Genomic DNA, 61,669 nt, shown 5'->3' with positions numbered 1-61,669 from the left:
TTTCCCATTTTCAGTTTTTGACAAACATAGGGTATATTTGGTTGGTAATCTCAAAATATAGATTTGAAAACAAGTTATTCCATGAAAATAGAGTTATTTTCTACGTTTGAAGTGTTTTGAAATATATATTTGGTAGCAAATTTGAAAATTAAATCTTAAATGTAGTAATATGTTTGTAAACTATTCTTCTTCGAAAAAAAGAATTGTTTGCAAACTAATGGTTGTTACTAATTAAATATTTAGTTCAATCTAAAATAATATTAATTAATTCGTAAACCTATATGTTATAAATTTTGTAGAATTATTATTTTTCAGTATTATATAATTTATAATATGTTGTATTATACATTTCTTCAAAATATATATGTATATTTATTTATTTATTATATTATACATGTTTTAATTTTAACAAAAATAAAATGAGTTTAAAACATGAAATAGTAAATTTATCCATTTTGATTCAAATTCAAAATCTGAAAATACTAAAGACATAAAAATGTTGTTTGACATGCCTTAAATGTTTGGTTAACACTTCTTGTGTCTTGTATTCCATTTTTAAGATGTTTTTAAATTATGTAAAAATTTTGAAAACAACAAATCAGGTTTTTTTTTTTAATTATCAAAGAAACATTGCATTGGAAATAAATAGGACCACTAAGGGTTACAAAGAGTGGTGACCACGCACCACAATCAAAATCCACGAACAAAAAATTATCACAAAGGATAGAAAAATAATCAGAAAAGGCACATTTGGCCTCAAACAGCTTGCGTCAAAGAACTAGAAACATGAATAAATTTTAGCCTACTAAACACTTTTTCCAAAGTCACAACATCCTCAACCCATTTCTCCAAAGTCACAACATCTTCAACCCCATTCAATGATGTCGGGGGAGACTCCTCATGGAGATATCTCGTCAATTATGGACCCCTATTTAGAATGAGAAGGGAAATAATTGTCTCCAAAGTTTCTTATTCTCTGCCATGATAGGTAAGGAATGATTAAACAAATTCTCTAAATCATGCTAGTCATTGATCTAAATACAATTAAGATGGATAACCTCAAAAAATTCCAAAATAATGTTCGAGCCGATCATCGTCGTACCTCTGTCGTCTCCCACCTTTTGCTCCGTCATCCTTGCCTCTAGACCATGAAAGTTCTCTGAACCAAGATACAATGAAGATGAAGAATCATCTCAAGAAATCACAAGGGGTGCCCTCCCCAATTTTGTGTCTGATAACTCTTCAAAACAACCTGATGACAAACCCAGGAACCATACATGACAATGTTGCTTTTGATTTTGTCAGCAGTATCGATATCCAACAAGGAGAGCCCCGACACCCGATCATCGTCCGCCATCACAGAAACTAGCGGGAAAGAAGGATCCTCTTCGAAAATTGCATCCACAAAACCAAAAGAGATCCCTGTTATATCTTGATCCATGATACTTACTTCTTGAAAAAAAACCACAGAATAACTGAAACAAAGTTGAGAGGAACACCCTTTTAAAAAACATCACTCGGAGGACTATGAGAAAACGCACATCCTTCATAGAGAGAGAATGATAGGAGGGGAGCAGGCCACTCATCATCCCAACAAAATCAAGTTTATTGTTTTTGTTTTACTTTTTTTCAAAAATATAAATAAAAGTATTCATAACTTATTAAATGCATAATAAATATTACAAAATAAATGTAACCTAAAAATTTTTAAAATTTAATTTCATATAAAAGTTAAAATTTTAAATTGTTACCAAACATGTTCATGTTTATTTTTATTTTTAATTTAAAAAGAATGAGAAATAACTAATAAGAAACAGTTAATAAGAAACAGTTGCCTACAGTAGTTTTTTTCCTCTCTTTTTCATTTATTTAAAAAAGGAGGAAACCAGGAATATGGAATCAACCCTTATCTTCTATTGCTTAAAACATAGGATGGTGTGCTATATGAAAAAATTGGCTCAAAATTTAGAAAGAACCCGTGCTTACCACCATTAAATATTTGATAATTTATTATTTTTAAAATTTTATTTTTATTTGTGTATTTCTCTCTCTTAATTGTCGAATATTTAACAGTGATAAGAAGAGAGTTTCTTCTTAACTTTAAAAAGCCAAATTTTTTTCGTTCTATATTGGACTCACTCCCCAACGAGATTTTAGAAAATTAAATTAAACCACTCTTTTCTAGGTGTTTATACTTATTCAATATTCTATTTTTTCTTAGTACAATATGATGGAGTGTAGGATCGAACTCACAGCTCTTGGACTGATTCAATACTCTTAATAGGTATATATATTTTTATATATTTAAAATAATTTTTTGATTAAAATATTTTGGCAAAATACATTTGTGGTCTCTAGGGTTTGAGGTAAGTATCTATTTGGTTCCTGAGGTTTGAGGTAGGTGTCTACTTGGTCTTTGAAGTTTCAAAATGAACATGTTTGGTCATTCAGATTTAAAATAGGTGTCAACTTAGTCCCTAAAGTTTCAAAATGAACACTTTTGATCTATGAAATTTGAGAAATGATTCTAAATGGTCCTTGATTTTTTTTTACTATTAACTAATATTAAAACGACGTGGCAAATTGCAATTGAATTGTTTATTGTAGTTGCTAATGTGACAAATTATATTAATTAAATAATATATGTGTAGGTGATGATATTTTCTCTCTTCTCTCCTCATCTCTTCCCCTCTCTTTCTCCTACCATTTTCTGGGGACCACCACGTCTTTGCCGCCACCGTATGCCATTCATACCGGACATATATCATTTAATTAATATAATTTTTCAGATCAATAACTACACTAAACAATTTAATTGCAATTTGCTACGTCATTTTAATATTAGTTAATAACAGTACAAAAAAATTATTGACCATTTAGAACTATTTCTAAAATTTCAGAGACCAAAAAGTGTTTATTTTAAAACTTCAGAAACTAAGTTGACACCTACTTTAAACCTCAAGGACCAAAAGTGTTCATTCTGAAACTTGACCAATTAGACACCTAACTCAAACCTCAAGAACAAAAAATGTTCATTTGGAAACTTGATGGACCAAATAGACACCTACCTCCAACCTTAGACACCAAAAATATATTTTGCCCAAATATTTTTGAAGTTTTCTTTTAGTATTATAAGTCAAATGTAGGATGAAAATTCGAACCTACAACCATTAAAATAGATGATTATTATCTCAAAGCAATCAAATTATGTTTAAAGTTAGGTAAATATTTTTCTGTCTTAGTTTATGAGCTTTTTTTTCATCAATAATAAATAAATTTGTTTACTACAAATAATTTTCATCTACATGGTACCTACTAATTTACTAGTTTTTCTTAACTTCACCAGTAAAGCCCATTATAAATATTATGAATTCTCATTTTTGGTAGAACTAGAAATAGAAATATATTTGGTAACTATTTTATTTCTTTTTTTTTTATCCCATTGGGTCATTTTAATTTTCACTTTTATTAACATATACCACACATAGCTTCAAATCGTTGACATATTACATAATGTATTATCAATCTAAGCATAGTCCAACAAGTTAAGATACCTATGTCTGATCAGAGAAAGTCGTAAATTCGAATTGTCCTATTCCCAGTGTACTAAGAAAAAGTATTATTATATTAGAAGTCAATTGAGGAGGCAATCGAGTTTGTAAAGAAGAGCCTATGTAGTTGAGATGTACTAAAATGATTCAGTCTGCACTCTAGTTTCCCTAACATAAAGACTGAAATTTTGACTTAATATAGAATGCGAAAGAAGGTCAAGTAGAACATTTTACATGGATAAGTTCTAGTTTTGCACACATCAAAGAAATTGTCAAATGGCAAAAGGAAAATCTCAAACCTATGAAAATGAATTGGCATATTCACCAAACGGTTTCATTCCAAGATTTCCACGTGTCAACTTTCAACAACTCTATAAATAAGACACAAGAGGCAGTCATGAGTAATATCCATCCAAAGTTACATTTTAGAAAGGGTTAAAAAGCCGTAAAGAAGTAATTGTTTTAGCTTAACTAGTTAAGATACTAGTACATCTATTTATTAGATATTCGAATTCTTACCCCATTTAATTTTTTTTTTCCTTTCAGTTTAGGGATCACCTCTCTAAATCCAATAAGGTTGTCAAAAAGCATTATCAAAGAGGTAATTATTTTTCAACTTTGAGATGAACTTACTAAAAGCAACAAAGTTGTCTCTGAAGCAAGAGTTGTGTTGCTTCTACAAAGTCTCTACTCTATAAAACTACCCAAGTGGACATTACAAGTTCAAGCACATTGCTAACAGAATTATGTTAGTTGGGAGAGTCAATCAACCAAAACAAGGAAAAAGCTACTCTCCAAGCATCAGTTTCATTATTCATCCCTAAGAACAAAGTTGGGTTCCTCAAATTGCCAAGAAAATGAAGCTGATGAAGAATCCCAATGCATTGGGGAGCATGGAGCTGAATGCTGTTTAGCCAAATACTTTTCCCAACTATTACACTCGAGCGTAAACAATTCATCTGGGTCCGAGTAACATCGCGGGGTGTCGATATTAATCTAAAGCATAAAGAGATCCACAAATGAAGATTAATAACACCAAAAGAGAAGAAAATAACAATATTAATAACATTTGGGTGAGAAACTTACATCGCTATAACCCATATAAGCATCAGTGAACAAAAGTACAAAACAATAGATATATGTATCGAACATCGAACATAAAAGATGAATCAAGATAAAGTTTCTATAATATGATAGACATTATTAATATTAAGGATGCAACAGCTAAATTTCTACTGATTACCAATGTAGGTGGAAGACATGTTAACAGCTAACAAATGAAACAAAACAAAACGTTTAGAAGTTAATATGAAGAGACTAAGAATATACTTTTAATACATTTGTTGTATCTATCAAACTAAATGAACATCAAAAGTAATATACTTCTCATATTCCATTGCAATACCTTCCTCCATAATTGAATGAAAATAGGAGAATATTCAAGAAGTTAAAAGAAAACTTTTCTCAAGAAAAAAATTTGGAACCATGAATTAAAAGGAAAGAAAAGATACACACCAAGGACAATCATATTTTATCAATGGGTCAAATATCATTGTCCTTATATACATGAGGTTCTCCTAGCTTACACTACTTAGATTAACTCCTGAAACTATAATATCTAGATTCAAGAAACTCGTAACATATTAATATTCAAAGTAGCCATCAACTTCGAATTTATGATTTCAAAAACTTTTGAATTTACAATTTGCTTTATGAGCATTGTAAATTACAAGAGAACGACGAATAAGAAAAGATAAGTCTAAATTGTAGATTAAGAAGAATTACCTTTGCTTGATCAGACGCATGACTTTCAACTTTGGGCAATGAGTCTGCAGACGAAAATGTAGGCTTTCGTTCTCAATAAGGATAACAGAAAAATGATAAATAACTAAAAATATTTTACCATTCAAGAGAGAAGAACGCCTATGACAAAGTTGATTGAGAGTTATGTAGTGCTTGAAAAGAAAGAATAAGTAAAGAAGGTGGAGAAGGATTGCATCTCCAAAATTATTATATTTTTGTGAACAGAAACTCCATAGTATGATTACGCTCACTACCCTTTTAGCTCACGTTTTGTAACATTTCTCTTACCAACTCATTCATTGGGGGAGACATCTTATGATATCACAATGCACCTATTTTCATGGCTTTTTTTTTTCACAGAGAAACTGAACTTTTCATTGAGGAAAAAAAAAAGACAGAAATGCACAAGGACATACAAAAAACAGCCCAGAGATGCACAAAAACATACAAAAAACAGCCCAAAGAAAGAAGGTCCATCTCACGAAGGAGGCTCAAATCCAAAAGGATAATACGTAGCTGATAATTGCAAAAAAAACTTAGAAATCAACTCCACAGGAAAATATTAAATCTAATAATCTCCCAAATGCCCCTAAGATTCTATTATCTCGCACAGTCCAAATCTCCCACAAAATAGCAAAAGAAACAAGCTTGTCACAAAAATCTCCCAAATCTCCCCTTATCCTGGAAAAGAGGATACGATAGAACCTCCTCTGTCAAAGCCTAGCAGTCCTTGTTGCGACCCACAACATCCCAAACAGCTCAAAGAACCGGCCCAGATTTTCATGGCTATTCCTTCAATACATCTGATTCTTGAGTGTCTTTGTAGAATACTTGACCAAAGTGTGACCAATTAGCTCACAAGTCAATACTTTGACAAAGAAATCATTCCTATAAACTATGATATTAGCCAAATGGACAGCCTTTTCGTAACTCTTGGACTGTTATGGGGCATTTAGCCTCCTTTTGTACACATTATATTTCTTCCATGAAATTTGTTTCTTACCTTTTTTTTTTTTTTTTTGTAATTTATTTCTTTTCCTTTCTTTTTATTTTTTATTTTTAATTTTTAAATACCATCTTATAATTTTGTTAAACATAGTAATAAGAATCACATAAACAACAGTTTTGGTCATAGATTCCACAGAAGCAGTAACCGGAAGCAGACTTGGTTATTCTCAGATTGCAGGCAATTTTATCCTCAACGTTCAACAACTTACCATGTCCAGGAAGAACCAGATCCAAGTAAGAAGCAAGCACTGGGAGTCTTTGTGCTTCAATGCATTTATCATGATCATGCAAAAATCTTTCGCCAGCTACATCAATTTCTTCCTTCGCTCTCTCCTTCTTCCTGATTGGCACCTCCTGATGAAGGATTGATGATTTATTTGAGATGTCATTTAAAGCTTTACGCCCTGATCCAGCTGCTACACCTTTCTTGTGAATTATTTTAGAACTTTTTCCCTTTCTATCAGCAGCAACTTCTACAGGAAAATAACTAGAAATTAATAAATAACATAATATAGAAGATATTTCCATTATCCATTTAGCATGACCTTAACAACTACAGGGTGAACTGCTAACTGGCATTCTAGGTTATATGAGAAATACATCATGGTTTTCAGAATCTTTTAACATTAGATCTGCCAGGCAGCTCAACAGTCAAAACAAATTTTGACAAAATGAGTGTATTCCATGCAGTGATGAAAAACAATATATGGAGCCTTACTTTTTTTTGGGTTCATGCCCAAATTTTCATCTGGGATAATCAGCTGCCCAGGGGTAACACGACTTGTCATTGTTGTAATTATCTTCTCTTCCCCTCAAATGAATAAATGACTTGGATAGTGATTGTGCAGATGATTAATCTGAAAAGGAGCAGAAAATTTCTTAAATTTAGACAAAAAAAGGTGACAACAATAAAATTCCTACTAAAAGAAACACATATCGTGTTGAGGTTGCAAGTATGCAAATAAAATCTTACATTGATTAGGGAAGAGAGTGATTCATTGTACATAGATGAGAACAATTATCTCCATTGGTACGAGGCCTTTTGTGTAAAACCAAAAGCAAAGTCATGAGGATTATACCTAAAACAGACAATATCATACAATTGTGGAGATACTCGGGGTATGAGGGTAAAGTTGTCCTTTAACATATTAATTACCTTGAATTAGGCAAAACTAAGCGAATGGGGAACCATGAAATTTAGTTTAAACAAAATTTTACAAGGCCAGGTAGGAATTAGATTGAAAAGGTAATAAAAAGATATATATTTAAGCATAAATTGCACCTTAATTTTGGGTAATGAGAATACGAAATTATGTAGCATGGAATTAATATGCAATTGAAGCAAGAGACACAAAACAGTAGGAAAAAACTTTCAGAGGGCAATGCAAATCCTTCAAACCCAATGGTCTTCAGAAGCTGCATTGTAAGAAAGTAACTTTTCCGAGATAGTTTGCTTACATTAAACACGTTTTAGGTCATTTTTTCTGAACAAAATTCTAAAAATAATCGACCGAAGTAATGAAATTAGCCAAAACCCAGAGCAGTATAATCACAATATATTCGTTCTATAAACTTGGAAAGCGAATTACAAACATGGGATCTAAAAACCATGATCAATTTCCACAAAGAAACGAATGACATCAAAAAAGAAACAAAAACTGAGAAAAAAAGGGGAAATGAATGGCAATGGATAAAAGAAATTTATGGCACTATACATACAACTACGAGATTTACTTAAATTCTTTAGAAAAAGCCGAAGGAGAGACCTGTTATCTACTCGTCTGTGGATTTGAACTCTGCAGAGAAACGGAAGTGGAAACCGCAGAGAATGGCAGCGGCAACGGTAATAATATGATTTTTTTTCTCTCTTTTTTTGTCGATTTTAAAATCTAATAATTTTATAAGTTAAAATACAAAGGGTAATTGAGTCGACTCACGTGACAAAATTTCTAGTTTGCTCAAATGATCTAAATTATAAAAATTGACTCAACTGACCCAATTTTAGCTTTTTTGACATTTTAGAGAATTTGTAATTACGAATATACCCCCGGAAATTGAACTACAACAAATCTGTCACGGACTCACGTAGGTTGGTGTAATTAAAACCATTGGCAAGTTCCACCTAATTCATGGCCGTGAATTTATTAAAGTACCACGAACTTATTACCCACACATTCTCACAGATTGAGAGAATAAAAATATGTTTCAGTCCGTATTGTCCACAAGCACATCTTTTACGTGGTTTTGAAGAAATTTCATACCTTTCCAACATTTTTCACTTCTTGAATCCATTAAAGGAAGTCAATTTTTCATCTTTGACACCTTGAACGAGGTTAGTTTTTTATTGATACATAATATTATTTTCGATTCGTCCATAATATGATGTATGTAGTTGGACTAAATGGAATTTCTGAATTTTTATCAGTATTTTTGTGGGTAAAAAAATTTACATAAGGCAATGATTCATGGCCGTGTTTCTTCGTTTAACGGTCATGGTCAATGGTTTTATGATTAACGGTCGTGGTTTTAGGTGATTTCGGTCGTGGTTGCATACAGATAACTTTGATCCCCTCACGGCCATGGTCCATTTTGTTCGATACACGATCGGGGTGTTTAGGACCACGATCGTGGTTCTTAATCGTCTGATTAATGGCCGTGGTAGCATGTTCCTTCGCCGTGGTCCTGTAATGTTTGATTCATGGTCTGTTGGGTGTGTTGCCCTAAACTTGTAGTTTGTATTTTGTAAAAACAAATATATATTCAATACAATTTTATTCAATAAATTTGTTGTTGAATTCATAGCATTGCATTGTCCAAAATCCAATAAACTAAACATCCGAGGTTATTTTAGTGTAACCGGGACAGTATATGTACTGGGTATATATTTGATATACCCCTGATATACGAGGTATATATTTGATATACCTTGATATACAAGTGGATAATGTCCCGTGAATAACCTGAAGGGTCTATAGTATATGGATAAGGCTGGGTACCTTATCTTGGCAACACTATGGATACGGCCCACTATGTAAAGGTTACAGACGACTCGATCCAGGTTGTTCGTGTGGAGACATGCGAGTGGGGGTATCCTATACAATGAGTTTGTATAAGACCGAACCACGAAATAGCCAATCTTTAGATGTAACACCGTTAACTAATAGATTGTTGTTTCTTAGGATGACCAGACAACTCATTCTCAATCCTGAGTGAGTTATGGACTCCTACCCGTAAGGGCTCGTCCTTTGATCTGTATGGGTGAGAGTGGCCCGAGTTGCCCACTCAATATTCCTACCATTTTGAAGACGAGACGGAGTGGGGAGCTGGGAACATAACTTCACAAGATGGAATTCACTCCTTTCCGAATTTAGGGGAGTAGATGAGTGTTCTCTTAAATGCTGACTCCGGGACTTGAACAAAGGGTCTCACCCTCTCATTGGCCCGAGAGGGACTTCCGGTTATTAGTCGGACCATAACCGGGTTGTTCATTAGAGGAGCAGTGGTATTTAAGGAGTAAGATGTAACTCATGGGTAAAACGGTAATTTGACCCAACTTGAGTTACGAGTACTCGTGAAAGATTGACTCGTCATTTGGACACGAAAACATTCTACAGTGAGAAGAGTGCAACTACGGGTCTTTAGTGGAATGACCCGTAGTTAACGAATGTTGATTAACTCGGTAAATGAGTTTTACCGATTAATCTCGTATCGTTGGAGCTTCGGATCTGTAGGTCCATTAGGTCCCCTTGCTAGCTCATAACGGGTAAAACGAGGATCAAGTTTTGGAAGAATTTGAACTATTTTAACTGTTCAAATTTCGTAAGGGATTATATGTATATTGATACATTATAATATATAGTTAATTCTAAATTAAAACTATATATTATGAGAGAAATTATTTGAATGAGATTCAAATAAAATTAATATGAATAAGATTCATATTAAGACTATAGATAAAAAATAATGTGCATAAGATGTACATTAGAACTATAGGTTATACGAGAGAAATACAATAGAATATGATTCTATTTATGTGATAAATAATTAAGGGTTATTAATTATTTATTTGATATATATATACATATTAATTATTTATTAATTTGATTAATAATTAATTAACATTTATTAATTAATATGATTAATTAATTAATTATATATATTAATTATTAATATTAATATTAATATTAACACTCCCCAGCTTAATTGCAGGGGAATGGGGGCAGTTATGACGTGGGGAGTAGTTTTTTTGCAGAAGTGTTTTGCAACAGAAAAAAGGCCCCAACGAAGAACTTCTTGATTTTTTCTCTCAATCAAGCTCTCTCCCTCAACTCTCCCTCACATTCCAAATCGGTGCTCCCATAAGCACGCTCTCGAGACCCAAGAGGATAGCGAGGAAGACACGGTGGTGGTGTTCGGGTGGAAACCGAACGTTCTTCAAAGGTAAAGTTTTCCCCTGTTTTTCCTTCTTGTGCATTGTGTTTTTGTTTCCCAAATTTCACGAACAACGGTCTGCTTCCGCTCCGGGATTCACATCCCTTCAATTGGCCGTGGTTGCAAGTTCCCTCGGTTGTGGTTCTTTATCGTCTGATTAATGGCCGTGGTATCATTTTTCACTCTCGTTGGATTCATGGCCGTGGTTGCAAATTACCTCGGTTGTGGTGCTTATTGTCTGTTTCATGGTCGTTGTGACATTGTTGCCTCGGTCGTGGTCCTCTAATGTTCGATTAAGGGTCGTGGTTGTATGTTCCCTCGGCCGTGGTCTTCTAATGTTCGATTATGTGCCCCCCTCCCGTGTTTGTGCATTATATTATGGTCATGTCTGAAACTAACACGGTCGTGGTGACTTTGATTACTAATTACTTGTGTGTTATTATTATTATCCATGCAGGATGCGTAGACTATTTGTGATCTACGGTGGCAAGTAGAACGAAGTTGGTACGGTGTACGAAGGTGGCGTCATGGGTGGGCTAGATGTTGATGAAACGATAACATATGTCAACCTAGTAAGTGTCTTGCACATGCTTACTAGAATTGATCCTGACCAATTTGATCTTATATATTGTACAATATGTATATTGATTTGATTTTCGGTACGAAGTCCTGAACTATCTGATATTTGATGACAGCAGTTTGAGATTTTATTTGAATGACCTTCTCGATCCGTCACAAGTACCCTTGTACGTAACCGTCGTACCTAAAACATCATATGGTAGTGGGAGCAGGAGAGGAAATAATTTTTTCGAAACCCATACATCGTCTTCATTCCAATACTACCCAGGACAGAATGATCCATGTTTCAGCCGTTGTATTTCTATTGACTCTCCTCTGGATGATGTCGGTTCCTCTCATTTGTCCCACAGATTACACCATTGGCCGATAACGTTGTCCCATGTAACCTAGGCGACGACGAATGTCCATATTATGGTCAACTGTACGAGAATGAGGTTGAGTACAAATTTCAACGGGATGATGAGTATGATTATGACGAATATTGTACAGAGGATGGGGTTGAGGACGATGGTGGGAATGGATATGATAATGGGGAGGAGGATGAATATCATACCGAGGATGTGCTTGACGACCATTATGAGGATGAAGGTCAACATGTTCACGAGTCTCATACAGTGAGTGGGAATGTACCTTATCAAACAGTTGAAGAAGTTGTTTCACGTCTGATGCAGAATATCATAACTGGCAATGGGTCCGACTTCGTAGGTGAAATTGTTGTTAAGGGTATTTTCCGTTCGAAGGAAGAACTACACTTCAAGCTGTCTGTGTTAGCTATAAAGCTGAATTTTGAATTTAAGGTTAAAAAATCGACGAAGACATTGTATACCGTTGGGTGTACCGAACAAGGTTGCAAATGAGGTTTGCGTGCAAAGATTATCCGAGGTGGTGACTCATTCATCATTTCGAAGTTTAATGATGTTCACAAGTGCAAATGTGAAGTACTGAACCATGACCATAGGCAAGCTCGGAGTTGGGTGGTTGGTCAGTTATTGAAGTCCAATTTGGAGGATGTCAGCCGTTAGTACAGACCTAAGGACATTATTAACGACATGCGAAAGAATTATGGGGTGAACATTAGATATGAAAAGGCATGGCAGGCTGTTAACGCAGGCACTGTTTTTGAAGTGGAGCTGGAGGAAGATAAGTTTTTTAAGTACACGTTCATGGCCCTCGGTTGCTGTATTAGAGGGTTTTCCAGTTGTATCCGCCCAGTGCTGGTGATAGATGGTGCACATCTCAAGGGTAAATATAAAGGTGTTATTCTTATTACTTCTTCTGTTGATGGCAACAATCAAATATATCCTCTTGCCTTTGGAATTGTCGATCAAGAGAGTGATCAATCCTAGACTTGGTTTCTGAACATGGTCAAGACATGTATTGGAGAGGTCGATGGGTTATTATACGTATCTGATCGACATGTGTGCATTACGAAATCTGCTAGGCAGGTCTTTCCACAAGCTGCTCATGGAATATACATGCAGCACTTGTCTACTAACCTGAAGGACAAGTTCAAGGATGATGTCATGCAAGAAATGTTCATATTAGCGGCAAAGGCCTGTCGAAAATTAGAGTTCATATACTATTTCTCCCAACTAGCAGGATTTCCAGAGGTCCAGCGATACTTGGAAGGAATTGGTTTTGAAAAATGGACTCGTGCATTTCAACCGGGTTTGAGGTATGACCAGATGACATCAAATATTGTGGAGTCGATGAATTAAGTCCTTGTCCATGCACGTTATTTGCCAGTCACTGCACTTTTGGAACATGCTTGTGCACTCTTACAGCGCTAGTTTTACGAAAGCGAACCTACGCATCCAGTCGCGAAACTATTCTCACTGACTATGGTGAGAATAAGATGCGGACTGTAGAGAACCTATCTCGTACTCATTCCACCATACCCATTGACCATCACGAGTTGGAACTTAGCAATGGACTAAAAAGGGTGCGTGTGAATTTAAATGCAATGATCTATGGATGTAAAGAGTTTGACTACTTTCAGCTTCCTTGCTCCCACGCTATTGCAGCGACCACCTATCGGAACGTGAACAGGTACACACTATGCTCACCTACATATACTCTTCAAACTCTCATTAACGCATATGCCGAACCTGTGTACCCTCTTCGCGATGAGGATGATTGGATATTACCTGATGACTTCGTCGACCGTAAAGTGGAGTCGCCCAGATATGTTCCGCGTATTGGCCGACATCAAACTATACGAATTCCATCTGCTGGGGAGACCCGCCAAGTCCACAAATGCGGTCGATGTGGCAACATGGGTCATAATAGAAAAACATGATACCAACCACTTAGAACTGCAGATGGAGACATATAAAACATTAACTGAACCATTAACCGTATTTCGGCAAATGTTATACTTTTTTCTATTACACACAAATGGAGACATGTAAAACACTACTTTGCAGACTAAATCGGTTGAAATATATATATACACGCTCGTGGTCATACTTATGATGAATAACTACCCATTTTCTGGACAATTTAACGGCCGTGAGTTTATCAATCACGACCGTGGTTATGTATCAGATAAACGAAAGTCGTGGAAATTCAGCAGCACGACGCTTAATTTCTGAACCACGACCATGAATTATCAACATCGCAGCCTTTAATTTCAAAACCACGGCCATGAATTCGTAACACCACGGCCTTTAATTTCGCAAACACAGCCATGAATTCTTGAAAAAGGCCATGAATTATCTCTACCACAACCTTCAATTCTCTCCATCATGGTCGTGAATTTCCTCATCACGACCTTGAATTATTGACACCATGCCGTGAATTATGAATATTTTGGTCGTGGGTCCTGCATTTTTTTGAACAACTTCTTACTCAAGTTGTTTGTCATCACCTGTGCCTCTTTTTATGTTAACAGTTCCAAATCCAGTATATGAACAACATTCAAGTACAGAAAAAATGCATCTAACTGTATACGATTCAAAAAATAACAACGTTGAAATATACAAAAATAATATTTAACTATTACAAATGATTCATATGATAGATTTGTTCGCTCAAAGCTGAACAGCAAATTGCCGCCTAAAGAATGACATCCTAGACTGTGTTAAGGTATCAAAGCTAGAGCCAGTCGCATCATACTCAAAAAATTTAACACAAAATATACCACAATCACCGTCTGTGTTCTATTGGGATGTTGATACGACTCTACGGATGCGCCATGGTGTGAGTGGTATATTCGGTTTGTTTAGCTGAACATCAGCCCTGTAGATCAGTGCCGAGATAATAGTTATCATCGGCTTCAGGTCCTCTTCCAACTTAGATAGTGGTGTCATGGACATGAAGGAGTCCCACACGATGAGCTCACCCTCGTCAAAGTCAAAACATATCATTACCCAGTGCACTTCACCGATATTGTACGGTAGATAAACAACATCGACATCCATCCAGAGTTGCTCGTAGTCCGAGTGAGTACCATCGATGTAGTTGAGCAGAGTGTTCGCTCTTCCCTCCCAATCATAGTCTGTTGCAACCCTTGAAGCAACGACGTTATGAGATTGCATGCAGACATAGACACCATCCCTACATATGAGGAAGTTTTGAGAACAAGAACGACAATTCAATAAAAGGAGAATATATATATATATATATATATATTCAGGTTATTGGTATTTAAAGCTTACCGCAAGTATTTGGTCCCCGGTGGTGAACTTGCAATGACATAAGTCTGGTCGCAGTTCGAGCTTCTTACGCATGAACATGACTAACGAATTGACTACCTGTAAAGACCAACAACAACGTAATGAAGGTAGGAACATTAATATATCCAAATTCAAGCATGGAAAGCAGTCGTACCTCGCACGAACACCATTTTTTTTGTGTTAGAATATCTCGAAACCATTGCTTGCCTCGGTTTGTGTAGCATGTCTTCTTTGAAATTTGGAGTCTTGTTCCTTCGGGATCTCGGCGACGGGATTGTAAACCATGACCTTCTTTCGTTTACCTCTAACCTTAACTTCAAAGGACCCACGAAGCTTCCATGGTGTTTTCCTCTTCCGTTCATCCCGACGAGGTAGAAGAGGATGAAATGGCTGGGATAGAACGCGTACGTCATGTGAATGGTTGTGCCACGTCGGATCAGGTCTCTGGGGGCTGTGAATGGACGTCGAGGAGCTCATCCGATTCGGTGTCCGAAAAGTCATCGAACACTCGGTCCTATAAAACATTATAATTACTAAATCAAACTGTAGTTACTAAGTGAAATACAAAGGATCACTATAATTCGTACTTACCTCGGGTGTCTGTGGGACTGGTACCTCCTGCAGATGTTCGATAGTTGGCTGCGCCACACCAGCTACTAAATTCGGTGTCGGTGGGACTGTTTCCGAAACGTTGGAATGTTTCGTTTCCACCATTTCCCTTTCTTTCGAAGTCCCAACAACATCTCAAGACACTTACGTAGCTTCCAGTGCATTCAACACGTCCGCAACCTCACCTCCTCGGTCGATATGCTCAGCTTCCATTGCGAAGTTGTCTTGGTCAGCCTCATTTTGATCGTCGCGTTGTTCGTCCTTGTCCTTCGTCGGACTCTTGCTACCACCAACTGGTCCTACAGAATCTCCATCACCGGTGTCATCTCCATGTCCAGCATTGTTCTTTTGAAGAACCAAAGTATCAACTGGTATTCCCTGTATGCAAGCATAATGTCAGAGCACATACCATATAGATGGACTAGAAAGCATTAATGGAGTACGCACCTTGACTAGCCGACGCAAGAACTTTCGAATGCTCTTCAAATCACCTTCCATGCCAGCGACGCGATCGTCTATACAAATGACTACTTGTTCCACATTCGCAAGCCGCGTATCCATGGTGGCCACCTGCTCAGTCAAAATTCTCAAGCCAGACATGCATTTGCAGCAATGCTTCTTCGCACTCTTCGTCTTCCTCTTACCTCTCACATCTATATCCATGGTTGGGACATCAGGATCAGCATGGGTGGCATCGTGCTACGCGTCACGACCTTCCATTTCATGGCCCTAAGTCGTCACTGGATGATGGCTCAAATTCTCTTTCCATGAACCTCTCCTCCGCTTCCGTTGCGAAAAGTCTGATAGCCACTTTAGCCTGTACACAAAACATAATTGTACAAGCATGTATATGAAAAAAAATATCATATTGATGTACTAGTAAATGATCTTATCGATGTGGACTGGAATATTTCCTTCTCCATGACAACCCACGCAGGTGAATGTCCACACTTCCACTTAAGTATGCGTGAGACAGCATCCGGTTTTATAGGATGCGCAACCCGACTGGTCAAACAGGATATTGTTTCGTATCCTCAAACCTGTATCAACAACACGTATGACAGCATCACATAAAATGAACAGAATATAATATAAAGTAAAACTAAAACAATCACTGCAAATACTTGGAATGCCCAGGGGAAACCGTACAGACTATATGTCTTCCTCAGCCCCCCATCTCTCCCCTTCTTCGTCAGGGCACGCTTCAACTGCTTATAGTCTTTTCAAAAGACATCTCAGCCCAGTCATAATTACAGCACACCTCTAGGTCATCCACGACTCTAAGAGGCTATTATCCAACTTCAACGTCCTATCCCTCCCAAACAAGACAAGCTCCACGAATAATAACATTGATATCTTAACGGCATCAATGTCATCCTCGAACCGCATCACCATATACTTCGCCTCGAACTCATTTAGTAAGATATCGACTTTGTCATCGAAGTACAGCTTCCTAAGCCTCGTAGGAGACGTGTCCTTACGAATCGGCCGCCTACTATATTTTAAGCCCGTTATTAGACAAAATTCATTAAATTCAAAAGATACTCTATTACCAAGCACGTCCATGGTAATTACGTCTGCTCTACTATTCTCCAACTCCCTAAGCAACATGTTATGTATAAGTGACCTATTAAGTACGAGCTCTACGTCTAGAAAATGGTAGAAAATGGTCTTCCTAAACATACTAAGTTGCCTAGGGGTTAGTTTACTCTTAATAGCGAGTTTACTCTTAATAGCCTTTACCGTGCTCCCTATGTGGGATAGACAAGTCAAATTGGCTGAACGATAGCTAGAGGGAGGAATCTTAGGTACCATCTTCATTTTATAAACCCAAAATAAAAATAGAATATATACATAAATTATTATTCAGCAAGCCAGAACCCAAACAAAGAAAGGAACAGATGAAAACCCAAACAAACACATAATCTATCCAAATTCACGGGCTTACTATGGCCTAGGTAGTGCAAATTGAAGAAGGCATCTAATTCTATCAAATTTCAAGGTCACGACCATGGCCATGGTACTACCGTGAATTTGGACAGAGCGTAAACTGCATCTAATTGAGGGAGGTATTAATCGGTTTATGAAATTTTTGCTGAACCACGGTCGTTAATGCGTCCATTAATTTGCCCAGAACCAATTTCTCTATCACGACCGTGGTTCAACAAAAATTTCTAAACCCTTAAACCTTCCTTCTTCCACGCAAAAAACCCACACAATGCTTACAAACGCAACATAAAACATCAACCCACAAAACACAACCGAAAACAGAAACCCTAAAGCCCTAAATCAAAATTTCCACCACAAACGCAAGTCATAAACAAAAAACGCCGATTCGAGCCCTACAAGTACCGAAAATACTAAATAGGCTGCCATGGAAGGAATGAATGGACGAATAACAAAAAAAACCGCAAATATAAGAACAAAAAACTTATTTTCTTGCCATAAAAGGGACGCAAATACGAAATAAAATGTTCCAACCTCGAAGTTTCAGATATGGAAAGTGATTCGGAGCATGATATTGACTAGTAGAGAGTGAAAGTGAGGAAATTGAAGGAGCGTAAATCGAATGGGCGAAAACGAAAACGAAAACGAAAGAACAGAAAAGAAGATGGAATGAGAGGATACGAACAGTTTGAATTTGAACGGAGGGGTATAATGGTCATGAAATTAACGGTCGTGGTACTATTTTTCATGGCCGTGGTCAAGCAAACAATTTAACCACGGTCAAACCTAGCCCATTAGTTGTCTTTCATGAACACCACAGCCGTGGTACTATTTTTCATGGCTCTGGTCAAGCAACAAATTTAACCACGGTCCAACCTAGCCCATTAATTGTCTTTCATGAACACCACGGCCGGGGTACTATTTTCACGACCGTGGTCAATCAAAAAAATCAACCACGGTCCAACCTAGCCCATTAGTTGCCTTTCATGAACACCACGACCGTGGTACTATTTTCATGGCCGTGGTCAAGCAAACAATTTAAACACGGTCCAACCTAGCCCATTAGTTATCTTTCATGAACACCACGGCTAGGGTACTATTGTTCACGACCGTGGTCAAGTAAAAAAATCAACCACGGTCCAACCTAGCCCATTAGTTGCCTTTCATGAACACCATGACTGTGGTACTATTTTCATGGCCGTGGTCAAGCAAACAATTTAAACACGGTCCAACCTAGCCCATTAGTTATCTTTCATGAACACCACGACCAGGGTACTATTATTCACGGCCGTGGTCAAGCAAAAAATTCATGTTACGCTCCTACTAACCAAGGTCAAACCAAGCCCACGGTCAAGGTAACAATAACCATGGTCAAAACCACGGTCGAACCTGCCCTTTTGTTTCCTTTCGTGTTAATTTGTTTGCGACTTTACTTGCATTCCAGATTGAGGCTAAAATAGTAATTTAACTCTTCAATATTCTATTCCAAATATTAAATTGGGTCAGTTGAGTCAAATTTTTTAATTGAGGTCAATTGAGCAAACGAGAAACTTTTTGGGGTTATCTATGCCAATTTCCCAAATACAAAACTAGCGGTTGCAAGTTTGTTAAATAGTTTCAATGTTTAGGACCTTCTACGCACAACCGACGTATAAAGCGGCAAGGCACCCAAATAGTGCAACTAAGCACATGGCCGATCACGCGCAATAGTGTCCTCTACACTATTATAGTGCAGCTGTACGCTAAAATAGCGCTGCAGCGCTTTAGCACGACCAGCTCATAGCACAGCTCAACACAGACGCAACCCATGCAATAGTGTTGCCCACCTTTGATGTGGCTCAATACACGACCCTTACCCTCTAAATTTGTAAGAGATGCAATCCTTCAAGGCACACCATTCTTTCTCAAGCCACTCATTACTTCCCTCCTCCTAAGCTTATATACTAACTTAAGCATCAGAGTGTGGTAGGCCGGCACCATGCCGACAACCACTCACCTTCTCTTTTTGTAGGTCGCTTTCGTCTCAACTTCACATACCAAGATCTCGTAAAGACTATCAACTGTCTCGGTCTTCCAAACAACAAGATCTCGTCCTTCCCCTATTCACAACCTATCGGGTCTCAGCTTCTCTTAGCTATACCCAACCTCTCCTTGATCATTCAGTGGTCGGTTCGGTGAACTAACTCTCGGTCCGACCAGCTTTCCAAAAATTGTAGCAACAATATATATATATTTTTAATACAACATGTGGGGTGGAGATCGAACTCTCATCCTCATTGTTAATGCTTTAGTTGGCAAAATAAACATCTATCAATAATTTAAACGAAAAGTTGACCACAAAATTGAAACGATGTGACAATTAATATAAAAGTTGATCTAACATATAAGTCATAATTTTGTCTTAAAAGTCTTATTGTTACATTATCAACAAAGTTTGCTTCTTTATTGTGTACTTATTTTTGTCATAGTCCCCTTCAAAAAGAGAGGTAAATTTCTTCTCTTTTCAAACGTAATCCAAAGATTCCACGTTAATTACTATGTTGTTCTAGGTTCTGCAACCTCAACTTTTCGTTCAAAATATTAACGAATATTTTTTCAACAACATTTATAAAAGGATGGTAGTATTGAAACTTTTGAAAGGATATGAATATTTCTTAAACAAATGACAGTATTTAGTTCTTTATTTTTTATTTTTTTTTTGTAATTTAACCCTCATAAAATGGGTAATCTCATTCCTCCCGTAAAATAATATTAGCACACTTTTTAGTTAATGTAATTAGCTATAAATAAAAAATAATTATTCTATTAGTTATCATATATTTGATTCTTATTTCAATTTCAGACCATTTTGGTACATGACATTAATATGTTTCTGATTTCAATTTCAGAAATTTATGGTAAACAAATAACATTATGGACCTTATAGTGTTAGTTTCAATATGATATGATTTCAAAAGTTTTAATTTGATCTTTACTATTAGTTTTTTTAGTACAACGTTTTTTTAGTACAACGTGTTGGGGTGGGAGATCGAACTCATAAGCTCATGATTGGAAATATACGTCAATTATTGCATGCTTACTTTGACGATCTTTACTATTAGTTAAATTTTATAAATTGTCTCTGTTCTTGTCATATTGACACTTTGACACTTTTTTTTTTGTTATATTAAAGTTTATGACTGAATGCCAACAAGAGCTAAATTAACATTTATTTATTTCGTAGAGATTGGAGGTTAAAATCTCGTCATATTGACACTTGACACTTTTTTTTTGTTGGTTATATTAAAGTTTATGACTGAGTGGCAACAAGAACTAAATAACATTTATTTATTTAGTAGAGATTGGAGGTTAAAATCGTCCACTCTCTCATTTATTGTAGTAATATTCTGAGCTAAATAAAAAAATATAAGGAAATAAATAGATTTTTGAGTTGGTATAATAAGATTTATGGAGCACTAATGAGAATTATCTACCATGTAAAGGTTAAATTGGAATTAAGCCCAAATTATATGAATCAAATTGGAATTTTTAAAAGTATAGATCGAAATCTAAATAAAGTCCCTACCTTAAGGTTTAAGTTAAAACGATTATCGAGTAAATCTAAGGTGCCACACGTCCAAATTCCATTCAAGCCACATGAACTGGGTTAATGAAAATCAGCAAACCTTGAGTGCACTGAGTCCAATTACGAGGGCATCGATTTAAAGGATCAAGTACACCTGAGCCTGATACTCTATACTCAAACTACAATAAGCTCCCGATAATCACATGGATAATGCAACACCCCTCCTCTACTGTATACAAAAGGAAAGAAAATACGGTGGTCTCTATGAGAAGGGGGAGAATGAGAGAGAATATGAGATTCGAATGAAAAAAAGAGGGTGAAATGAAAATTATAAGTAGGAGGTATAGCATAGGACGGTGACGGCAGCAAATATTTACCAAACATGAAAATGAAGGGAGGGACACATTTCATAATAGTCTTAATTGAGAAATGCGTCCAATTTTCCAATCAATTTCTAATGTAATCAAAATTCCAATTCCGCTGCTCACTCTCTCATCTCATCTCACGCCTCCACCGGTGCCGTCGCCGCCGGCGTTCCTTCTGGATTTTGATTCGAGTGAGTTTTCAGATTTTGTTTCCGTCTTGATAGTGTTTTTTTTTTTTGTTCCGTTCATCTTTATCAATTATCAAAATTGAATACTTACAATTTTGACAGATTTGATGCCTGGTTTTGGTTTATAATAGTTAGCTTTTACAAAATATACAATTGGATGGAATTTCGGATTCGGTTGGAAATATTGGTTCCTTCTGGTATGATTTGCGACTGTGGAGCTATATCTCGCCGATGATTCTTGTGAATGTAATTTGTAATTTCGGCCACGTTGTTGTAATGTTTCCTGCAATGCCTTCTCGTTTGGTCTAGGAAGAGCAAGCCTACAACTCAAGATTGTCTGAGGAATGATTTGAATAATGGGACGAACATCTACTTAACTGCGAGAAAACTTATAGTAATGTTCTACACCATTCAAATTTGTAAAGAATCTTCAAGCATGAAGAAAAGGTGGTTGTGTAGCCGTTAAATGTAGTCAAAACAATTTCTTGTACTAGAAACCTCTTATTCATATTGTTACCTTCCAAGTCGGTTGCTAGTGGAGTTGATTAGTAAGACTTACGAACTATTTGCTCAATTTTGGATGCATGAGTTCTATGTTTCTTTTCCAAACTAGTTGCTCAATCTCTAATTACTCAAGCAACAGGCTGAGTCACCATTTGTCAGCTGCTCTACTGATAGGTCTATTCGTGGCTCCCTTTTTTCTTTCCTCATCACTCTTTTATCAAATAGATGGTTTCCAAACTCATTTACGTGGCTTCATATGAAGCTGAAAACGATTTTGAGTTCTCTTTGAGACAAGCTTTCCAGCTTCTTGAACCAAAGTTAAGACCTCCATTTTGCTTAAAGATTCCAGATCCACAAGAATACTTGGAGCTGAATCGGGCTATTCTCTATGGGATTTTATGTGAACCAGTCTTTGCTAAAACTCATATTAAGCATTTGCATGCAATCGTCACTGATGGTTATGGTCTGATTGTTTATCTGCTTCGGAAGGTTGTTCACGAACTATATGTTAAACTCATTGATTCAGCAAAGAGTCAGATATTTTGGGTAATTGAGGAAATGATAGATGTATGTGCTGTAGGTGTTGATGGTGTTCTGCTATCCATGTTGAGGCAAATTGTTGGTGGGGATTTTGGTGAAGGGAATTTATGGTTGTGTTTTGAATTGGTGAGTCTATTTTTGAACAAGTGGAGTTGTTTACTGGAAGAATTACCAGAGGTTATACCGAGTGCATTATATACCTTTCTACGGTTATTGGCAGATCACTGCAGATTATCAGGTCCAAAATTGGAGTCTCTGAAGCAATTGGAGGTTGAATTTTGCATTAAAGTAATTAGGGAGGAATTTAATTTTTGTTTGAAGATTGGGAGAGATTTTATTAGACTCTTACAAGATCTAGTTTATGTACCTGAATTTAGGGCTGTATGGAAAGACTTGTTATTAGAGCCAAGCAACTTTAGAACTCCAGCGTTTTTGGATATTTCAAAAGTTTACTACACTAGAACACCAAGTCGATACTTTTTGCTTCGTATTTCCCCAGAGATGGAGGCCCAACTGCGGTTTTTAATGACAAATGTGAAGCTGGGCTCTCAAAACCGCTACCAGGTGTGGTTTGCCAAGAAGTTTCTACATGGGTCTGAGAGGGAAACTGTCATTTGTGACATTGTTAGGTTTATATGTTGTGCACATCATCCTCCAAATGAAGTCATTCAGTCTCCTATTATTCCAAGATGGGCTGTTATAGGATGGCTTTTGAAATGTTGTAGGAAGCATTATATTGAAGCCAATGCAAAGCTTGCTCTCTTTTATGATTGGCTTTTCTTCGATGATCGAACTGACAAGATTATGAACATTGAGCCTGCAATGCTGTTAATGGTATATTCTATACCTAGATATATTGATATGGTTCACACTCTTCTTGAATTTTTATTCCTTCTTGTGGACAACTATGATGTGGAAAGGAAGGATAAAATAACTTTGGCCGTCTCTTCAGCTTTTACTGCACTTACTGAGAAAGGAGTAATTTCCTCATTGGACACTCTGACTTCTTTTGACGGCCTTTCTCCTTTATTGCGAGACAGGCTTAGGATAATTTCATCAGGTAGGAAGGTACAATTTCCAAAGGAATTGGAATTATATGGTGGACCTGATCACTCTGTGAAGCCCCTGTCTTCTTCGAGTAAATCTTGTGCAGAAACTGGCATGATATATCCTGAAAGCCAACCTAGCTGCATTGTAGCCAATGGAAATGATACATCAGTTGGTGCTTCTGTTCCTATTCTGGTCGATGTATCTTCCTCTCATCATTCAGTTGTTACAGACGTACAACAATGTGACAATGTAGAGATTTTGGTGAAAAATCTTGGAGATGTTACTAGAAAGTCCAGTAAAATGGGACTCAAAATTCTGGAAGAACTTCTAGCTCTATTTCTCTCGCTTTATGACAATGAACGAGCTAGCAGTTCAATAAGCACTGAAATATTGTCTTCCAGAATAGTAAATACCTATGAGTTGAGTGGGTATAAACTATTTTCTTCTGTTGAATTACTTCCAAATAATCCAAGCTATGATGATGAAATAGGATCTGCCACTGCCTTAATAATCCGTACATTCATCTTTCATCAAGAAAAAAATATGCACGAATTGCTTTTATTTTGTTTGAGGAATGCTTTCCCTGTGGGGGCACGATTGTTATCTTATGTATCTCGTCTGGCTTATGAGGCAAACAAGGCAGGTTTTACAGGCAATGAAGTGATTGAGAACAGTGATGGTGGAGAAATTGATTCGAAGACCCAGTTATTGCTGTTCCATCTGAATGGGTACTTTTCTTTCAGGAGTGGTATGAGAGAAAACCCTCAAGATACAATTGTCTCTTTTTCTGAAATAGACAAAATGTTGATTGCTAATTTGGTAAGAAATGCTTTTTCTGCCTATAGATGTTTCCTTGCTTATTCGAAAGATACTTTTTCCAAAGATGCAGATATATCTTTAACCAAGGTCTTCTATCTTGATTTGATGTCCTGTGTGGAATGGAATGCAAGGAGAGTGAAATTCTTATTTCGTTGCGTATTTGATTATCTCTCAGATTTATGCATATGCAAGGATGAGATTGTTAAGTTGCTTGTTACCCTGTTGGATTACACTGATCTTGTTAATATGCAGTTTGAGATTATTGAAAAGAAATTCTCAGTATTTGGTAAGGATGCTGAATCCATCTTTCTTTTAGTTAAGAGCTCTCTCAATTGGGGTCATCTCGAACAACATAAACTCTGGGGCTTGATAAGGTCAGAGCTTATAGTTTCAAAGTTTCAGCTGGAGAGCCTAGTTTGGAAACTTTTCTTCTCAGACATATTAGATGCAAGCTTGCATGCCATCGCCATCGAAGGTCTTCTAAATTTGTGCTGTTATAATACACCATCACCTGAGCTTGTTGGGGCAATCATGTTATTACCCAACGATCCATTTCAGGGCTTCTCTGCTGCGGTCTTGGCTTCCTGGGTTGTATCTAACGAGTCAATGCTATTTCAAAGCTTGGCTGATTTTGCAGAGAAACTCAGCAAGATGAGTGAGAGTGAGATTGTGGTAAATCATTCTGCGGTCTTATGGTTGGTGAATTATTATAATGCTCGAGGACTGAGCTACTCAACCATTCATAGCAACCTGTTTGGAAAGATTGTTGGAGGAAATGAAAAATAGTGATGAAAATGTGCGCTTTTGTATCAAATGTAAGCACGAGATTAACTTTCCTAATTGTTTTTGGTTTGCTGATTTTCTTTGAAAGTATTGTCAGGATTGGTTTCATGATCAAAATCTAAAGATGTTTACCCGTAGCTTGGATTCCTATTCAGATTCTATTACGAGTTATCTTTTCTCTTGACAGAAAGAATTTTTACTTTTGAGATGAGTTTGTTTTTTAAGAGAAATTTTAGATTTCAATCCTACTTTGGTCTCTATATGTTTGACTTTTGTCCATTTTAATCGTTCTACTTTCAAAATGTTCATTTAGTTTTGGTAGTTTATGCTTTTGTCCATCTTTGTCCTTATACTTTTGAGATGAGTTTGTTTTTAAGAGAAATTTTAGGTTTCAATCCTACTTTGGTCTCTATATGTTTGACTTTTGTCCATTCTAATCATTCTACTTTCAAAATGTTCATTTAGTTTTGTTAATTTATGCTTTTGTCCATCTTTGTCCTTATACTTTCAAAATGTCCCTTTTGGTTTGTCCATTTTGGTTCATCTACTTTAGAAAAGTGACATTTTTTTGTCTATTTGTTTATTTTTTATCTTATTTTTTTTTCTATCACAATTTCAGCACAACATTATACTCAATAAATTTCATTGTTGGAACCTTGTATTAGAGGAATATTGTTGGGCATAGAATTTGTGTTAGGATGTCGCAAATAGATACCAAAATGCTCACTTTTTAAAAGTATCGAGACAAAAGTGATAATTTTGGAATTATAGGAACTATGTGAACAAAGATGAAAATACAAGAACTAAAACATTTCGAGAGTACAAAGATCAAAATGGACAAAAGCCAAAAGTACAGAGACCAAAATCCACAAAAAAAAATTTAATCTCTCTCCTATTTTTGGTTTGAATACTTGTAGGATCAAGCTTTCTCTAAAAGTTATGGATTTTTTGTAGCAGGGAGACAAAATGTTAGATGTGACCCAGTCTGTTCTAGGAAGAAAGGCTCCCACTGAAAGATCATTTTCATCATTCGTGCCTGTATAATTCAGTTGCGAAATGCTTGCACTTTTTTCTGTTCTAAAATTTTGTCCTTTCTCGGAGCTGAAAAGAACAGAGATGCGTTAAAGGACGGTCAGAGTACAAATGCTGAACCTGGTGAGCTGCAGTAGATTTTTGTTATGCTTCTTTTTTTTGCCCTTTCTCCTTCAATATGTTTTTTCATAATTAATTCCATGTTTTGAGGTCTTAAACCTTTTGTGAGCTTACTAAATGATGGGGGTTCTCGTAGAGGGAGGATTCAACGAGCCAAGGGAGTTGGTGGCATGAGCCAAAACTTAAAAAGATCAGTTCTGTCAGCCCAACTGTAAGTGGACCAGCATTTTGGAAATAGTTATCTTTTATTCTGTTTGTAGTTAATGAAGAAGAGACATAATCTCACATATTCACTACTGGAAATCTGTTTCAATCCTGTTTCACCAGATGGCTGAAAGGCTTTGTCTAATGGGCTCGGGTTTCCGAAATGTGGAAACCGTTGAGCATGTTTTGGAGCCAAGTAGATAACTGCAGCTTTGTATTCTCCGTTCCCAATACCATTCACGTTTTACAGTTGGATGCAGAATTCATTTACTGATATCTTGAAGTAACTTCAATTTCATCATGGACTCATGGACTACACGACGAGGTTCGTATGTGTAGATGTAATGTAATGTTAACCTTTGTCTGATTGGGGCCAGTGAAAAAATAAATGTGATTAGAGGGAATGAATTCAAACCATGGTGACCACCTGCCCAGTAATCCATTAATCCTATAAATTTACATAGCAACTAAATGTAATAGCCCTTGCTTTGCGAGATTAGTTGAGGTCTATCAAGCTAGCCCGGACACTCACGAGCACAAATATCAAAAAGGAAAAAAGGATGTAAAGTAATGTTAGATCCGAGTGCTTTGTTATTTTTATATTCAACCTCACAACTCTTAAGAGTAAGAACTTCTCTGAATCAGACTTTCATCTTCTTTCAGACTTCCAGTCTCAAGCCTCCAATTCTTCTTTAGACTTAAACATGTTTTTACAGCTATGCTTTTTCAGTAAAGACTCAAGAAAGAGGATTGGAATATATTTGGCAGTGGTTTGAGGAACTCTTCGGGAACCGTCTCGTGGTTAGACAGAAATGGAAGAGTGTTTCTTAATATGGAGAGGAATGTAGACAACATGTGGCAGCTGATAGTTCTTGATTTCAATGATATAAAAGGCTCGCACTTTCGACGAACCTCTGGAACATCTTTGGTAAACAACAGTGTTTTGGAATGCTTACGCCAGTCTCGGCTTTCGTTTTGAATAGGAGGACGTTACTTTTGTCATTGTCAGTTCAAGGCACTCAAATTAAAGGTCAAAGCCAATGAAGATTTGGGACTGAGATGATTCGGACACTCATAGATTAAGAAAAACAAGTGAAGATATGAGACTCGCTCTCAACTTCTGAATCCGGATTTACTTCAGATATGAAAATATAAAAACTCTAGTAGTTTGTTTGTAGATATTATCATATTACATGAAATGCGAAGAAAATTGATATAGATGATATTCATATAGATTTGCAGCTCCTTTGCCTCAACTAGTTAGTACTCAATATTATTTGCCTTTTTTTTCATGGGAAGAAATTGATTATTGTTAATCTCAAGTTTTTTTTTTTGTTAATTGTTTTTTTTAATTTACGAATGGGGGAGATTTGAACCTCTAACTTTTAGGCAGTGATTCTTAAAGCCAGGTGAATAGTTATTATTTGGAGTTTAAGCTTGAGGTGCATAAAATATGAGGAATGAAATGGATCTAAAGATATATATATTTTTTAATTCTTTACATAAAATTTTTTAAAAACAAGAAAATAATAATAAAAAAAGCACCTTGAGACATTAACATCATTGATAAGGAAGTGAGGCACCTGGTTTTGCTTTGGCATGCTTTTGAAACGTGGTTTTTAGTAGTAATGCTTTGATCAGTTGAGTTATGCTCCTATCGATCATTAATTAAGAGACTAAGGGTGTTAATAGAGTAGGGATAAGGGTGACTTCTCCATCTTTATCCTTGTCGCCTAATTCATTTCATATTCTCGTGAATTTTTCACGTTTATCATTCTTTTTGGAGAAATGTACAAACCCTCATTGGAGTTAAATTTCCCTTATAAGAAATTCCTATTTAAATTGTTAACTCTCGGGAATCTCTATTAAAAGTTAAAAATTTCAACTAAATAATAAAAAATATATACATTTAAGTCGGGAACGGAGATGGGCAGGGGATGGGAATGGAGAGTTTCCATCCTTGCCCTTAACCTTTACCCAAAATGAGGTTGGTGGAAAAAGTGACCTCCTACAAGAGACGCTTAAGGAGGTAGTAATATCTTGATTAGTTGGTTGCTCATGACGTAAAGATTACTTATGGCGTACATTTGCTTTTAACATTCCGGTCCTCTTTGTTGTACTAAAAAAAGTTTTTTTTTTTTTTAAAAAATATTTATGGAACCATATGTTGAGTTTATAAAATAGCTAATTCTAAAATCCATCTTCTATGTTGGATTGTAACTTGTATTATTTGAAGTGAATTAGGTGAGTTTAAATGATTACAAAGCACTTTCTAACCTATTATAAAAGTATACCTTTCAAAGTTTTCATAATATTCCATCACTTGATTTTGTAAAGTGATTATGAAAATTTTAGAAATACTAAGAAACACTCTAGCTTTTAGGAGAAAGCACTTAATTATTACTTTTTTCTTTCTAAAACTGTTAACATAGAAAGTGATTTCACTTAAAACACTTTTTCCAAAGTCATTCAAAACTCACATTTAGACTTTGGTTTAAATTATCAATTTCAAAACAATATCTATTTTTCCTTTTGAAAACTTAATTAATGGATGGTATAATCTTAGATTACGGTGAAAAATGAAAAATGAAAAATGATATTTCTTCTAAATTCAAACAAGGAAGCAGGACAACTCACACCTCCAACTTTTAAAAAGGTGAAAGGTAACTCAGCAATGAATAAATTATTTTCTTCAGTTTATTAAGGACTTGTCATTAAAAATCCAACATCAAAGTAAATGTCCAGCAGATTAAATTTCATTTATAGAACAATACGTTTTAATTAAATACAATGGAACTGTTGAAAATATAAAACAGCAACCGTTGAGCATATTATTTTTGGGCATTATAAAAGTGGCTAAAGTTGAGACAAATCTCCAACAACAAAGCAACAAAGCAACAAAGAAATGGCCACTTTAATTGCTCCCAAAGACTTCTCTCCTGTTGAAGATGCAGAGAATATCAAGAAGGCTTGTTTAGGTATTTCTCTTCTTTTTCGGTTCTAAGAGACGGACCAATTGAGTTATGCTCGATTGCCTCTCTTGATTTAATCATGTGACCCAAAATACAAGAAAGAAGCTTAAATTATTCCTATTGGTTTGGGATGAAAAGATTTGAAATGAATTCTTTTAATAATTTTTTTTTTTTTTTTTCTGTTTGAGTGTTTGGTGGAAAAGGAAAAGAAAATAAGTTGCATGTTTACTAATATAGGCTTTTAAATTATTTATGTTGTTTGAAATGGGAAAGATTCGAAAGGAATATAATTAATTTTTTTCGCTGAGTCGAATGATTAATTTATCATTCTATGAGTCTTGTAAAATCCAAACATTCTAATCTAGAAATTCTTTAAAGGTAAAAATAGAATTTGAAATCATTTAAAATCCTGAGAAAACAAACGATTTATTTATGTTTTAGGTTGGGGGACAGATGAGAAGGCCATAATCTCCATTTTAGGCCACAGAAATGCAACTCAAAGGAAGCTTATAAGGTTGGCTTATGAAGAAATCTACAATGAGGATCTCATTAACCAACTCAAATCTGAGCTTTCTGGAGACTTTGAGGTGAGTAATGTTTTTTTTTCCTTTTTCGAGTTAACGATGTGGAGGTAGAAATTCGAATCTCTGATCGTTTGACCGAAAATATATATATTATCTTGATCAATTGACTTACGTTCAGATTAACGAGACGTATGATGTTATATATTATCTTCTTTGAGTTTTGTAACAAATTTTGATGGATGAATTTGAATATGTAATGTGGTGTGTGGTGGTATGGTAGAGAGCTATATGTCATTGGACACTTGATCCTGCTGATAGAGATGCTGTTTTAGCGAATGCTGTACTAAAAGCGTCGAAACCTGATTACCGTGTCATCATCGAAATAGCGTGTGTTCGGTCTGCAGAAGAGCTTTTGGCAGTAAAACGTGCATATCGGTTTCGGTTCAAGCATTCCCTCGAGGAAGATGTTTCCTCCTGCACGAATGGAGATATCAGACAAGTAAACGAAGTTTGATAATTTTTTTTCTTTATATTAGGCTTATAAACATTATTTCTACTCGTGCATTTCTTTGTTTTGTTATCTACTTCTAAAACAACAAAAAAATTTTAAATAAGAAAATTAAAAATGAAGTTATTTTATCCAAGTGATCAATTCTAAGTTGTTTTCTGCACCTAAAAGTTTTGGAAAAAAAAAATTTGATCTTTTAATTTCTTTTAAAATCTTTGTAACTAAGATTCTAAAACTGATATAGAAAAGTGGAGTACGAAACAACAAAACGGTTATCAAATGAGCCATTTTTTTAAAAAAAGAAAAAACGAACAAACAAACAATGGTAATCAAAAGACTTAATTCCTTTTCCAAAACCGAAAAACCGAATACCAAGTACACAATCGTTATTATCGACCCACGTATAAAAAAATGACGTTTTTTCCTTTTAATATAAACTTCATTGTTGCAGCTTCTGGTGGCAGTTGTTAGTTCCTACCGATATGAAGGCAATGAGATTGATGAAAGCACTTCACATTTTGAAGCAAACATTCTTCATGATGCAATCAAAGCCAAAGCTTTCAACCATGAAGAAATTATCAGAGTCCTTAGCACAAGAAGTAAGCCACAGCTCAATGCAACTTTCAATCACCATAGAGATATCCATGGCTCTTCTATCACCAAGGTATCAATCAATTATGTACCTTAAATTATAAGCTCGGTCTCTAAACTTTTCAGGGTTATACTTATTAGTCTTTGAATTCTAATAGATCTATAAACGGTTAGAGAGTTATCTCTATATATATCTAATAGGTTTTTAAACTTTTAATTTTTGTTCGTGTTGTTTAACCACATCAGTTTAAAGGCTTATGCCACCAAACGCATGAAACTGTCCCATATTAGCCTCCAACTAATATGATCCTTAAATGATAGTTCATGTAAATGCTTTGAAGAAGTGTCAATTGTCCTGGAATGAGAGTTTAGAGACCAAATATGTAATTTAATCCTATATATCAATGCGATATACTATTTCTTTTCCCTCCATTAAAAAAATGCAAAGAAATTTGAGTGTTAATTAGGGTAAATTGGTAGTTAAAGAAAGGACAATTTCTTTAATTTACATCTTGTATTATCAAGTTTAAGTTTAATCTAACTAATTAATACTTAAATAACAAACTCGTAAACATGAAAAGGAAATGAAAAGAAAAAATCATTTTCATATAAACCGAGATGAGAAATGCATCCCGACTCTTTTTTTAGTACAATAATATGTGGGGGTGATGATTTGGACCTCCGACCTTTTTGATCGAGAATATATGTCTTAACCAATTGATTATCCTGGTCACATTGACTTTTTTTTTCATAATTAAATTCAGGTGAGTATTAAACATGGATAGTATTTTGAAATGGGTGAAGTTGTAATTAACTATGCTGCAAGTATTATTATTTATTTTTTCCATTTAATGATTCTCACTAATGCAAGTGGGTTTTGATTTTGAACTTTAGGGTTTGATGGGTGAACCAGGTGATGAGTATCTTGCTGCATTAAGAACTGTTATCAGATGCATTAGAGATCCAAAAAAGTATTATGCAAAGGTACATTACATTTTTACAAGAACTATAGTATTAGTTGGTTGGAAACTTAAAATCCTGTTTCATAAAGGATTTCGTTCTTAGTTTTATGTTTTTATCTTCTCAATTTCTTTCATATATACTTTTCACCATTCTTACTGATACAAATTTGAATTTTTAACCAAATTTCATAAACATTTTAAAATTTGGCTCAAAAAGTAGATAACAAAAAAGAGCTTTCCTCTGTGGGGCGTGAAGTGGCGCAGTGAGCTTGTGGTCAAATGGGGGCTTTCCCCCTTCGAGGACGAGTCATAGAACATTAGTTACAGTATTGGGTGGCCATCGACACCTTAGTTATGGGAATCCAACTGGGAAAACCACACAGCATCGATTTTGGGTTATAAAATGAAAGGTAGATAACAAAAAAGCAAAGCACCAGATGTGTAAGCATTGTTTATAAAACTAAAAACAAAATGGTTATTCAAACAAGCCTAGAATATATTTTGACTAGTTTGATTTCAAACATGTTGGTTTTGCATAAGTTTTAATTTTTCCTTTTAAAAAACCGACCTACTTACACCCTTAATGTTTTCTTCAACTCTCGTATGTATATATCTGTGCTACGACTAAAACCTTCTATATATGCGTTTCAGGTTCTGCGAAATGCGATGAATGCGGTCGGGATCGACGAAGACGCTCTTAGCAGAGTGATTGTGACAAGAGCAGAAAAAGATTTGAAGGAGATCATGGAACTGTATCTGAAGAGAAACAATATATCTCTTGAGAAAGCTGTGGCCAGAGACATAGGAGGAGACTACAAGGCATTCCTTCTGGCAATTCTGGGCAGTGATGAGCCTTAAAATTGTTTGATTTTTTCTTATTCTTCTACTTTTAGAATAAGTTTATTGAACAAACATAGGTTTTTGAATGGATCCTATATGATTATATAGGAAATTTCTAAGTTTCCCATTTTCACTTCTTTCCAAATTGTAGTTGAGTTCTAAAGTATTTGATGTATCAACTTTCTTCGAAGGAATAAGAAAATAAAGTGGTTCTAGTACCTAATACGTCTTTGACCTTAGTTTTAATTTAGATTAAATCAAAATAATGTTTATTTTGTAATCAATTTGGCGGGCGAAACCTCAAACAAAATATAACGTCAATGGACTTTATTTACAACATCTACAAAAAACTCATCATATTGAATTTCTGTAATCATGCGTTAAGGATCTTGATCATATTCTATGAGATTGTTTATTTCATGTGCTCAGGCCTTTGGCGGCAGTAGGAGGAGGAGCGGCCTGGCTTTAGGGAGTCCGGCTTAGAGCACCGGAGCACGGCGGAGGAAGGGGTGGAGTAACGGAAACGATTATGGGAAGTGCTCCTTCAAAGGCGAAAAATCAGGATCCTTCATTAATATTAATGGCGTTTCCTAATGGTCAGAACATGGCCAAGGCAATTGTGGAAAATCAGGGGACTCATATTCAAGATGGACATGATTCTGATCGAATGGACATTGAATTTTAACTATTAAATCAAAAGAACGTTTGATTTTCAAGGGATCCAACGAGCCTATAAAATCGACAATAAATGGGGAATCACATCCCATTGTTAGTGGGTCGAAAGATCATATTGGGCCAACTGATGGTAATAGGCCGAAACAAGGTTGGAAAAGGAAGGAAAGGGGAATCCAGATTAAGGAGATGGACTTGAATTTATCCAACCCGCTAATAGGGAAAAGGAAATTAGAAGGTACAGAGGAAGATTTGTCTATTGGTCCAGAAAAAAAAAAAACTGAAACAGACTACAAATGCATGTTCTTAAACTCAAGCTTGGGTTTCAAAATTGCTTTCCAGTGGACTGCAAGGGAGAAGTGGTGGTCTAGCGTTGTTGTGGCAAGATAATGTGAAGTTTAATCTTCTCTCTTCCTCTAAAAATCACATTGATGGGTGGGTTGAATGGGAAGGAAGTCAGTGGAGGATGACGGGGTTTTAAGGGTGGACTTGAGGCCTATCAATGAAACTATGTTGGTACTGATCCCAAAGAATAAATCCCCTTTGAGAGTGTCTGACTTTCGACCTATTGTTGCTTTCCCACAACCGACGTGAATGCAAGTGCAAGTGTACACTATATTCTTGTCGATTGTAGTATAAACAAGGTCGAAATCCACAGGAATTAAGGATGTTACTTTAAGCATGCACTTAAGAATACCAAAAAATGCAAATAAAAGATAAATAGTGTTTATAGAATTATAACTAAGTATTTTCTAAGAGAGAAATATTGTGATAACAGATGCTGGGGCAAAGAAATGCTGTAGCAAAATGAATAGAACGGGGAAACAGTTAATGAGATGGAAACGGGAGAGATCGTGACATGCTTTCACTTGCTCACAGAAGACGCTCTAGCATAAAATCGCTACTGATGCTCAAACCAACGTGGTTCCCTTCCGAGACACCCAAATATGAATATCTACAACTTCCGTTGATAAATACCCAAGCATAAAGAATAGTTTATAAGCATGGTTAGGCGGACCTTATCCTTAAGAAAAAACAAATTTACTAGAAAAAAGTAACTAACCACAAAGAGAGCCAAACACGCTACCTATATACCCTTTCGAGTCATAAAAAAGCAAACAAACTGATAAATGTGGCCAGCATAGATCAGTAAGATGAAAATATTATATCAACTCTATTTAACAGCAGCAGAAACAGCTAGAAAGCCTCTGTTCACAAGCTACATCAAAGGATCCCAAAAATGGGGTTTAGTTCATGGGGAATGAAGAAAATACAATGGGTAGAGAGAGAAACAACCCATTTTGTGGAAAAGCTTTGAAAAATCCTCTGAAACCTCCTGAGAAACCAACAATTCTAGCCTCCTCCCGTCGGCTTTTTCTCGAAATGGGGGCAGCTTTCCTCGTCTTCAGCACATTTTGGGACTATTTTCCTCTCTTGGGATCTTTTCCCCCTTGGGGATTGATAATGAGACAACCTCATCTTGTTGCTTTTATAGCTCTCCCGAAAATTAGGGCGAAACTCAGTAAAACGCGCGTTGTACGGACAAAAGTAAAAATCCCGCGTTTTACTGCTGCCCAGGAATTTCTGCAGCAAGTGATGCTCCAACATTGACATGCTCTGGCACAACAACGCTCCGACATTTCTCCTCTAATCCTGGCATTCTCCTCAGTAAGTTTTCCAAATTCTGCACAATTAAACCAAAAAAAATAGGGGAAATAAGCAGGAACTTGCGTAAATTCAACAACATCAGGATTTAGAACATGGTAATCATCTTTTTCACTCAATTCCTCACTTAAGCATGCAATTTAGACACAAATGCCCTCACGTTAAAGCACAAATTAACCCAAATTATTAATAAAATAACTCTCTTTTGGAGAGTTATCACCTGTCTCCCTTTGCAATGTTTGTTATAAAATCATATCAAAAGTGATGGTTAACGGATTGAATAGGTATCTTGATCTTGTTATATCTCATAGTCAAGAGTGCTTTTATCTCAAAAAGGCACATCATTGATAATGCAATTATGGGTTTTGAATGTATTCACTCTCTTCGGAATAGAAAAACGGGTAATTTAGCATGGTCAACTTTGAAATTGGATATAAGTAAGGCTTATGACCGTGTCGAGTGGGCTTTCTTAGAAGAGTGATGTTAAGAATGGGCTTTGCTAAAGGCTGGGTTGATTTAATCATGAGATGTGTCCGATCTGTTTCTTTCTCCTTCAAATTAAACGGGGAGAGAAGGGGTCATATTATTCCTCAAATAGGGTTGTGGCAAGGTGATCCGCTCTCTCCTTACTTGTTTCTTTTTTGTTCAGAGGGGTTATCAGCACTTCTCCAACATCAAGCTAATGAGAGAAAGGTCTCGAGCTTGAAATTATCTAGACATAGCCCTCCTATTACTCACTTATTTTTTGGTCTTTTGTTCTTCAAAGCAAAGAGTTGTGAAGCTAGAGCTATCAAGGAGTGCCTCAAGCTCTATGAACGTGCTTCTTGTCAGATGATAAATCATGACAAATCAAGGCTAGCTTGCAGCCCAAATGCTGGTGCTTCTTTGAAAGAAAGGATGAAGGGAATCCTCTCAGTTTCTTTGGTAGATTGCCATCATCAATATCTTGGCCTTCCTTCCTTCATGCCGAGGAATAGAGTATCCAATTTTGATTATATCAAAGAAAGTGTGAGGAAGCAGCTTCAGGGTTGGAAAGGGAAGCTTTTTTCTAACGGTGGTAAAGAGGTTCTTATTAAAGCTGTAGTGGTTCAAGCTATTCCTTGTGATTCTATGTCCTGCTCTAGGTTGCTTAAGAAGCTTCTCCATGAGTTAAATCAGCTTGCTATTCGATTTTGGTGGGGAGAAGGGAGGAGTTGAGGAAAATTCACTGGATAGGGTGGAAGACTCTTTGTAAGCCAAAATGCTATGGAGGCTTGGGGTTTCATGACTTGGAGCTCTTTAATAAAGCTATGCTAGCTAAGCAAGGGTGGAGGATCATAAACAATCCTTCTTCCTTGTTGGCTCATGTGCTAAAAGGGAGGTATTTTAAAAATTGTGATTTTATGTCAGCGAAGATCGGTTGGAAGCCATCCTACATTTGGAGAAGCCTTCTTTGGGGGCGGGAGATTTTGGAAGATGGCACTCGGTGGAGGATTAATAATGGGGAGAAGGTTCAAATTTATGGAGATAATTGGGTTCCTAATAAACCTACTCTAAAGATCCTTTCGGATCACAAACTCCTCGTGACCACAACGGTTAGTTTTTTTTATTAGTGATATAGGACAGTGGAAAGCTGACTTAGTACATTCCCTGTTTGCAGTTGATGAGGCCCGATGTATCCTTTCCTTGCCTCTCCTTTCGGGAAGGGAAGGGGATAGGCTCATTTGACATTTTGAGAATTTAGGCGTTTATACGGTGAAAAGCGGGTATCGAGTGGCACAAATGAAGAGTCTTGATTGTTGCGCATCATCTTCTTCAGTGTGGGAAGAAGGGCGAGAATAGTTTCCATCTATTCCTAGACTGTAAATTTTCGAGGAGTATATGGAATTCAGCTAAGTTTGTGGGTCTCTAGGTTCCCTCTCATCACCGTAATTTGTGTTTAACACTTCAAGAGTAGAAAGATAATTTAAGGTGGCCTGATTTTGAAGAAGTGATCGTTTATCTGTGGGCTATATGGGACAAGCGGAATGCTAAAGCTTTGAATAAGGGTGGTGATGGGTTTAGCACAGTGTAGGTGAATTCATATATCTCAGTCTATAGAGAAGCAAATATCAGTATCGACATTTCAAGACACATTGCTTCAGAGCCCTAACCATGTGGTTTGGAAATCGCCTATATCAGGAGTCTACAAAATAAATACGGATGCATCTTTTAATCCACTTGATTTAAATGCAGGGCTAAGGATTATTATCAGAGATTCGAAAGGGCAAGTTCTGGCTGCTGAAACTAAATACCTGGATCATGCATTCTCGGTGGATGTTGTCGAAGCCTTAGCAGCGGAGGAGGGTCTGAAGCTAGCACTAGATATTGGAATTTCGCCACTTCAAGTCGAAATGAATTCTTTGCGAATTTTCAATCTATTTCTGCACAATAAAGGTGATTTATCAGAGGTTCGGTTGATTGTTCAAAAGACTAAGAAATGTATAGTAAATCGGCTCCATGCAGCTTACAATTTACAATTTTACAAAACGAGAAGGAAATGGGGATACCCATTTTTTGGCGAGACGGGCGTTGCAGGGATGGAAGAAGGTCATTTTGGGGTTGTCTCCCGGAGAGAGATTGTAATTTGGGTGTTTTATCTTTTTAGTTGTCTTTTTTGTTTTTCTGTTTTAAAAAAAAAAAAAAAGAATTTTGAGAGGCTGATTCTTTTTTATGCCTTCTTTTTTTCTCTCCAGGATCTCATCAAAGATAAAGATATATATATGTATATATACACACACATACGTAAAACAAAACTTTCTTTTAAATAACCAATTATATAGTTTAATCCTTTTGACTACTGGTAATAAATGATTGTTATTTTCTAAAACAAAACATGAACAAATTATAGCTAAAAAAATGAAAGTCTAATCAAAATCGAAATTACAATTGCAAGGAATAAAAAAGGAAAAAAAGTTTCACGATAAAAAATTTGCTGATTTTTTCCACTTTGTCCTGAAAGATATATAGCCCTCGATAATATGTGATGATCAAAAAATTCATTTTACAAAATCCAATGATATGAGAGATAATGATACAATTAAATTATGAAATAAATGGTCTTTGAAACAATCTTCTCTTTGGAAAAAATGAAGTAATCTCTTTTTATTGGATAATTGGGACTTAAGAGTTTTACTTCCCTATACCTAAGGAAACCTATAGCCGCCCCCTATTAAATTTGAGAAGGTTCAGAACTTTAGACCTTTAAGCCAGTATTAGGGGTGTAAGTCGGTCGATTCGGGTCAGTTCACAGGCAAAACCGACCCGACTCAAAAATGTTCGGTTCCTATTCAGTTTAGACTTCGATTTTTTTTAAGCGAGATTTTTTTGTATAGTTTCTCAGTTTCTCAAAAGCCAAACAAGGAGTTGAAGATGAAAGATTTTGAAACAAAAAGATTTTTCCTCTTTCTTCTTCTCAAAACCTACCTTCAGAACTTTAAAATCAAAACCTACTTCAGATCTTTAAAATCAAAACCCACTTCAAAATAAAGAAGAGATAGAAATCAAAACCCACCTTCAAATTACAAAGATTTTTCCTCCTTTTTCTTCTTCTCAAAACCCACCTTCAAATCTTTAAAATCAAAACCCACCTTCAAATCTTCAAAATCAAAACAATAGAAAACCTTCATAGAACCCATTTCAAAATAAAGAGATAGAAATCAAAACCCTCCTCCATTTTCATCTTCTCTTTCCATTTCTTTCAAATAGAACTTGAGATGAAAATGAAAACCAACCCCAAAATATCCACTTTTAAAATCAAAATCAGAGATGAAAAGAAGGGGTCAAAATCAGAGATGCATGGATTTGTTTCGTCATCACCACCATGGATTTGTTTAGATTACTGCCACCATCAATTTCTTTTGCAACCATCGCCACCCTGCGAGAGGGACAGTCCGATGCTGCCGCCGCCATGTGAGAGAGAGAGTTTGCTACCTCTGTGTAGCAGTGAAAGAGAGGAAGAGAGACCTGTGGATGGAGGCGGTGGTTTTAGTTGGTGTTGAAAGGTTAGGGCAACGCATTTCAAACATCGATTTTATCGGGTCGAACCCACCCGAATCGACTTTCACTGTACCCAAATCGAACTTCGATTCAGATCGATTCATCAGATCAGTTCGGACACTTACACTCCTAACCAGTATGACCAAAAGACACCAAGTCCGTGAAAACCATATTTATCATGAAAAACAATACTTTCAGCATTATGAAACTTGTCCAAATTTCAGAATGTGTTTGCTCAACCCCCAAAATTCTATCGCGAAAAATGGGTATCATCAAATAAACTAACAGAGCAGGACAAAGGGCATAACATCATGTTTTTACTGTATAACAGAAACAAGCATTAGAGAGAGCAAAATAGCCTTGTACATCTCAAAGTATTTAGTGTACTAGTAATTCTAAATCAGGGTATGGTCAGACAGTCATATTTCTCATATGTACACACAAATGACTTCAAGCAACAAACTAATTGGCTCACTTCTTCCGGGCAACAGCAGCAGCGATACCACCAGCGATCAGCCCGACAGCAGTGGCTGCAATGCCAATGCCGATCACACCATCTACATTTCAGACCAAACGTGACACAATGAATGAAAATGATCAATTTTCGATGAATTACGATGAAGTTGGGACAAGGAAAGAAGAGAGATATGGCAGAAAACAATACCTTTAGTGATCCGGTCTTCAATCGATTTCTTCAGTGTAATTGCCTGTCTCCAGTCAGGGGCAATCTGGGAATCAATCATCAAAACAGTTAAACTCCAAAGTTCAAAAATACTATTTAATAAAAAAAATAAACATCATCAATAGTTTTAAAAGAAGTGCCACATTCTAAAATCCCAACAAAATTTGTGTCAACAACATTGCGCATAGATTGGTGTCAGCAACATTGCACATCCTGATGTGCATACGAGAGTTTGCAGTTTGCGAAGATCTATTAGTCAATGAATTCAAATTTTATTCACTATAACGGTGGGAAAATTGGCAAAATTCTAGGAAATGGCAGCTAATGGATTTTTTTTTTTCTTGATAACTAGGAGTTAGAGTTTTGCCCCCTATACCTAGGGGCACCTGAGGGACATTAAGAGTTTTTGGTATTAAACTCACCAGAAGGTTCGAACTTGAGACCTCTAAACCAATATGACCAAGAGACATTGCCAACCAGGCTATCCGACATAGCTAATTGCTTTTAAAATAAAAGTAATTGCAAAAGGGGATTAGATGTCCTAGATCCGAGGAATTGGAGCCCAGAAAAAGATGCTCCACTCAGCCAAAACTAAAAACAGGAGAACTAGCTAAGTTTGAGAAAAATGAAAGATGGCACAAGGGCATAAAAGAAAAACAGCCCGACAAAAGGCAATAGGAAGGTGAATGAAAGGTATCGATCACCTTCTTCGATTACTATTCCGATTCGAAAAGAGCCCGTGGGCGATTACAAGTTACCCCACCAATTCGAGAGGGTGGGTTTCTCTCCTTCATACCTTACTCACTAAGGCACAAGCAAAAACAGACTGCCCTCCCCAGATTGGGTACACTCCCTGTATCTACCGTACCTACCTCCCCTCCCACAAAATTGGCAGATACTCTCTCTCTTGGCCGTTAGGCCTCCTCTTGGGTATTCCCCACATTACCCTCTAGGTTATTTCCCATCTTACCCCTCCTAGAGTACGTCTTCATAATATGGGGTCTAACAACTTCCCCCTCGTTCAGAAACACCTTGTCCTCAAGGTGGAACTCCATAAATTTTTGCATCATTTCCACCACAATTTCCCAGGTTGCTTCTTCCGCAGGTAATCCTTTCCAGCTGAGCAGCACTTCCAACTCTCCAGTGATCTCATTCTTCTGATAGGCATAGACTTCCTCAGATTCCGCACGCCACTCCATTTCATCCGTCAGCAAGGGAGTTATAGGTTGCACCTCGTGTGTTGCTCCCTTTTTTGAGCTGCAAAATGTGAAACACGGGGCGTATAGCTGCTTCAGGGGGCAATTTCAACTGATATGCTACCTTACCAATGCGCTTCTCCACCGGAAAAGGACCAAAATACTTAGGACTCAATTTCTCGTTCCTTCTTTTCGCCAAAGATTTCTGTCTATACGGCCGAATCTTTAAGTACACTAGATCACCCACCTCAAATTCCATCTCAGTACGGTGCCTGTCCGCAAACTTCTTCATCCTAGCTTGCGCTTGACTCAGGTGATTCGAGTGCTGCATCGTGATCTGCCAACTGCTGATCCGTTGGATGTCTTCTGACTGCCATAGAACATTAAGGGTGGAGGGTCTGTCCCATATATTATTCTGAAGGGAGTAGTGTCTATAGACCCGTGGTATGTGGTGTTATATCAGTACTCAGCCCAAGCTAGCCAATTTCCCCATGCCTGTGGAGAGTCAGTGCAAAAGCAGCATAGATACGTCTCCAAGCTCCTATTGACCTGCTCGGTTTGTCCATCCGTTTGTGGATGGTAGGAAGTACTCCTTTTTAATTTGGTGCCTTGCAAGCGAAATAACTCTTGTCCAAAAATGACTCAGAAAGATCTTGTCTTGATCAGAGATGATCGATCTTGGAAACCCGTGGAGCCTCACTATCTCCTTAACAAACGCAGCCACCACTATCTTAGCGATAAATGGGTGTATTAGGGGAATGAAGTGCGAATACTTACTGAGCCTGTCAACCACCACCAGAATCGTGTCATGTCCCAAGGATTTGGGTAGGCCTTCCACGAAATCCATGGTTATATCTTCCCAAATTCGATCTGGTATAGGAAGAGGCTGCAACAATTCGACTGGGGACATCACTAGAGTTTTATTCTGCTGACAGACGTAACATTCTTCCACATATTTCTTGACATCCGCCTTCATACCAATCCAACACAATTCTCCTGTCAACCTTTTGTAGGTTCGTAGAAAGCCCGAGTGTCCCCCCAAAACGGAGTTGTGATACAAGTGCAAAATAGCTGGAATAAGGCTGGAACTCTTGGACACTACCATCCTGTTCTTATACTTAAGGACACCTTGTTGCAGACTATACTTAGAACACTGTCCTCATCCCTATCAAGTTCTTGCAAAATGGTCACATAATACGGATCTTCCTGCACTTCTTTCTTGATTAATTCAACACCAAGGATGGCCGGAACGGTTAGAATGTTCCACAAAATTTCGATAGTACCCCGTGAGGCCTAGAAATCCCCTGAGTTCCCGAAGGGTAGTGGGTGGTGGCCACTGTATCATTGCTCAGATTTTCTCCTAATCAGCTTCTACCCCATTTGCTGAGATCCAGTGTCCAAGGTACTCAATTCTCTCACAAGCGAATTGAACCTTCTTCAAATTAGCGCATAGTGAATTATCCCTCAACACATCAAACACCACCTTTCATGAGAAGGTAAATCAAGACTATATATGAGTATGTCATCGAAAAATACCAAGATGAACTTACGGAGAAAGGGTCTGAAAATATGGTTCATGAGGGACTGAAATGTAGATGGTGCATTGGTCAACCCAAAGGGCATTACCAGAAATTCGTAATGACCCTCGTGAGTCCTGAAGGGTGTCTTATGCACATCCTCCGACGCCATCCTTATCTGGTGATATCCAACTTTCAAGTATATCTCTGAGTAAACTCGTGAGCCATGTAACTCATCTAGCAGCTCTTTAATAACTGGAATAGGAAATTTATCAGGCACTGTGACGTTATTTAATGCGCGGTAGTCAACACAAAACCTCCAGCTTCCATCTTTTTTCTTTACCAAGATCACTAGACTCGAATATGGACTTACACTAGGCCTGATGATTCCCCCTTCAATCATTTCTTCGATGAGTTTCTCGATTTCCTCCTTCTGCACATGTGCATAGCGGTAAGGCCGTCAGTGTTTTCGAGGCGCAAGGCGCACCTCAAGGCGACAAGCCCTTTGATCGCCTTGAGGCGAGAGGCGATACAAAGGCGACGCCCGAGTGAAGCGAGGCGCACCTTAATAAATAAATAAAAATTATATATATAGTGCATAAATTTATATAGTAAACATAGTTTAAAAAATGAATACCAAAATAGTGTCATAGTAAATGTCAACAAGATACATAAAACAACCAAATGCAATAAGTTTAGTCAGAGACGGGAGCGGCGACGTTGATGATCGGAGACGGGAGTGGGCGATGGCCGAAGATTGAGGGTGGTGAAGGTGAATGTCGAGAGGTAGAGAGAATGGTTAGGGTTTGTGGACTGAGGTATTTCGCGAGGGAGAAAGGTTCTTTTAAAAAAAACGTATTAAGGGAGCTCTTGGAGGCGCACCCGGGCTCCTTCACTGGAGTTGCTCCTTCTTTGATCTGTATCTTATGATCAACATTCCGAGATAGGGGTAGTTGTCCCGTGCTCTGGAAAATATCCTCATATTTGCCAAGAAGCTCTTGGATGTTTCGGGGCAAAGGGCTTTCCACCGCAGATGGCTCACCTTCCTCTACCAACACTTGAGGTGTCATGGCGTGCAACTCTACCCAGTATCCTTGATCTGTGCTCTGCCATCCTTTGGTCAGCCTTTTGAGAGAAATCTCTAGGCGGGTCAGTTTGGGATCTCCCTTAATAGTGATCTTCTTGTCTTCTCGTGTAAATGTCATGGATAACGCAGGACAATCCACCTCCATCTTTCCCATTTATTGGAGCCATTACATCCCAAGAATGACATCTAAATCACCCAACTCTATTGGCAAAAAATCCTCTACTACCGTAATGCCAGTTAGTTCCAGAACAACTCCACAACAAATGCCCTTTCCCTTCACTGCTGCCCCTGATCCCATAATTACTCCATAGTTGTAAGTCTCAGATTGCTTGATCTTTAGTTCCTCCACTAGGCGCTGTGATATAAAGTTGTGGGTGGCTCCACAATCCAGCATCACCACCGCCTCACGCCCTTGGACAACTCCTTTCACCTTTATGGTGCCTGGCGTGGGGTTCCACGATCTTGTTCAAGCGGACGACCTTTCCCACCTCTTCTTCCACTTCAATAGCATCCTCTTCTTCAGAATGAAATTCCACATCATGAACCACAAACACTCGCAATTCTTGATTCCGACATTTGTGTACTACCGTTTACTTTTCCTCACATCAAAAACATAATCCCTTTTCTTTTCTCTTCTGATATTCAGCTTCTGTCAGTCGTTTATAGGGAGTACTTTTCCTTGCGGCCGGAGTTGTGCCCGCAGTTGCCACTACCCCTGGTGTACTAGCCAAAGTGACCGTGCGAGTAGGGGTTGTATTCGGAGTCTGTCACCGTCTTCCCTCCAAGAAGATTTACCTTCGTATAACGATCAACCGCTCCTTCCCCTGCTTCCTGAACTGCTGTGGCAATGTCCTCCACCAACTGCGCTCTGTGCATTATCTGTTCCAAACCTTGAGGTTCTGTGGCCAACACCTTTGAGCGAACTACAAGGTCTAGTCCATTCAGAAACGTGCATTCCAGTACTTCATCGGAGAGCTGAGGCAGGGGCGCCGATAATGCTTCGAATGCCTCTTGATATTCAGCCACACTCCCCTCTTGCTTAATCGCTAAAAGTCGTGCGCATTGTCGTCCCTCTTTCGATTTTCGAAAACGTTTGAGTGATCGTGTGCGCAGGTTATCCCAATCCGTAAACTGATCTCTGGGCTCATGCCATCGGTACCATGCTAGTGCTACCACATCGAAACTTATCACTGTTACAATCAGCTTTTCCTCATCAGTAAGTTCATGTATTTCAAAATAACGTTCGTTTCGGAAAAGCCAAGAGTCAAGATCCTTACCTATGAAGATTGGCATCTCAACCTTCTTGAATTTATTTCGATCATAGGCCTGGTCATTGATCTGTACCACTCGCGTCGCCTCCTCAGTTAGCTTGTTCTTCTGAACTAACGATTCGCCAAGTTGCGAAATCGAGGGAGTTTTACCACCGATAATTTCCGACATGAAGCTCTCCAGCATGTTCTGGATCCGCTCACTCATCACACGTTGTTCCTCCACCTTCACAACCGTGATGGCTCCCTTAATATCGGTAACCTCCTTCTCCATTGCCCCGCACCGTGATTCCAATTCCTTCACCATCATCGTCGCTCGTCTTCCCAGTCACGAACTGCTCTGATACCAATTTGAAAGGTATCGATCACCTTCTTCGATTACTATTCCGATTCAAAAAGAGCCCGTGGGCGATTACAACTTACCCCACAAATTTGAGAGGGTGGGTTTCTCTCCTTCCTACCTTACTCACTAAGGCACAAGCAAGAACAAATTGCTCTCCCCAGATTGGGTACACTCCCTATATCTACCGTACCTACCTCCCCTCCCACAAAATTGGCAGATACTCTCTCTCTTGGCCGTTAGGCCTCCTCTTAGGTATTCCTCATACGCATGTCAATCATGAAAAAAAATTTAAAGAATAGTGTGGCGCTTATCCTAGGTCAAACAAGTATCAATGTCATATTCACATTTTTTTGCGTCTTTAAGCTAGTGGTGTAGGTATTATTATGCATATAAATCTAAGCCACAGATGGAATCATACCGTTAAACATTGTTCTACAAGTTCCCTGCTCCTAGAGTAGTCACCACTTCTGAAATACCCAACAGAAAGAAGATAAAGCTTCTCTCTCATCTTCAATGGGCTGTCATCACTAGATAATGCAGCTGCATAATTGCTCGAGTTTTAAAAAAATGACAGAAAAGGGAGAACAGATATTTAACAGTACCAGATGAGTAAACAGCTCAACTATCAGTTGACCTAAGCACTATGAAAGTTCACATTTTGGAAACCTGAGAACATAACAAAAATAGGATGTTCAATTCCATAAAACAATTCACCTTCAAGCATTGCTATCCCACGTTGTACATCTTCAGGTTGCCTGGAATGAACAAGTGCCCAAGATAAACGCATAATGCTTTCCTTCAACTGCTCATCAGCTGAGCTCTTCTCAGCATCAGCAACCTCTCTTTCACAACCCTGCAATGCGTGACCATAGCAGCCCAAAATGGATATCATTTTGGGTGCAGAACCATTAATAAAATAAGTTACCGGTACAAAAGAATAGTATGAGACATGGCAAGGCATACTATAGTAAAGATCAACAAAAAAAAAAAAAAAAAATAGTCACCAAGATGATTTAACTTCTGGTTTGCAACTAAACAATAGAGGAAAAAATAACGACTGAACCATGGAGAAAAACATGAAACTACGACTCCAATGATTCTCTAGATTCAGAAAACAAATCAAATGGCACAACATCAAACCATTAAAGCTACGAGCAACAAAACAACTCATAGCTTGCCTCCGATTGAAACGAACACGAATAGGTTTTGAAAGTTGCAGTTATTTTATGCCTCCGTTGACACGTCCATCCGGATCTATAAATCCACTGATGAACGTAACGCCTATTGAAGGCAATACGAATCCAATGATTCTGTATCTATATCAACAATTTATAATATAAAAAGATGAAAAGGAGAAAATATAAAGGAAAGTAAATGTACAACGAAGGGGTTGTTTGGGTGTGTTTTATAATAACTATGGACGTTTGAGAATTGAGATAGATTATGCGTACAATAACTAATTTCACTAGGCAACCTTCTATTTATGGGTGCATCAACTGTCGTGCCTGCAGCTAACATCTATTAGTATGATACAGAAAAAAAGGACATGGAGATAGCCATGAAGATTTCAAAAAGGAAAGAATGCAAGGATAGAAAAATATAGCCTTGAAACTCCCTCCAATGGACTAAGGTAAAATGGGTAGCCAGTAGTCATATAGAGCTAAAGAAGAATCAAGAAAAACTGATCGTTCCGGTGCTGAAATTTTTATGGTAATGTCCTGGCTCGTGAGTAAACTGAAGGCAAAGACTAGTCAAAGCTACAATTTTTGCAATAAATTGAAAAGAATGCAGGAAGCCTCGATCTCGCCCATTAAAATTTAGGCGTATAATGTTCAAGCTTGCAAATTAAGAAGAAAAAAAAAACACAAGCCCTAGAACAAGAAGGTACGAATCTCCGGAAAATTGGAAAACTTGGATATAGAAATGAAGATATTAGGAAAAAGATAAACAAGTTGTAGGGGCCAAAGTCAAGTCTAAAGTCCACACAGCCACAAAAAGCAATTGAATAACTTTATAAACGATTTCATCAGGGTAAGAAACTGAAGGAACTTCCCTATAACAATTCGAGTACTGTTGTACTGAAATTAACTTCAAATATACACTATCCTAATTAAGAATCCAGCAACCTGATTTCAGAAACAAAGTAAACCAAACCATAATCTAAAAAAGAGTGGGTAGGTTATAGATTCTGGTAATAAATCAGCAAATCAAAGATGAGTAGAAGAATAAGAAAGAGGCGAATTGAACATACGGCAATGACATCGCGATCGCACCATGGAATGTGATCGCCGCCAGAGAAGAAATTGGAGACCGACCCGAAGAATTTGCCCATCTTGGATTCCATTTCCGTCGCCTGCGATTTCTTCCGAGTTGCAGTAATCGGAAGAGAGAATATAAAAAACGCTATTTATTGAGTGATGCAATACCGAGGGATTTAAATTCCCATCGATATTTCCATATGGGCTTTGATTTGACATTCCATAATTGTCATTTCCTTTGTAAAACAATTAACCTAAGAAAATACCAATAAAAAATATATTTTTTTTAGTACATAAAATAAAATATTATTAATAGGTAAATAATGGGTTTTTTTTTAAATAACACAATTTAAAAAATAAAAAATAATAATAGGATAGTTTTCAAACTAGTTTGAAAAGTGGGGTAGGGATATACATGATTTAGCAAATTTGCATGCGCAACTCGCATCCATGCGTCTAATGTGGCTCGTACAATTGAAGCCACATGTGTTGTAAAAAATGGTGTGCATGAATTTGTGTGTAATGCATATGATTTCACCAAACACCAAATTCATGTGCAATCCACATGAGTTCGATGGTCCTCAATCTCAACCCCACCCCTCATTTTCGACCCCACCTCTCATTTTCAAACCAAACCCTAATTCCTATATCTCTTCCTCTCCTCTCTCAACTCAGTCGTTGCCACTACCAGCTTTAATCACCTTTGAATCTGAAATAGCTCATTCCAAAACCTTGGCCACAGAACAATTTATGATCTCCATGACTTCCACCACAAAAGAGTTTGTTGGGTTTGTAAGGTGATTGCAAACAAAGTCTCACATTGGCTAGGGAAGGGAATGATCATTGGTATATAAGAGAGGACAATTATCTCCATTGGTATGAGGCCTTTTGGGTGAAACCAAAAGCAAAGCCGTGAGGGTTATGTCCAAAGCAGACAATATCATACCATTGTGGAGATACGTGTATCAGAGCCATGGTTTAAACCTAGCCGTGTCGGTGAATCCTCGAGTGCCGAACAAAGAAGTGGTGAGGGGTACTCTAGGTACCGTTTTTACAATAAACAAGGGAGAAAACAATAAGTATGAAAAAAATTTTGAGAGAAGGTAAAAAATGGGAAAATCTAAAGAATGAGACATTTTCCATCATTAGAAAAATAAAACAAAGAAATATAACTTAGTATAACAGAACAGAAAACTCTTTCCCATTCCTTCCGAACAATAAGCTCTTTATATTAGTGAAGTGTTTTAATCTTTCTACTATAATACTAACACATTTATAAAGAACGAACCAACAAAAATAAAAAGAGGAGAAGATAGCTTTACAATTTCTGAGGAAATATATGGGTTAATGTTGAAATTATAAATCTTTCAACTAGATAGCAGAGAACAACGTCTAATTGTTCTCATTGAGTGCTATCAGCATGGTCGTCAATAGACCACTAGTACTGGTTCTAGTGACTAAACTAAGCGATCCTAACATCAACGCAAGTTTCTTCGTACGATCCATAAAACATAAAATAAAAAGTTAATCATAAAATAAATGAAATATTGTAAAAGCTATTTATATGCTGCTTTATTGTTCAATAAACAATATGTAAATGAGATATTTATACAAAAAGTAAACGATAGCTAAACTAACTAAACAATCGGTTGCAAAACTAATCTAATAGATTACAGCTAAATCAATGATCAGTAAAGTGTCCCATATAACCAACAGCATATATAAATACTAGTAAGAAACACGTGCAATCTTGTAGTTCTAAATTAAAGTAAAACAAATAGTGTTTTTTAAGTTTATAATATTATCATTTTAAAGATAGAAAGTGATTATATATAAATATAAATTCAATGTATGATATTGTTGTAATAAAAGAAGATGATGAAATATTAGCATGAAAAGTAAGTACAAATTTGAAGTGTAAGAAAGATGAAAAAGCACCAACGTGCAAGTTTTTTTTTTTTTTTTTAATGAATGAACGTTCTTAATTTACCTCTAATTTTCTTGATTATAAATTATTATATTACATTTTATCTTTGTTAAATTGTGTGACGTTAAATCATTGGGTTTGTTCATTCTATAATGAAAAAGAAAGGTAAGAGTGAGAGAAAGAGTAAATCTTAAAAGGTCCAACCTGATCATATTATGAGGGATAAAAATTGTTTGTTTGCCCTAACTTTGTAAAAATAATTACAACATTTCACATATATATAAATCAAAAGCATCAGTTTAAAAAAAAATAAATAAAAATCAAACTCATAAGCATTCTTATTATCCAAATTATGAGAATAATCGAATTTTGCTTTATCTCGATTCCATCGACCACCATCTCGACACATCGTACTCTAGAATTTCTTGAAACCTGAACAATGATAAATTTGGGGAAAGTGAACCGATACCATCAACTCAGCTTTAATTTGGTTTCTCTTCACTATCAATTCTCCTTTCGATCACCCATATGTGCATTGTTGTTGTCGTTGCAAGAGAGTAATTTTCATACCTTCATACCACTTGGAAAATTTTTCACTTTGTTCCATCCACCACCTTTTGATTTTTGGTTGGTATGAGAAAGAGAGGACACATATTTATATATGGATTGGAAGGGGATTAAGAAGATGAAAGGATTGGGAGAGGGTATGTAATAATTGGAAGGGGGTTAGGAAGATGAAAGGATTGGGGGAGGGTATGTGGCAGATGAAAGGAGTTAAAAAAAATCAATTATACAACTTACTGAATCAAAATGAAATTGAACAAACGACATATACCTGTAACTCCGATAAGAATAATAATATGATGGTGGGTGGAATAAGCCCTCAATACTGTCGTTGTCAATACTCAGAACTGTAATGTAGTTCTGGTTCTTGGTTGGATCGTCGACCACCCCCTAATAACTTTAGCCATTTTTGGCTGCGAAACTACCACTTCTGAAGTCTTGTTCTTGCTTGGATTGTCGGCCACCCCCTACATAACTTTGGCCACCTCTCAATCTGAAACAACCCCTTCCAAAACTTTAGCGACAGAAAAATTTATCACCTCCATAACTTTCACCACAGAAGAATTCGTCATTCAATTTACACCCGTTTTACAATAATTTGGCAAGACAACAGTGGAGGTAAGAAGTAGTTCGAATGCCCAATTTTTAATAAACAGGCGAGACAATAATAAGTAAGAAGAGGTTTTTGAGAGACGAAAAATCGGAAAATCTAAAGGAAGAAATATTTTCCATAATTGGAAAAAATATGAAAATTGCATGTTGTTTCCTAAAAAGCAATGTACTCAAATATTTCTAAAATTTCCTTTCCACCACTAACGATAGCCATGCCTCTCCAATTTCTAGTTTATCAATTTGTCACCTTGGTAATTTTTGCCATAGAAGAACTCGCACATCAATTTACGAGCTTTTTTTACAATAACTTGGCAAGACAACAATGAAGGTAAGAAGTGGTTCGAACACCTGTTTTACAATAAACAGGCGAGACACCAGTAAGCAAAAAAAATGGTTTTGAGAGAGAGTAAAAAATCGGAAAATCTGAAGGAAGAGACATTTTCCATAATTGGAAACATCCGAAAAGTACACATTGCTTCCTAAGAAGCGTTGTACCAAAATATTTTTTTTTCTAAAAATCCCTTTAACCCCGTGATGGTGGTCATACCTCTCCAATTTCTCGTTTCTCAGTTTGTCACCTTGGTAATTTACACCATAGAAGAACTCGACAATCAATTTACGAGCCTTTTTACAATAACTTGGTGAGACAATAATAGAGGTAGGAAGTGGTTCGAACGTCAATTTTATAATAAACAGGTGAGACGACAATAGGTAAGAAAATGTTTTTTTCAAAAAAGCAAAAAAATCGAAAAAACTGAATGAAGAGATATTTCCTATAATCGAAAAAAAATCCGAAAATTGCATCTTGCTTCCTAAGAAACGTCGTACCCAAATATTTCTTTCTAAAAATTCCTTTTCACATGTGATAATGGTCATGCCTCTCCAAAAATTCATTTCCTCAATTGTTCTTGGTTGGATCGTCAGTCAGCCCCTCTATAACTTTGGCCACCTTTGAATATGAAACAGCTCTTCCAAAGCCTTGGCCATAGAACAATTTATCACCTCCATAGCTTCCACCACAAAAGAGTTTGTCACCTTGATAATTTTCACCTTAAAAGAACTTGCACATCAATTCACGGGCTTGTTTACAATAATCTGGTGAGACAACAATGGAGGTAAGAAGTTGTTTGAACGCTCGTTTTATAGTAAACAGACGAGACAACAATAAGTAAGAAAATGTTTTTGAAAGAAAGTAAAAAAATCAGCAAATCTGAACGAAGAGGCATTTTCCATCATCAAAAAAATAAAAGAAGAAAAACAACTTAGAACAACAAAACAAAAAACTCTCTACACAATAATCTCTCTATGTTAGTCGAGGGTTTTAATCTTTTACCATAATACTAACACATTTATAAAGAAAGAACCAACAAAAACAAGAATAACTTTAGAATTTATGAGGGAATATATGGGTCAATGTTGAAGGTATAAATCTTTCAATTAGATAGTAGTGAATAAGGTCTAATTTCTCTCATTAGGCATCGTTAGCATGGTCATCTATAGACCACCAGTACTGGTTATGGCGACTACGTTGAGTGATTCTAACATCAACGCAAGTTTCTTTGTCCAATCCATAAAACATAAAATATAAAATTAATCATAAAATAGAGGAACTATTGTAAAAGCTATTTGTATGCTGCTTTATAGTTCCATAAACCGTACATGAATGATATATTTATACAAAAGAGTAAACGATAGCTACACTAACTAAACAATATGTTGCAAAACTAATCTAACAGATTACAACTATCTCAACGATCAGTAAAGTGACCCATATAACCAGCGACTCGTATAAGCATAATACAGCATATTGAATCAACAAATTTGAACAAACTACAAATACATGTAACTTCTATAAGAATAATGAGATGATGGTGGTTGGAATAAGCCCTTTAATACCGCCGTCATCGTCAATACTGAGAACTGTAATGTAGTTCTCGTTCTTTGTTGGATCATCGGCCACCCCCTCCATAACTTTAGCCACTTCAGAATCTGAAACAACCCCTTCTAAAGCCTCGTTTTCCTTGGATCGTTGGTCACCCCCCTCCATAACTTTGGCCACCCCTCTAAATCTTAAATAGCCCCTTCCAAAGCTTCAGCGACAAAAGAATTTATCACCTCTATAACTTCCACCACAGAAGATTTTGTCACCTCGTTAATTTCAATCACAGAAGAACTCGTTATTCAATTTACGTGCCCTTTGCAATAATTTGGCAAGACAAGAATGGAGGTAAGAAGTAGTTCGAACGCTTGTTTTTTAATAAAGAGGTGAGACAAGAGAAGTAAGAAAAGGTTTTTTAGAGAAACAAAAAAATCGGAAAATATAAAGCAAGAAATATTTTCCATAATCAGAAAAAATTCAAAAATTGTATGTTGCTTCCAAAGAAGCATCATACCCAAAAAAAAAAAAAAAAAACTCACCACTCATTTTACTCGCATGTTTACAATAGTTTGGAAAGACGATAATGGAGGTAAGAAGTGATTCAAACACTCATTTTATAATAAACAAGTGAGACAACAACCAGTAAGAAGTTTTCCTAAAAAAAATACACAACAAGTAAGAAGTTTTTGAAAGAAAGTAAAAAATCTTTAAAATCTGAAGGAAGATATATTTTCCATCATTCGAATAAATCCTAAAATTGCATGTTGCTTCTTATGAAGCGTCGTGCCCAAATATTTCTTTCTAAAAATTCATTTCCACTATACATGGAGGTCATGCCCCTCTATATTTCTCGTTTCTCAAATTGTCACCTTGGTTTCTGGGTTTGTAACAAGATTCTGTAGTCTTTTGACATTGTTTAAAAGTACATGTCCCGTAATTTTCTTACTTCTATAGGTTCACAATGTGCTAATAAGGTGGCAAAAAGTCTTCTAAATGTATGTGACATCTGAAATATGGATGCTTCATTCAAACATTGTATGATACTATTATCAGACTCAAGCAATCCTCACTTTTGTGCTGTTGCCGTAAAAGATGAATATTGTATTCCATCTGCTATCAATAAATCTTCATATATTGTTCGTCCTTTAACATGATTCAATAGTAATCTTAAATTATACCTTTCACCTTCTGCTGGATTGAAACAAAGTTTTTTTACTGCTTATTCCAAACATAATGGTCTAGAAACTTTCTATACAAAAAATTTCGTGCATCTTCGCATGTTTTGCACATTTCAAAAAACTCGGTAAGCATTGTTTTTGAGACATGATCTTGGTTTAGAACAACTTGCAACTTTTAGAGATATTTATTAAGAGCTTTCACGGCAGAACATATATCTACATTGATATGAAAATTTTATCTTGACAATAAATATGGATTGTAACGCACCACCCACTTATTATCTAATTCCGCTTTTCTTACTTTGACCTTTGAAAGGTTAATGAATTAATAAGCTAGAATCATCATGTTTTGGATAATAAAAATAAGTAACAAAACAAAAACATAATAAAAAGAAGTTTATAGAAAAACTAACCTAAGTGCCATCGTTTCTTCTTTTGTACATAGGATATGAGTATTTTCCTTGATCATCTTTGAAGAAAAAGCTCTTGGATAATGGAATTTACATTTTCCATTTATCATACATGTGCTTCTCCACAAGGTCCATGAAACATATGCTTGACGACTACCTCATATAATGATAGAAACTTTTCTCTATCTGGTTGTTCAGCATTGACATATTCATCATAGTAGAATTTTATAATCATAAAGATTTGCCTTAGAATGATCAGCCTATGTGCATGGGTAGCCCCCTCTATTGAAATTCAATAACATATACATAAGCTGTAATCTTACCAAATATTTTCTTTTTTAATATTTGGTCTTTCATATCTTGTAGTTACTACGAAATATTCTTAAACTCAAATCTTGTCTATCTTGAGAACGTTGTCAATATTTCATTTCATCCTTAATCTCTTTCCTGTTAGAGTTGCACGTCATTGTTATGAACAAATCTAACTTTCCAAATCTTTTCACTAATGCCATAGCATCTAAGTAACGAAACCGCATATCTCTTGGCCCTCCAATGAAAGAAGCAGATAGTACTATTCTCTTACCAATTTTATTGCCTCTCATTTCTCCAACATTAACATTGTCAACTATTCATTGATAATATGCAGCTCTAATTTGAGATTGTTGTGTTTGATGGAAATCAAGTCCTGTTGTTTCAAGCTTTATGTCATGTCTACAACATATTGTTGTAACAATCTTCCAACATGAAGAATTATTGATTCTCTTGACAGGCTTATTTGTAGTTTGTAACAATAATACTCCTTACATGATACCTTTCAAAAAATATTGCCCGAAACACATATACAAGTAAATATTGTTTCATAAGGTAAAATATTTGTTCAAGTTAATTTATATATATGTGCGAAATGTATGAGAATAAGTTCAAAGATTACCTTGGCGTTCTGTTTGAAGCATTTCCTCAATAGAGTCATATAAATGTGCATTCCTTCTTTAGCCTTATAACCAATGCTTGAGGTTCGAACATCATTTTCGATTTGCTTCTTCTGTATATCTTGATGCTACATCCAGATTCTCCCATGGAAAATGGTAAAGGATATTAAAGAATTATAACAACTAAAGTAGCGTTTCACTCTTTACTTATTTCCCGAATGTCCGTGTACAATAATGTCTCTCTCAAATGGTATGCTAGTATCATTTCCTTCGATCCATGTTGTAGCAACTTGATTAGCTGTTGGTGTATTATACACTCATGGATCTAAATTTGTCTTACTAACAATACAAATTTTTAGATTATGGAAAAATGACATGTCTTTTAATCTTCTAAAGAATTTAGCATACGGATTTTCTCTCATTATATCGATCAACCTTTCCATAATACTTTTTTCGCCAAAATTGCACCTCTTCTAATACGTTCATTCTATTTTGAAGCTCACTTACCGTATCATAAAAATACAACTGAAAGTATACTTGACCATATTTGGGTATTTGAGGAGGTAGTACATGATATATTTGTCCTTGTGCCCAAAAAGTGTAAACACCTTGTTTTGAAGAAGCTAGATTGTAAACTATCAAACTATTTAATTTTTTGTTTTTAAAAATACCCATTGTCTTATTTTCACTCAACAAATTCATTGTTTTACAAAGTCAATGAAATTGTGGTTGAATTTTTTTTATTGAAACTACTCCATAAAACTCTCGAACTTCAGTATTTATTGATAAAGATAACTCAATATCTTGGTTAACATTGAGGAATCTATTATCAACTGGTTTCAAATTTCCACTGTTAATGAAATATGAACCATCTTTCTTCAAAGTGTGCTCCAATCTTGCAATATTTTCATTATACAACTTTAGTTTGTTTTTTTAGGTTCTTCCAATTTGGCTTCTCTGACACTCCTCCTCAACAACTCCTATAGCTATGACATATACAATATAAAATTAAACTCGAAACCACCTTCCCAAGTAAAAGAAAAAAGAAAAAGAACTTAGAACAACAGAATAGAAAACCCTCTTCCTTTCCTTCTAAACAATAATCTCTCTAAGTCAGTCAAAGGTTTTAATATTTCTACTAGAATATTAACACATTAAAAAAGAACAAACCAACAAAAACAAAACAGGAGAGGATAGCTTTACATTGTCTAAGGAAATATATGGGTCAATGCTGACAGTAGAAATATTTCAATTAGCTCGCAGAGAACAACAGCTCATTGCCCTCATTGGGGCACCGTCAGCATGGTTATTAATAGACCACCAGTATGGGGCGTTCTCACGACTACGTCGAGCGATTTAACATCAACCCGAGTTTCTTCGTCTAATCCATAAAATATAAAATATAAAGTTAATCATAAAATAAATGAAATATCGTAAAAGTCATTTGTATGATGCTTTCTAGTTCAATAAACAGTACATGAATGAGATATTTATACAAAAGATTAAAAGATAGCAAAACTAATCAAACAATCTGTTGCAAAACTAATATAATATATTATAGCTAACTTAATGATAAGTAAAGTGACTCATATAACCAGCAGCTTATATAAGCATAATATAGCTTACTAAATCAACGAATTTGAACGAATGACATATACATGTAACTCCGATTCGAAGAATGAGATGATGGTGGTTGGAATAAGCCCTCTAATACCTTCGTCATCAATATTGAGAAATGTAATGTAGTTCTCGTTCTTGGTTGAATCGTCCGGCCACCTCCTCCATAACTTTAGCCACTTCTGAATCTAAAACAACCCCTTCTAAAATCTCGTTCTTACTTGGATTATCGGCCACTCTCACCATAACTTTGGTCACCTATAAATCTGAAACAACCCCTTCCAAAGTCTTGACGACGAAGAATTTATCACCTCTATAACTTTCACCATAGAAGAGTTTGTCACCTAGAAAAATCACCATTCAATTTTCGTACCTTTTTTATAATAATTTAGCGAGACAATAATGGAGGTAAGAAGTAGTTCGGACGCCTGTTTTTTAATAAACGAGTGAGACAATAATAAATAATAAGAACTTTTTTAGAGAAACGAAAAAGTCAAAAAATTTGAATGAAGAAATAGTTCCCATGATCTGAAAAAATCTGAAAATTGCATGTTGCTTCCTAAGAAGCGTCGTATCCAAATATTTCTTTTTAAAAATTCCTTTTCACTAGTGATCGAGGCCATGTCTCTCCAATTTCTTGTTTCTCAATTTGTCACATTGGTAATTTACACAACTGAAGAACTCGTCATTCAATTTACGCGCCTTTATACAATAACTTGGCGAGACAACAATGAAGGTAAAAAGTGGTTTGAACGCTAGCTATTTTTAATAAATAGGCGAGACAACAATATGTAAGAAGATGTTTGTTAAAGAAAGATAAAAGTCGGAAAATAAGGAAGGAGATATTTTCCATAATTGGAAAAAATCCGAAAATTGAATGTTGATTCCTAAGAAGTGTCGTATCCAAATATTTGTTTATAAAACTTTCTTTCCACCATTGATGGTGGTCATAGTTTCTTAATTGGTCACCTTGGTAATTTCCATCGCATAAGAACTCGTCGTTTAATTTAATTTATGTGCCTTTTATAATAATTTGGTGAGACAATAATGAAAGTAAGAAGTGGTTCGATCACCCATATTGTAGTAAACGGGCGAAACAACAATAGGTAAGAAGAGGTTGTAGACACCGTATTTGGTCCGGCTTCATTTTAGTTTTATTTTTAATTATTTAATTTTTATTTTATTAAATACCATAGGTTAACTTTATTATTAATTTTAAGATAAAGTTTAAATTACCTTAAATTAAATTTGTTTAAAGATTTTGATTTTATAGATAAGAAATTAATAATTGATTTTGTTTAGATTTATTTAAATAAAATTTGATTTTATTAAAAGATTTTATTTTTTTTAAATGAAAAAATCTTTTTTTTCCTAGTCAAAACCACCCACCACGTAGCTTCCTTTCCCTCATTTTCTCTTCATCTTGTTTAAACTTTCCATATTACCGTTAAATTTTGGGTATTTAAGAGGAGCAAAGAGCATGCATCAGGGGGACCTGACACACAAAGAACACAACTTGAGAGCAGGGGTAGCACAAATCTCATAAAAATTCGCTTTGAAAATTCAAATTTCCTTGCTCATCACACAACTTCGAGAATTTGCCTAGGCGTCAAATCTAACTTTACTTCACTCTCATTGTGGAAATCTCCTCAAATTCCAATCCATACATGGTAAGTTGAATCATCCCACCCTATTTCGATTACATCAGTCAACTATGAAAGTTTTTTTTTCCTTTCTTTTCTCTTGTCCCAAGTGGATGATAAACGGGGATGGGGAAAGCATGAATCCCTGATTTTGCAATAGAATAGACAAGTTTTATAGTGGGACGAATTATTGAGTTTTCACCCCGTTTAACAGAGAAATAGAGATTCTCCGTGATGGTCTAATGGCAGTCTCAATTCACGTCCTCTTTGTCTCTTTCCATTTCGTCTTGCATTGTCTTTTTATTATTATTATTATTTTTTTTTAAATCGGTTTCTCCCTCTATTTTTGAATAAAAGAAAATTGATTTGTTTTAAACAAATTTTGTTTTAAAGTTAATAAATCTAAAATCATAGGTATGTAAAGTTTGTTTTTGGAAGATTTGTTATTTAAGATTTGAAAATTTTGAATAAGATATCTTAAATAAGTTTGTTTAAATAAGATTATTTATTTTTATTTTTATTATTATTATTATTTTTTTTTGTAAAAAACGGTTTTATACGAATTTTAAATCCAATACAAAATAAAGCGTTTTTTTTATTTAAATTTTCGTTTATAGTTTTTTTTTCTTTTTTTTAAATAAAATTAAAAAATACAAAGGTTTGTATTGTAAAAAAGAGTATAACATGTATCCTAAGGCAATGTCACATTGGCAATGCACTAGGGTATTGACATACATGACACAAGTTTGAGTCTTTGAATGTTTCATTTTATCGTTGTTTTAACTAAATAATTATTTTAAATAAAAGATTTCATTTAGAGTTTTTTTTTTCTTTTTTTTAAACAAAATTCAAAAATACAAAATATGTATTTTAAAAAAGAGCATAGCTTATATCTCAGAGTGGTGGCACATTGGTGTGATGTTTTAGTGTCAACACTTGTGTCGTAAGTTCAAGTCTTAATATTTCATAAAATTAAAATTACTTTTTTTATTTATTATTATTATTATTTTTTGCTAAATAATTATTTCAAAAACTCCAATGACGGAAATTGGAACCTTCCAAGGTGTCAAAATTTTTCTAATGGCTTTCGTGCCACTCATATCTATTAATTCATATCTTATAGTAAAATGTGAATTAACATAATATGAGACATTTAAAATTAAAAAAAAAGTATATTTTTTTTGGACCAAATAATATAATAGGATAATTTTTGACAAAATGTGGTACCGTTTTCGAACGGGTGTTGTAGGGTGCTAACACCTTCCCTACGCTCAGTCGACTCCCGAACCAACAATATGTTTTTGCAGACCTTGTCTTTATTTTTAGGTGACCAATCACACCTCGTAGATGATTGGTGGCGACTCCAAACCCTTATCTCGAAAGAGACCTTTCAGGGGATGACGTCGGCCGCTCCGCGTCGCGATGACGTTGCGACAGAGGTTTTTTAGAGAAAGGAAAAAATCTGAAAAGGAAGAGATTTTTTTCATAATAGCAAAAAATCCAAAAATTGCTTTCTAAGAAATGTCGTACCCAAAATATTTTTTCGTAAAATTTCCTTTCCACCACTGATGGTGGCCATGTCTTTTTTATAATAATTTGGAGAGAGCACACAGGAGGTAAAAAGTGGTTCAAACGCTTGTTTTATAATAAACGGGCGAGACAACAATAGGTAAATCGAAAAAAATTCGAAAATTGCATGTTGCTTCCTAAGAAGCGTCATATCCAAATATTTCTTTCAAGATTTTCTTTCCACCACTGATGGTGGTCGTGCCTCTCAAATTTCGGGTTTCTCAGTTTGTCACCTAGGTAATTTCCACGACAGAAGAACTCGTCATTAAATTTATGTAGCTTTTGTAATAATTTGGTAAGATAACAATGAAGGTCAAAAGTTATTCAAACACTCGTTTTGTAATAAACAAGCGAGACAGCAATAGGTAAGAAGAGGTTTTTGAGGAAGAAAAAATCCGAAAATATGATGGAATAGATATTTTCCATAATCGAAAAAAATTAGCTTTTGAAGGTTTAATGTCTCGGGGCACTTTCTCTTCACGGTGTTGGTGAACCCAGATACCATAGCAGCGCATAAAGACAATCCTATGTCATAAAAATACCAAACTAAGTTTCTAACCACAATACAAAAGAAGAAAGACTGGGCTTACCAAGGTTGGAAGGACAACATGCTTCACTAGACCTGGTGTCACAAGACTACAATCCCCATAAAATTTTTCGCTCCGTGCGGCCTAAGGACACTGTCTTAGTACAGCCTAACACCTTTATTCCTGGATCCAAACATAATAGAAAAGTGCAGAATATATCAAAAAGCAACATAAACGCACATAGTTGGATGGGGCAACACCCCCAATTTTCTTACCTCAACTTTATTAGCTTCCACGACAAAGACTACAATGTGTGTAAGAATGGAATGGGTTTCTTGGACAAGTCCCAAGCTCACCCTTTTATAGAAAAGTGCAGAATATATCAAAGAACAACATAAACACACATAGTTGGATGGAGCAACGTCCCAATTTTCTTACCTCAACTTCATTAGCTTCCACGACAAGGACTACAATGTGTGAAAGAATGGAATAGGTTTCTTGGACAAGTCCGAAGCTCACCAATGGGAATCAATTTTTTTATTCCGTTGATGATGTTTACCAAATTGTTGGAATAAGAATCAAATGGTGGGGTCCATCTACTTTTTTCATTCACATTGCAATTTCATTCCTCTCCTGCATCATCATCAATTTTATTCCCATTCCTTATTCCATTCATCCATATATTTATTTGCATTCACTTTTCTACTTACCTATAACTATAACTTTTTATTTAATTGTTTTATACTTTTTTATTTATTTTTCATTTATACTACTAATAATTTTTCTTTTAGTAAAAATTTATATCACTTTTATTAGTTAATGTGATATTATTATAAAATTTTTAATTTTTAATTTAATTTTGTTATTATTAATCAATGTCAGATTTTCTAAAATATAATTCATTATTATTAATTATAATAATAATAAAATTTAATAA

General features: G+C 36.0%; 6 protein-coding genes across 20 annotated transcripts; 3 read left to right on the top strand and 3 right to left on the bottom strand.

The window, feature by feature from the left end:
- Positions 1–4,156: 4,156 nt before the first annotated feature.
- On the bottom strand, positions 4,157–8,261 carry LOC111017434 (protein PATRONUS 1). 4 transcript variants are annotated; one of them, XM_022293175.2, is made up of 6 exons: positions 8,129–8,236; positions 7,336–7,401; positions 7,081–7,219; positions 6,572–6,835; positions 5,337–5,380; positions 4,157–4,547 (listed from the first exon to the last, which is right to left on the bottom strand). In XM_022293175.2, the coding sequence occupies exons 3-6, from the start codon at positions 7,148–7,150 to the stop codon at positions 4,362–4,364; spliced, it is 564 nt and encodes a 187-aa protein (XP_022148867.1). In that variant the 5' UTR covers positions 7,151–7,219; positions 7,336–7,401; positions 8,129–8,236; the 3' UTR covers positions 4,157–4,361. The 4 variants fall into 4 exon arrangements, with proteins under 4 accessions (XP_022148867.1, XP_087980939.1, XP_022148866.1 ...); XM_088124813.1 differs by having other exon boundaries at positions 7,336–7,441; positions 8,129–8,227; XM_022293174.2 differs by lacking the exon at positions 7,336–7,401 and having other exon boundaries at positions 8,129–8,261.
- Positions 8,262–12,733: 4,472 nt separating this feature from the next.
- Positions 12,734–13,671, top strand: LOC111017466 (uncharacterized). Its single transcript, XM_022293223.1, has 2 exons — positions 12,734–13,047; positions 13,119–13,671. Exons 1-2 carry the CDS (start codon positions 12,734–12,736, stop codon positions 13,669–13,671), a joined length of 867 nt encoding a protein of 288 aa, XP_022148915.1.
- A 7,739-nt stretch (positions 13,672–21,410) lies between these two features.
- EMB2739 (embryo defective 2739) lies at positions 21,411–28,008 on the top strand. 10 transcript variants are annotated; one of them, XM_088125921.1, is made up of 7 exons: positions 21,412–21,726; positions 21,826–25,451; positions 26,377–26,574; positions 26,708–26,782; positions 26,899–27,100; positions 27,276–27,399; positions 27,492–28,008. In XM_088125921.1, the coding sequence occupies exon 2, from the start codon at positions 22,453–22,455 to the stop codon at positions 25,420–25,422; it is 2,970 nt and encodes a 989-aa protein (XP_087982047.1). In that variant the 5' UTR covers positions 21,412–21,726; positions 21,826–22,452; the 3' UTR covers positions 25,423–25,451; positions 26,377–26,574; positions 26,708–26,782; positions 26,899–27,100; positions 27,276–27,399; positions 27,492–28,008. The 10 variants fall into 10 exon arrangements, 9 of the variants coding, with proteins under 9 accessions (XP_022148925.1, XP_087982047.1, XP_022148928.1 ...); XM_022293236.2 differs by lacking the exon at positions 27,276–27,399 and having other exon boundaries at positions 27,544–28,008; XM_088125922.1 differs by lacking the exon at positions 27,276–27,399 and having other exon boundaries at positions 27,506–28,008.
- A 1,653-nt stretch (positions 28,009–29,661) lies between these two features.
- ANNAT8 (annexin 8) lies at positions 29,662–33,390 on the top strand. The gene is made up of 6 exons (XM_022293284.2): positions 29,662–29,753; positions 30,189–30,334; positions 30,552–30,770; positions 31,231–31,443; positions 32,265–32,354; positions 32,984–33,390. Exons 1-6 carry the CDS (start codon positions 29,681–29,683, stop codon positions 33,188–33,190), a joined length of 948 nt encoding a protein of 315 aa, XP_022148976.1. The 5' UTR covers positions 29,662–29,680; the 3' UTR covers positions 33,191–33,390.
- A 1,598-nt stretch (positions 33,391–34,988) lies between these two features.
- On the bottom strand, positions 34,989–48,048 carry LOC111017477 (mitochondrial fission 1 protein A). Of its 2 annotated transcripts, none has more exons than XM_088125394.1 (7): positions 47,871–48,048; positions 46,334–46,472; positions 46,038–46,159; positions 40,191–40,254; positions 37,999–40,083; positions 37,783–37,911; positions 34,989–35,528 (listed from the first exon to the last, which is right to left on the bottom strand). In XM_088125394.1, the coding sequence occupies exons 1-5, from the start codon at positions 47,961–47,963 to the stop codon at positions 39,998–40,000; spliced, it is 504 nt and encodes a 167-aa protein (XP_087981520.1). In that variant the 5' UTR covers positions 47,964–48,048; the 3' UTR covers positions 34,989–35,528; positions 37,783–37,911; positions 37,999–39,997. The 2 variants fall into 2 exon arrangements, with proteins under 2 accessions (XP_087981520.1, XP_022148930.1); XM_022293238.2 differs by having other exon boundaries at positions 38,038–40,083.
- On the bottom strand, positions 40,261–46,031 carry LOC111017476 (uncharacterized). 2 transcript variants are annotated; one of them, XR_002602287.2, is made up of 2 exons: positions 43,295–46,031; positions 40,261–43,176 (listed from the first exon to the last, which is right to left on the bottom strand). XR_002602287.2 is itself a non-coding variant. In XM_022293237.2 (2 exons), the coding sequence occupies exons 1-2, from the start codon at positions 45,584–45,586 to the stop codon at positions 44,732–44,734; spliced, it is 768 nt and encodes a 255-aa protein (XP_022148929.1). In that variant the 5' UTR covers positions 45,587–46,031; the 3' UTR covers positions 40,261–44,731. The 2 variants fall into 2 exon arrangements, 1 of the variants encoding a protein (XP_022148929.1); XM_022293237.2 differs by having other exon boundaries at positions 40,261–45,198; positions 45,286–46,031.
- Positions 48,049–61,669: the final 13,621 nt, after the last annotated feature.

The sequence above is a fragment of the Momordica charantia genome (assembly GCF_013281855.1).
Source record: "Momordica charantia cultivar OHB3-1 chromosome 6 unlocalized genomic scaffold, Mcharantia_2.0 BLBB01000006.1, whole genome shotgun sequence".
Taxonomy (NCBI): domain Eukaryota; kingdom Viridiplantae; phylum Streptophyta; class Magnoliopsida; order Cucurbitales; family Cucurbitaceae; genus Momordica; species Momordica charantia.
Note: the sequence above shows the minus strand (reverse complement) of the source record. Positions and strands in the feature narration are given on the sequence as shown.

Coding starts and splice junctions, on each gene's coding strand:
- LOC111017434 (XM_022293174.2), bottom strand. CDS start 7,150: ATGACAAGTCGTGTTACCCCTGGGCAGCTGATTATCCCAGATGAAAAT. Junction 5,381..6,571: donor TCTGGTTCTTCCTGGACATG/GTAAGTTGTTGA, acceptor TTTCGTCTGCAG/ACTCATTGCCCAAAGTTGAA. Junction 4,548..5,336: donor ATGCGTCTGATCAAGCAAAG/GTAATTCTTCTT, acceptor TTTATGCTTTAG/ATTAATATCGACACCCCGCG.
- LOC111017466 (XM_022293223.1), top strand. CDS start 12,734: ATGGTCAAGACATGTATTGGAGAGGTCGATGGGTTATTATACGTATCT. Junction 13,048..13,118: donor GCATTTCAACCGGGTTTGAG/GTATGACCAGAT, acceptor GTTATTTGCCAG/TCACTGCACTTTTGGAACAT.
- EMB2739 (XM_022293233.2), top strand. CDS start 22,453: ATGGTTTCCAAACTCATTTACGTGGCTTCATATGAAGCTGAAAACGAT.
- ANNAT8 (XM_022293284.2), top strand. CDS start 29,681: ATGGCCACTTTAATTGCTCCCAAAGACTTCTCTCCTGTTGAAGATGCA. Junction 29,754..30,188: donor TATCAAGAAGGCTTGTTTAG/GTATTTCTCTTC, acceptor TTTATGTTTTAG/GTTGGGGGACAGATGAGAAG. Junction 31,444..32,264: donor ATGGCTCTTCTATCACCAAG/GTATCAATCAAT, acceptor TTTGAACTTTAG/GGTTTGATGGGTGAACCAGG.
- LOC111017476 (XM_022293237.2), bottom strand. CDS start 45,586: ATGATGGTGAAGGAATTGGAATCACGGTGCGGGGCAATGGAGAAGGAG. Junction 45,199..45,285: donor TGAGATGCCAATCTTCATAG/GTAAGGATCTTG, acceptor TGATTGTAACAG/TGATAAGTTTCGATGTGGTA.
- LOC111017477 (XM_088125394.1), bottom strand. CDS start 47,963: ATGGAATCCAAGATGGGCAAATTCTTCGGGTCGGTCTCCAATTTCTTC. Junction 40,255..46,037: donor TTGTAGAACAATGTTTAACG/GTATGATTCCAT, acceptor ATTGATTCCCAG/ATTGCCCCTGACTGGAGACA. Junction 40,084..40,190: donor TGAAGACCGGATCACTAAAG/GTATTGTTTTCT, acceptor TCTGAAATGTAG/ATGGTGTGATCGGCATTGGC.